At 31.7% G+C, this 72,089-nt stretch overlaps 1 protein-coding gene across 1 annotated transcript; it reads right to left on the reverse strand.

Moving 5' to 3' along the window:
• Positions 1-20,815: 20,815 nt before the first annotated feature.
• On the reverse strand, positions 20,816-47,494 carry LOC134715110 (fibroblast growth factor receptor-like 1). Its single transcript, XM_063577028.1, has 7 exons — positions 46,541-47,494; positions 32,209-32,357; positions 27,028-27,247; positions 25,780-25,803; positions 23,169-23,468; positions 22,555-22,587; positions 20,816-21,591 (listed from the first exon to the last, which is right to left on the reverse strand). Exons 1-7 carry the CDS (start codon positions 46,620-46,622, stop codon positions 21,497-21,499), a joined length of 903 nt encoding a protein of 300 aa, XP_063433098.1. The 5' UTR covers positions 46,623-47,494; the 3' UTR covers positions 20,816-21,496.
• Between the last annotated feature and the right edge of the window lie 24,595 nt (positions 47,495-72,089).

Below are 72,089 nucleotides of genomic sequence, written 5' to 3' on the forward strand. Positions count from 1 at the left end.
AATGCTTTGAGAATATCAAAAGAAAATATAGGGTAACCGTACGTTTTTTTCGTGCAAAAATACAAAATAGGAAAAACCTCCATGTAGATTCCTTTAGAAAATGCACGGTCTCAGAGTTATCAAACATTAAAAATCAACCAAAATGATCGACACTTGTAATGATATTAATATTTATGAATCTTATGAAATTTCACATTAGTTATCTGCATTCCTGCATCAAATGTGTCTAACTTAATGACAATCTGGACAATTTAAGATGGCGAAAGACATCCAGACCACCTTAAACGGTTTATCACATAATGATTACTTGTCAAGGTATTGTGCCAATCAGTAAAGAACCTGCAAACACTCCACGTTTTAGTTGGGGGCGTTGTTGCTTATTCCGTAGTTGTCTGTGTAGTGTTGATATAATTGTTTTTTTTTTCTCTCTTTTCTCTTTATTTTTTGTATTTATCAATGTTATTGTCGTCTTTTTTTTCGGCTTGTGAATTAGCATTTCTCGTTAGCATCTTCCATCTAATTTTGATTTATATGTGCACTTTTATTTTGTTTATTTCCCTCATTGTATTTACTTTTTCTATCAAATCATATAATAATAATAACCAACAATAACCAATAAATGATATGCACAAGACTTGTGTTAATTTGTCGTAAACCCAATCATACCCTACATTCGCCGCTAGATTGGGAATTTACCGAAAAAGACGATTCATCGAATTAGTCATTGCAAAAAATAACACAAAAGGGACCACACTTCATCAAATAATGGTTTGCGTTGTTTGATCTTTGTAGCAGTGATTTATGACTTGATGGTTGCTTATCAATGTTTTACTTTTGTTGATTTTTTTCAACAATCTCTACTGTTACACCATTGCTATCTTGATTCTGTGTTTGTCATTGGGAAGATTTCAGCAAGGTGTTCACGACCTTCAAATGTTTCATGTATCATAAAAATACCGCTTAATAGTTTAAATATTATCAAAAAATGTAAAAGCTGGAATTACATAATACAAATCAAGAAATGTTGGTGATTTTGAATCGTAACAAAACGTAAAATAACAAAAATAATTAAAATTTTAAAACGGAACGTCCGTAATCAAATGACAAAATCATAGGCTTAAACACATCAAACGAATGTATAACAACTGTCATATTCCTGACTTGATATATAGAGGCTTTAATTGTTTTACTTTTTCGTGAATTGTTTTATTTTCTTGCCTTTATATACAAATGTACATTTCTAGCCATTTTTAACAAGGAAAGATCTAAACAGCAAATATTATTGTCTATAGAAAGAGGGAAGAAAGATACCAAAGGGACAGTCAAACTCATAAATTTAAAACAAACTGAAAACGCCATGGCTAAAAATGAAGAAGACAAACAATAAAACAATAGTACACATGACACAACAGAGAAAACTAAAGAATAAACAACACGAACTCCACCAAAAAATAGGGTTGATATCAGGTGCTTCGGAAGGGTAAGCAGATCCTGCTCCACATGTGGCACTGGTCGTGCTGCTTATTTGCATTTTTGGTTAAATTAGCGAAAAATGAAATAATAAATCTCTAGCGAAAATTCATCTTATCTTTGTTTAAAAATAAAAGACTGGCACTGTCTAATTTCCCAACCCTTTTTTATTTACAAATATTCTAATATATGCGTGATTGTTAAAAAAAGACATTTAATTAGTTATCAAAGGTACCAGGATTATAATTAAGTACGCCAGACGCGCGTTTTGTCTACATAAGACTCATCAGCGACGCTGTCAAAATATCTATAACGCCAAACCAGGACAAAGTAGAAGGGCATTGAGGATCCAAAATTCCAAAAGTTTGTGCTAAATACGGCTAAGGTAATCTATGCCTGGGATAAGATATTCCTTTTTTTCTGAAAATACCCGGTTGCAGTTTATTAAGATTTTAACAAAGCCAAGGAATTGGATAGAATTAGGTAGATGTACATCAAGCATTGATATTTTATTACAAAGTAAATCAGACATTTTTGTTTTAAATATATATATATGTTAGATATAGGCAATTCATACAAATAACTTATTTCATATTCTTAAGAAGTGAAAGGGCAAGTTTAAATAAATGTATTAACAATTATATGTCATTTCTTTATGAAGGTTTCATTTCTTTTAGAACGTTTCAGTCAATGAAATTATTAGTATTTAATGTCGTCAATATTAACCATATTATGTAGAGAAATTAAGGAATATTAATTGGTTTATCATTTGGTTAGAGAGTTTCTGTTAAGAATTTTTCTCTGAGCTCTTTTTTTTGCTAGTTTACATTATCCTTAAAACGAATTAATTGACAATAAAAAATAAAGTAATACATATTATGAAAGAATTTATGTTATGTCTATCTTGACAATATGACAGCCCAAAGATGTATGAATCACAATATTTGTCTTGCATCTGTTTGAGATATCCTTGAAGAATATGTTATTTAGATATTAGATCTGTATATCGTTTATATTTATTTTTGTTTTTTTAAGAATTTGGCGTTTTGGCAGATCTTTGATAGTGTTTTTTAAATTGATTATTCATTTTCCAGCAGGAACATTTAAGATACAATGTAATGGGTATATTATTAAGGATTATGTGTAATCCTTTATATGTGGCCGTGACTTTGATTATGTTCATTAGGTTTTTTTTATGCCTTTACCTTACTATATCATTTACGTTTATTAAACATCATCTTTTATCCATTTTCATATTACGTTTTAAAAGTTTTGAAATTTATCACTTTTATTTTGTCACAATATCAAATAAAGTGTTTTTCATCATGTACAATTGACGACAAATATATACAAGTCAACAAAAGAAACGATACACGACTTTTTTTCAAATTTCAAGATAAAGTTTTCCATTTAGAGGACCAATATTGAAGGTAGCAATACTTAATAACCATTGCAATACAAATCCGTGTAGAAAAAAATATTTTTTGCTTTCATGACTTCATTTGGCTTTACATAAAACGACAATTTTAAAAACAGAAGTTCTAACTAATGATGCCATTTAAGGATAAAGACAATGTTTGCCATCAATTCTTTTTAAAAAATCTCACAGCTTCTTTGTGTTTGTTTTAGTAAAGCAAAGTCCGGCCCCACAAGAATTTATTAAAATGTATACATTATCCAATGACTTACCAGATACAGTATGTTTAAAGTGAAATGGAAAAATCGGTCGTAACAATCTTAAAACTTATCCGAAAGGTTCCAAATTAACGGTGTATTGTTTTTATATCTAAATAAAGCACTGATTTGAGATGAAAAGTATTTCTATTTTTTGCATTTTTTGAGATTTCATAAAAACACTTTTTATTTAACAAAAATTGAAAAAGACAATATTTCAACCCATGAGTTGCAATATGAATATAACTTGATTAGCAAATTGAATATTTTAAAACAAATTTGAAAATTCATTTAGTACTTAGATAGTTGTGTGTCGATTTTTTATCCAACAATCCGCAAAAATAATTTGTACCCTATGATCGTTTACACTGTATTTGATACTTTCCAATATGTTTTGGTTTACACTATCATATGTGCATACATTGCAAATGAACGCTCTTTAAAAAAGTGTATCTCATTTCATTTTATATCAGTTCAGTTCAGTTTCTTGTATATTCCTCCATTAAATGTGGAGCACTACCCAAAGGGTATAGTTTGAGCAACTATTTACACCTTAAAACATAGGGAAACAATAAATTAAATTAAATTATATACAGATGACTGAATTAGGTTATAATGATCACTAAATAATAGATATCATAATTAATTCATAGGATTGTCATCATAAAGTTTTTAAAAAAATATATAATAATTTATATGTGCTAGGGTGTAGGAAAGTGTTAAAAGAAACAACAACTGCATATACATGTATTTACAAGAATTAAAATGGTCAAAAGTTTAAAATTACTTATAATCATAGCTGAGAGTGCTATACATATATCAGTAATAGTAATGAAAATTTCCTGTAAGACTTATGTAAAGTGGTTGGGGTTTGGACAAAAATTAAGGTATAATATATACAAAAATTTTCTTTACAGTTTAATTTCTATATGGAGATCTTGTCATTACTCTTTTTAAATTATAACTGATATCTTACAATTTTAAAGTGAGGATTTATTTTTAAAAACTAATAAGCCGTAAAATAGTTAGGATGGTATACTATTTGTAAGTAACAATTTTAAGAAGTTTACTTATACTGTACTTGTGATCAGGTTTTTTATCCTTTTTGTGCGCAGCAAGTGCATCTCATAACACATATTTCTAGCCAGAGTTTCAATGTTTTCATACACAGTTGGGTAACAGTTTATGTCCTTGCTAGTACAGTCTATTATGAGCTGCAGTAAATTCCCTTGTTGTTTGATCTTCTTGTATGTTGACGTATCAATTTCATCCATTGTCTGTTCGATTTTTGAGCAGTATTTAGATCTTATTTGCTCTAGTTCTTTGCAGTGTAGAATAAAATGTTCTAGATCTTCATTTTCCTGTTCGCAAATTGTACACATAGGGTTAACTTTTGGATCGAACTTAGCTCTTTTGGCTTGGAATATGTACGTTTGAGTACTTATTCTTGCTTTTATTTCTCCTGCCTTTACATCTTTACTATTGTTTTTTACACTTTTCCATATATTGTGAGCTTCATTTAATGGATTGTTCTGTATCTCTATGTATTTAAGTGATGTTTTTTCCATTTTTTCATTATGACATTCATTTTTCCAGTATTCCTTGATCTTTATTCCTACTAGCCTTTTCCATTCCATTTTATTCAGTGGATTTTCTATGTAGTAGCTACTGGATTTCAAATTGTATTTTGAAAGAGTTTTTTCTACTCTGTTGATAAAGTCTTTTCCTCTTTGGTCTGAGAATACTATTTGTCGGCGCAGAATTTCACATTCTATGGTTCCTGGATTTCGAACAATATTCATGAAGAAGGTAAGTACATTTTTGTCTAATGTGATGGCAATAGGTTCTGCTCCTACCAGGGTATATACAGCCATATTTGCTGTATTATTTGGAAGTCCTTGAATTTGTCGGAGGATTTTTCTCTCTGCCAGTTCTAGCATATCCTTTTCTTTTGCAAGTAAGTTCATCACCTCAAGTCCGTATATGCTTCTTGGTACTGCATATGTTCTCCATAGCTTGTATGCAACCATGGGTGAGAATCCCCTTCTGACATGTAACCCAGCTCCAAGAAGGCTGTATATTGTTGCCCTTCCGGTTCTTATTCTTTCTGAGATATTTGCACGGTTTTGCTCGTTTCTTTTGATACCTAGATGTTTGGTTTCATTGGTTATATTGATGTCATTGTCTTCAAATTTCAACGTTGATATGTTTGAGCCTTTTGCATTGTATAGAACCGCTTCAGATTTAGTTGGATTGATTTTGACTAGATCTCTGCTCGTATGGTGTTGTACGATGTCTAATATTCCTTGTGCATCTGCAGTACTATTTGCCAGGACAGCAATGTCATCGGCACATGTTGGTGCAGGGACTTGTATATCACCAATACATGCTCCAAGTCCACTTTTTAATATGCTATCAAGTATGACGTTGTTGTAGCATTTATATAGCGTTGTAGATAGTTTTGCACCTTGTTGAATTCCTTGTAGAACCATGACATCTTCTGTACATTGCCCTTCCCATTTAACCTTGATGCTCATTCCTTTATACAAGTTTCTCAGTAATATCCAGAGTTTTCCTTTTATTCCATAATGGTACAGTTTGTTGAATAGTATTTCATGGTTTAGCTTGTCAAATGCCTTTTCTGCGTCAAGAGTTACTAAGATCAGCAGTATCTTTAATTTCTGACTTTCTTCGATTGCTTCTGATGTGAGGAATGCTGCACATAGTGATGATACTCCTTCTGTAAAGCCTCTTTGCAGGGAGTTTTGTATGTTGTTAAATACAGAGTCAACTCTATCCTTCAATATACTTTGTAATATTTTTGCAAAGGTTTTAGTTACAGTTATTCCTCTATAGCTAGATGGTAATGTTTTGTCTTTTTCTTTCTTTAAGATTGGTGTTAGAATCCCTGTCTTTAGGAAGATTGGTACATCCAAATAGGTTAAGATTAAATTTAGCAGATGTACTATAAGCATGCCAGTAATAGCTAAACAAAGTCATGCAGAAGAACTTGAAAGACAAAAACAATTGCAACAACTAACAAATCAGGATGATAATACTAACCAAATAGACAAAGAACCAACAAAAGAAGCTAGAATGACCATCAATCTGACAAATTCAGCTGCCGCCAAAAATAATGAAGCCAAAGCACATACAGAAGTAAGCCATCAAGTAGATGTCATGCCCAGAACTGGTCTTATAACAACGGCTTCTAGTGGGGACGCCCCGCTGGAAGCGGACTGCCATCAGAAGTTCCCCTCTCAAAGGGGGGCCAATGTTGGTGGTCCTAAGCATCTAAAGGGACTAGTTCAGGCTGACAATCTAGAAGCAAAAGAAGATGGGAATAGAAAGAAACCAAACCATTTTTTAGGCAGTGGCCGATCAAACAAGATAAAAGGGAGGATATCATTATAGGTACACTCAATGTACAAAATGTGAAATCAAATGCCCTCTATATCAAAAACTTGTTAAGGGATGTACATGTGCTATGCATTCAAGAACACTGGCTTTTCAATGCGGAAAAGAAAATCATAGCTGAAATTACTGAAAATAGCGGATACATAGCTAAAAGTGTTAATGATAATGATGATCCTGATTTCAACATATCAATGAAAAGGGGATATGGTGGAGTAGCCATAATCTGGAAAAAAGAAATTAATGAAAATATAAAGGAACTGATAGACGGTGGAAATAGAATACAAGCCATACATATTCAACAAGGAGACAAACCAATATGTCTTATAAATGTATATATGCCATCAGATAGCAAAAATGCAGACATCGAATACAAAGACACATTGGCTCAAATTGATGAAATGATAGAGAAATATAAAGACACACACGAAATTATAGTATGTGGAGACATGAACGGGTCCCTGGATAGAAGCTCGACACCTCATGATAAAATCCTTAAGACTTTCTGCAAGGAAAAATGTATAGGAAATACTGAGAAATGCCCAGTAAAAGAGACATTTTATCACCAGAATGGTATGTCGAAAGGACAAATTGATTACTTCCTCTTCAAAAGTAACTCTGAAATCATCAACAAAATCAGACAAATTGATGTCCTTGATACTGACCCAGAGAATACCTCGGACCATGTACCTGTTATCTTGACACTGAACAGCCAACTGAAAAAAGTCAGGGAAAAAGCAACAACTATCATAGCAAAACCTAAATGGACTGACTGCGACCATCAAATTTATAAGGAAGTCATCAATAAAGAACTTCCAAAACTCATGCAAAAATCAAAAGGAATTATTGAGAAAGATATAAAAAATCTAGAAAAACTGCTACATAAAGCCGGAGAAGCAGCAATCCCAAAGTATAGAAGAAAAATCAAAATCAAATCAAAGGGAAAGGCGATATGGAATGAACAAATAGATAAGGCATCAAAGCAATCAAAAAATGCATTTAAAGTTTGGAGGCAACATGGAGCACCTCAAGAAAGAAGTAATGAGCTCAAAATCAAAATGACAGCTGCAAAGAGAATACTTCGAAAAGCACAAAGACAAGCTTATGCCTCGCAGAGAGAATCAACAGCGGGAAAAATTATGAAAGCTTCAAACTCAGATACAAAACTTTTTTACAAGCTTATCAACATGCAAAGAAAAACACCACTTATTAATACCAAGATACTGAAACTAAACGAAAAGACTGCAGAAGATGGACCAAGCATAATGAACATTTGGCAGGAACATTTCCAACAACTAGCTACTCCAACAATAGAGGAAAATTTTGACACTGAAAAACTAGAGCTAGTAGAGATACAAAACAATATAATAGAATCCATAGAAAGGGAAAAAGGTCAAGGCATAGATCTTGTTAATGTAAAGGAAGTAAATAAAGCTATAGAAAAACTTAAAGCAGGAAAAGCACCCGATGAAGATGGAATTTCGGCAGAACACTACAAACATGGGATGGAAGAGTTAACTCCCTTTATAGTACATCTGCTAAATTTAATCTTAACCTATTTGGATGTACCAATCTTCCTAAAGACAGGGATTCTAACACCAATCTTAAAGAAAGAAAAAGACAAAACATTACCATCTAGCTATAGAGGAATAACTGTAACTAAAACCTTTGCAAAAATATTACAAAGTATATTGAAGGATAGAGTTGACTCTGTATTTAACAACATACAAAACTCCCTGCAAAGAGGCTTTACAGAAGGAGTATCATCACTATGTGCAGCATTCCTCACATCAGAAGCAATCGAAGAAAGTCAGAAATTAAAGATACTGCTGATCTTAGTAACTCTTGACGCAGAAAAGGCATTTGACAAGCTAAACCATGAAATACTATTCAACAAACTGTACCATTATGGAATAAAAGGAAAACTCTGGATATTACTGAGAAACTTGTATAAAGGAATGAGCATCAAGGTTAAATGGGAAGGGCAATGTACAGAAGATGTCATGGTTCTACAAGGAATTCAACAAGGTGCAAAACTATCTACAACGCTATATAAATGCTACAACAACGTCATACTTGATAGCATATTAAAAAGTGGACTTGGAGCATGTATTGGTGATATACAAGTCCCTGCACCAACATGTGCCGATGACATTGCTGTCCTGGCAAATAGTACTGCAGATGCACAAGGAATATTAGACATCGTACAACACCATACGAGCAGAGATCTAGTCAAAATCAATCCAACTAAATCTGAAGCGGTTCTATACAATGCAAAAGGCTCAAACATATCAACGTTGAAATTTGAAGACAATGACATCAATATAACCAATGAAACCAAACATCTAGGTATCAAAAGAAACGAAAATCATGATCAAAAGTAGCATATGCAATATCATGTATTGGAAACAAAATTAACGCATAATAGATCAAATAACATATTTCTTTGCACAAGACAAAGAAACATGACATCTGGAATAAGACAATAAGCCAGCTCAATCTTTTGCAATTTTATTTGCCTGTCTTACAGCCACCTTGACAACTTCAGTAAACATGATCTTGGTCACAACTTAAAGAAAGCAAGTGCGTTGCTTTTATGACATTAACCTCAGTGTTCTATGTTATGTTTAACATTATCTCTGAATCTTTTCGATTTGATTTCGACTCATTAAACCAATCATAATTACATTTTCCCCCCTTATTTTGTATCCATTTTCGACATTATTCAGCACAAATCCTTTGATATTTCTACAGTCCATTGGACTTCGGTCTACTCTTTGCACTGGTATTGTTACATTGTCTCTAATTTCTAAATCATGTTGTAGAATTTGCTGTTTTAATCACAGGGTAAGTACATTGTATATATAATTTTAAAATTGTGTATTTCATGTTGCTGAGCATTTCACCAAAAAGTAAAAAGTTTGCTCTATTCACTATATTTTCCGAACAAAAGTGCAAATTACAGAAAACAAAAACATCATCGAAGGCAAAACATTCTATTTACAGGCAATCAATTACAATGTAGTTTCTTAAGTTGACGTATTTGTCTGAACCTCACACTTGTATAATGACATAGAGCATATGGCAATGATACCGCAACCAAATACAATTAAAAACCAAGAGATACAGATATAGCAAGATGTGGTATGATTGCCAATGAGAAAACTCTCCATCCAATTACCTGTTCACGAAAAACCAACAATATCTAAATGAATAAAATTGTTATAACAAACAAAAATTGACTTGTCTTGTTTATCTTTACAAATGTATCTTAAAATCTAATAATTTAGATGAATGGCTTTTTTTCTCATCAACCACAAATTACATAGATAGAACGAACATATACAGATGTAAATATGTACAATTACAATAATGATTATGCTTAGCGCTGTGCCTTTATCAAATTAATTTGTAATTTACATGCAAAAATCAGATTTTCAATCATGTTTACCAGTATATTTTTCTAACAGCTGCGGCTGGTTATCCAGTGCTTGTACCATGTATGCATAAAACATGAAATCTCACAACTGACAACATAATTCTAAGAGTAATTTTACACTTGCTTTAGCAGACTATATGTTTTACAGATGGGACACGTAGAAGCAGCGTTCAATATTCATTGACGTCTTCATGAATATCTCACTATCTATATCACTATCTGTCTAATTGTACATCATTAGGACCAACATATAACACGCGAAACGAGAATAAAGATAGCTGCGAAGTATCAATTACTTACTCCTATCATAGCAATCCAATATAAGCTAAAGGTAATGTAAAACATTCAACGGTGCATTTCAAGATATATTTTTTTTTCAATCTATGAGTTTGTCTGTCCCTTAGGTATCTTTCGTCCCTCTTTTGTTCCGATGAATATATGATTTTTTATAGAACTAAAACTTAAATAGGTCGTTTGAAAAGCACTACATCGATTTTGAAATTGAAACTGTCTGAATTCTTTCTTGAAATACTTTGTAAAATAAACATTAAATGGAATAACACTTTACAAATTTTGTGCGTCCGAAGCACTTTTTCTGAATTTACATTAAATTGCATATATCAAGTATCGGGTTTAGCTTTCAATGCAAACGTTAAGTTTTATTTGGTCATGTTCCTTATATTTTGAATTTTGATATTTGGATGCTAACTCACATGTATCTAATTGGTTTATACTGTTGATGTTTCTGTATTTGGCATCGGGCAAGTCTGGCGTAAGACATGCGCACTCGTTCATCAAATAATAATGGGTGCCAACAAATGAATCAAGTTATGGAACCTTTTTCCAATTTTACACCGATTATCCTCATGCACCAAAACAGCATTAGATATCCATTCTGAATTTTAATTTTGAAAAAAATGCTAGAAAGATACTATAATAAGTACCATATAAGTTGCACAACACCATGTACTTTTAGAAATAATGTGAAAAACAATCAGTTTGCTTGTGTACTTATTAACAGGAGAGAAATTACCAAAATAAATTAATAAATGCATAGTTGCTCATTGAATCTGTGTGGGTTTTAAAATTGATTGACAAGTTTGGTGCTCCTGTTGGAAGAAGTTAGAAGATGGTTCTGCATAGATAAAAATGTTCCGCACCAGTAATTGTTATTGAATAAAAAGTATTAGTACAGGATAATGTATGTTAATTCATAAATCAGGCTAATGTATTATAATACAGTGATTAAATGTTGCCTTGTGGTATTAATATTAAAAAAGATTTATTTTTGTTCCCTTAATGTCCTGTGGACAACATTTCATGCATGATCTGAAGAGATTAAATTCACAATATATGCAATAAGAAGGTAAAACAATAGTTAGTCGGCGGAAATGAAGGAACGAAATTTGAACTGGCTTTGGTAAATGACGGTTTATAAATAAAGGCAACAGTAGTATACCGCTGTTCAAAACTCATAAATCCATGGACAAAAAACAAAATCGGGGTAACAAACTAAAACCGAGGGAAACGCATTAAATATAAGAGGAGAACAACGACACAACACCGAAACGCAACACACACAGAAACGGACCAAGCAACAGACAAAACACCACGAGAATAACAAATATAACATCAAAATCAAATACATGAATTTGGGATAGACAAGTACCGTGCCACGTCTTATCTCAATATCTCAAAAATAAGAGAAAACACAAACGACTCAACGTTAAAATGCAACACACACAGAAACGAACAATATTATAACAATGGCCATCTTCCTGACTTGGTACAGGACACTTTTAAAGGGGAATAAAAGTGGTGGGTTGAACCTGGTTTTATGGCATGCCAAACCTCGCACTTAAATGACAAAGTTAAATATAACATTGCAATGACAACATCATATTACAGGACTACAATACAAATAAAAAGGAGAACATAATAGACAAAGAAAAGCATGATTAATAGATAACAAAAAGCATCAGGTTTAAAATTCAATACGCCAAAAACGCGTCTTGTCCACACAAGACTCACCAGTGACGCCCAGATATAAAAGATCGAAAGTGAAAAAAGTACAAAGTTGTACAGCACTGAAGATCAAAAGTTGAAAAGGTTTTGCCAAATACGGCATTGTTTGTATGCCCGGGATAAGAACATTTTTATTATATAGAACAATTCATGCTATTGCAAACAGTAAATTTTATCAAATGAATATGAAAGAGATATACATAATGAAACTGAAGTATTAACTAATTACAGAAAGCTAAACCCGAATACATAACGCCCAGATATAAAAGATCGAAAGTGAAAAAAGTACAAAGTTGTACAGCACTGAAGATCAAAAGTTGAAAAGGTTTAGCCAAATACGGCATTGTTTGTATGCCCGGGATAAGAACATTTTTATTATATAGAACAATTCATGCTATTGCAAACAGTAAATTTTATCAAATGAATATGAAAGAGATATACATAATGAAACTGAAGTATTAACTAATTACAGAAAGCTAAACCCGAATACATAACGCCCAGATATAAAAGATCGAAAGTGAAAAAAGTACAAAGTTGTACAGCACTGAAGATCAAAAGTTGAAAAGGTTTAGCCAAATACGGCATTGTTTGTATGCCCGGGATAAGAACATTTTTATTATATAGAACAATTCATGCTATTGCAAACAGTAAATTTTATCAAATGAATATGAAAGAGATATACATAATGAAACTGAAGTATTAACTTATTACAGAAAACTAAACCCGAATACATGATGCCAAGTTTAATACAGCATAGACACACCCGAATCAGTCCAGGCGTCAACGCATTTAAAAAATTACGTCACATACGATGGCGAAAAGGCGAACGTTATTCCACATTTGAATTTATGAAATTTAGAAACAGCATGACGTCACACATGAAAAACTATAATTCAAAAGTGAGATAGAATTAGGATTGCTTTAAGATTATATTAGAACTAAATACTGATAATTCATTAAAACAAAATGCATATTGCAATACTTATTAATAGCAATTAACTGTAATATATATATATGTCCAGTTTGTTATGAATCCAACTTCAAACGTAATTAATCGTACAAAATTAAATATGATTAATAAAGGCGGTGATTAATTTTTCTATCCGTAAAACCTAAATATAATAAAAAGACGTCAATACATTTGACAAAATGAGAAGATGAGAATTACAAATATAACATTAAACATGTAAACTAAATACATGAATTTGGGATAAACAAGTACAGAAACACGTCTTATAGTAATACGAATTAACATTCAGCAAAACAGTCACAATCCGGAATGAGTCACGTTTGGTAATTAAAAGATTAGACGACATAATGACAAACCACAATCTACCATGTGGTAAAAATGTCCTTAGCTAGTTTGGTTAAAGAGACATCATATGGATCCACCAATTCGTGATGGTGTCCATAAAATTTACGGAGTGTCAATTTTAATCTGTCCTCCTCATAACTTTGTTGGAGCAGTTTCTGCATAAGGAGCACACTCCTGTAAATGAAGTCCGTATAGTGTGAACAAAAACGTGAATAACGTATCAATTGTGATATGTAAACACCATACGAAGGGGCAGAGGGTATGTTACTGCTAAGAAATGAGAAATTGATAATTGGGAAGTTGAAATCGTCCCGTTTATCATAGATTTTCGTGTGAAGTCGTCCATCTACGTCAATATTTTGGAAAAGATCAAGGTATGAAGCAGTCCTTCTAGTATCAGTAGTATCCTTAATTTCAAGTTCACTAGGATATACTAGATGTAAGTATTGGCTGAAGTATGGGTTGTTCAATGATAAAACATCATCAATATATCGGAAAGTAAAATTAAAGAATTTCGCAAGGTGCTTTTATTAGATTCGGACAGAAAATTGGTTCGATCATGCAACAGCTGTCCACCTACAAACGCCACGATGCATTGTTGCCCGGTTTTTAACGTGCAGAAAGCGTGGCACTTTTTTCAGAGTGAATGTTCTAATTCTAACCAGACGCGGATTCGTATTTAAACATTTTGCACATCCATACGGATTCCCCTCTTGGCAAGGGGTTCCTTTTCGGTCGGGAAACCATACATGACCATATGTCTATACTGGAGACACCATTGGAGTGTGTTATATTAAGACATCCACGACATCTGGTCTCACATTTAAAATAGACATAAAACAATAATGACAAATTTGTAAAATTGTTTACTAAACTGATATGCGAACATCATGTCAAATATGCCCAGTCGATAATTCCATAGCCTAAAATCAAATTGAATTATCTCTAGTTACATGTATTAACAGGACAAAAACACCTGCCGTGAAGACTAAAATATAATTGAATATTGAATACTACATACTAGTATAAGCGTAATAGCTATTAGTTATGTATATAAAGATTAATACAACCCAGACTGATATGAAAAAGGCAATGTATTACTCGCTTTATCATACACTTTCGATAATAGTTTTATATAAGGCAAATAAACAATTGCAATAACTAAAACAGTCAAAAACTTTATAAAGAACTTTAATTATGAATCAAATATACTATAATTGTCTAACAACAGCATCACTACCTTCATATATATTTATGGTAACGTTTCATATAGAGGCATTTTAAAACATTGAAAATTTGGAAGAGTGTTATGATCATTATTACTAAAATTGAGAATGGAAATGGGAATGTATCAAAGAGACAACAAACCGACCATAGAAAAAACAATACCAGAAGGTCACCAACAGGTCTTCAATGTAACGAGAAATACTCCATGTTTGATGTACTTTAAACTGATTCATAATTGTCAATGGCATTTGTTAGCAAGTACTAAACTATCCCCACAAAAGGTCCCGTAATTTTTGACGTCGTCATTAAAAGGATCCGACGTCACAATGGAAAAGTAAACAACCAATACCGGAAACACCGGAAGTCACTTGCACGAGAGGCACTATTATGGGTTTTGTGTACGAGATGCACCTGATATGGGTTATCAGCCCGGGTGGGAAATTATGGCTTGTGTATCTCCGCTCATTACAAATATGCAAAAGCTAACATATCAATGCTAAAGGTATGATAAATAATCATTATGTTCAAAAGTCGGTTGACCAATCATTCTGTTTGCGTTAATATGAAGCATTTAATTGTATTTATGCGAAGCGTTCGGTTTTGAGAGTATTTGATGCGATTGAATTATTTCTGAGATGAAATTCTGAAATCAAAAGGCTATATAGTTTAAGTGCAGTTTCTAGTTTTAAGAGGGAAATTATGTAATTTTCAATGTATCTTCATAAACTGGTCAGTTTGTATAAACATTCAAGAGGAAACTGCTCAAGGACGACTCTTAATTTGGTATATTTATTTTGGCGGAATAAATATTCTAATCATTTCGTTTGAGAGAAGCCAAATCAAACGATAGTTTTTTTGCCCTTGAGGAAGTCATTCAACAATACTGAATTGAATTCGTCTGTTCATCAGCTGTTAACGTGTCTATTATTTTATCTATTTGCAATCATATTCTATATATCTTTGCTACATGAAATGGTAAATATATATATATATATATGTTTTGTTTAATTTGCATGTTGTTGTTAGTTTCATTATTAAAAGATGAACATCTTTTCAATTATGCATAGAGACATAAACATTTAAGGAAATCAATGTACATGTACAATGTATATACTGATGAACAAAGCATACAACTTTCCTTCCGACCATGTTATGAAACATCAAAGAGAGTTTATTAAAGTAAGAATTTAAGTTATGATGAAAGATTTGAATCAATGGAACACATTCCAGGAGCCAACAACATCACCCTTGTTTGAAAAATAAACTTTAACAAAAGGTTAATTAAATGCACTTTTTGTGAGCCGTAAACAGTTTCTTTTCACTTTTTTTTTCAAAATTAAAATCCACATCCTGACGTAAAGGGAATAAAAACTGCCTGGTGTAAATAAAAAAACCAACTTTTCTTGAAAATTAAATAATGTTTATTACTAGGGGATGTGAATTTCTCAAGACTTGTTCTGGCAAAATACTGTCTATTGTAAATTTTATGGCTTTTCTAGAAAATAAACTTTAAAACCACGGGGTATGGAGTACCACAGACCTTTTCTTTCATGTATTATTCTAGGGTGAGGCTGAATTCACCGAGATTTTCAAATATATAAATTTGGGCCAATTAGGTTCAGCAGAATAAATCCTGCTAGAAAAAAAGAAAGTTTGAAATCTCAAATAAACAGGGGAAGAGGGAGGTTAATGGAAAAAAAACCATATTGTTGGCGCCTGAAATTGAAAAAAAAAAATCTCCATTTTAAAAAAAATATATATGACATAAATCGGCTATTTGAAAAAAAATCCGACAGGTACTAAATAGCAATAAAAAATGAGTTTATCTTTCACAAAAAGATATCTTAATATATAAACATCTTTGAAAACAAAACACGTATAGCAATATATGAAGTGATATACATTGTTTGGTACATGAATAGCATTGGCCTTAATCTATATAATAATGACAAGATTTCAAGATGATCATACTGTTCAATTTATAAAAAAAAAAACACTTATAATACGATAGCTGTAAAATCAAATCGATACTTTTTTTTATTTATTTTGTTTATACCACACCTCACATGGAGTTAAAATTTATTACTCCTCATACTTTCTGAATAAAAATGATATTATATTTTTATAAGTCAAATGAGACTAGTTCATCCATCTTGTGATTCAATTATTATGCTGAAATTAAATCCAGTAACCTTGACTTTTCAACCGTAAACATTGATGAATTGAATATTTCTTGCTGTTTATCAAGACCGAGCTAACCTTTCTCTTGTTCAGGATTACTACAGAAAAGCAATAATTCTCACTTTACTTCAGGTTACTGCTGTTTCTGATAAATGAAATATTATGGTATGATATGATTCTCATCCACGCCGCTATTCGAAATGCCAAAAACAAAAACCAAACGTAAAGTCTTATACATTTTGAGGATTAAAAAGAAATTGTTATTCGTTAAGAGTTTCACATAGGAACATAGGTTAAATAAGTGTTCCCATGTACACTTTAAAGAATGGAGTAATATTCTCAAATGCTCTTCCCTCGACAAACATAAAACACACTCAGGTACATGTAATTGGGAGTGGCTAAACTTGAACTTTGATATCAATGCCGAAAGGCAGAAGAATTCCTGACAGCAAGCGAGTTGTTCCTTGGACAATATCTATGCATACTCCAATAACAGTGTTCGTAATCTCAATTTGAAAAAAAAATAATGTCCATGTAAGTTGCATTGAACATCATAATTTTTTACTCAACCAGTAATATCTAACCCTCTTTACAATGTAATATATCAGGACACGTACTACTAGACTAAGTATATCAAGATTATCTGAAAATTTGTCATTAATACGTCAAATAACATTTTATACACTGAGATGTTGTTAAGTAATTCAAAAACACAATTTTTTAGACCTTGTTGTTTCGCGACAAAAAATTACTCACTTGGGAGTGAAATGAAATTGTATCTTCCCTACGAAGACCAGTTAAGATCATATTTACAAAAAAACCGTCATTAGTCAATCAATGAAATAAGTTATGTTTGTCTAGTCTATCAATTTAAAGCGGGAGGTTAGGAATGCCACAAAACCAGGTTCAACCCAGCATTTTTATCTTAAAGTTCCCTGTACCAAGTCAGGGAAATTGCCACTGTTAAAAGTTCGTTTTTGTGTGTGTTACATTTTAATGTTGTGTTTCTGTTGTGTCGTAGTTCTTTTATAATTGATGCGTTTCATTCAGTTTAAGTTTGTAACTCGGATTTGTTTTTTCTTTATAGATTTATGAATTTCGAACAGCGGTATACTACTGTTGCCTTTGTCTATTAATATTATTGATCTGTATCACAAAGAGTTGAAAACGTTAAATATTCTATGTTGCCAATTTAATTCAGCCCCTCCCCTTCCCTGACGCCGGTACACCGAGATTAAGAAATATTGTATTTTTTTTCTGCATCTGATGAGTGCAGCGCCCAATCCTAGAAGCAGTAACGGTCTGGCTATTCAAAATTCGGAGTCACATAGGAATAGGTTTACTTTTATAAAATAAACGTCTCCTGTAGGGACATTTGAATGTTCTCGTAATGTTAACTCAGTCTTTGGATTTTATGTATATTTTTGTCTTGTAGAATGTTGTTTGTCTTTTTGTCGTTTTTCCCTCACTGTTTTGCACTACATTTTATCTTACTCTCTTGCATAATGATATGTGACTCTCTCTATTTGTCATTTGTCCCCTTTTTATGAGGTCTTATATCTTTGCGACACATACATTGTATTTGAGGGCTCCACAATGTCCTTTTTTTCTAATTCTAACACAGTTATCGGTCTCGGGCTTTTTTTTTTAAATCAGTTTAACTGTGCGTATTGCTGTGTTTTTTTTTTTATTGTTCATTTTCTAGAGGTATGGACATTCTAAAGGGAGGATTGAAATCTCACAACACATGTTTAACCCCGTCGCATAGGTCAAGAGCCGTTTGCCTTTGTTAGTCTTGTATGGTTTTTTTTGTTAAAATTTTGGTTCTGACTTAGCTAAGAATCGGTAGATACAAAAGTGAAGGGACCAACGTAGTCATTTCTGACCTCATTCCTCTACCTTTTTTTGTTATACAAAAACAAAAACATAAAAGAACACATTCAAGATAAAAAAAAAAACAAAAAAAACAGAAACCAATATACAGTGGAAACAATTATATGCAGTCGTTTTTATTCGTGTATTATTTACTAAAGGCTCCCACTTGGGAAATATTTCATTTTTAAATTGAGCTGAACAAACTTCTGTGTAAGTTACCAGCATGTAATATTGATAGACATATATTAGATTATTCTCACCTTAATGTTTGTTTTATGAGACTTTCTTTTTTTCTGACAGATCAATGCAAACAATTCAAAAAATTGATCTGTTTAGTTAAACCGTAAAACTGATATATTTGTAAGTTTTGAATTTGTTAAAGCGGTGGTCTTTCATGTGTAATAAGAATTTTGATGAATATGACAAGACTGATATATTACTGTTTATATAAAAACGCAAAAATCATAGCCGTTTTAGCTGTTAATTTGGATTAAATATGTATATGAATTATGCATGGTTTGTTAATGTCGATAATCATTGCACACGTGCATTTGAAGTGACGACCAATTCCGACCTGACTTGGCTGATTTCTACATCTCGCCTGACAAATGGTTGTTGTTCATTTGATATTGTCTTGCAGTAAATGAAAAGAAGTTTTCGTGCAAAAAAAGTTCTAATTTCTCTTTCTCGGGATATCAAATGTTCGCCTTCTTATAAAAACGTCTGTACAACTTAATTGACTATCCAATATAATTGTTGTTGGATCCGACATCGGTTATTTTGGAAACACGTTTCATATGCTATTGTTCAACACTGATGTTTGATTGATAGATTAGTGTTTGCTTTACCTCTAGTTGTGCACTGAAATTGGCAACATACGTCTACATAGTATGATAAACAATGCATATAGCTACAATAAAATACTAGGAAAATGCATACAAAGTTTATCTATGATAAGAGTGTATAATCAAAAGAATCTGAAAATAATTAGAAAAGTTTAAAACAACATCATTGATTAAGTGCAGTATCTAATGTTTATTTACTGTGTTTGTTTTCTCTTTGTTTCTGTTTGTATATCATTTTATTTTGAGAAAAAATAAACTCTTAAAAACTAAATAAAACTTGCATATACTTTCATGACTCTTGTCAATTATTCATTATGCAAGAGACATAAATACAACGCATTGAATACATTTATATCATGATACATAATTGCAAGTACTGGGTTCTTTCCAAAGTTCACTTCATTCAACACCATTGTATTTCATTTATTTTACACCGTTATATAATTAATTGAATAAAACTAATCCCTCTATAAATATTCTTTTAACTGTAGTAGAAAACGGTCAATTTTTATATCAAGAATTAAAAAGCCTTGCGATAGTTTTGTTTAGTTTTGATAATTACGGACTGATTCTACATAATTTAAATCCATGTAAATCATTGGCATACGTACATGAACAGAGATTATTAGTTGGTGTTTTTTTTCAATTGCAACATTGGTAAAGAAGGATACAAAATTCTTTAATTTGTATCAAGTGCATTGCAAACTTTGCATTTTAAGCATGAAGTCTTTCCATGCCTATTTTTTACTTTTGTGTTGTATTTTAAATACGATAGTTATCAAAGGTACCAGGATTATAATTTAGTACGCCAGACGCGCGTTTCGTCTACATCAGTCACGCTCATATAAAAATATTTATAAAGCCAAACAAGTACAAAGTTGAAGAGCATTGAGGATCCAATATTCCAAAAAGTTGTGCCAAATATGACTAAGGTAATATATGCCTGGGATAAGAAAATCCTTAGATTTTCGAAAAATGGAAAGTTTTGTAAACAGGAAATTTATAAAAATTACCACATTTTTGATATTCCTGTCAACACCAAAGTGTCGACTTTTGAGCTGGTGATACCCCCGGGGACGCAGCGTTCACAGGCAGTGGTATCGATCAAGTGGTGTAAATAGTTATCAAAGATACCAGGATTATAATTTAGTACGCCAGATGCACGTTCCGTCTACATAAGACTCAATTGTGACGCTCATATAAAAATATTCATAAAGCCTCCAAAATTCAAAATACGACTAAGGTAATATATGCATTGGATAAGAAATGTCACTGAATATAAACGAGATAAACACTTTATGTGAAGTCATAACTTTGTTATACAACGTAAACATGTATAACACAACAGTAAACAATAAACAGTTTTTATTCGGGAATTTGAAACAATAATAAATATCTGTAAAACAATAAATGAAGAATAAATAGTATGATTTATTCTACAATAAAAATACAAGTTGATAAAATGAGCAGGACGAAGCTAGTATGGTCAAATATGAATTATATTTGAAGAAATAATGAAAGCAGCAAAACGTCATGAAATTTGATGATAAACATGCAATGTATCCATAATATGAAATATTTAGAATAACTATAACAATAAAACGTGAGGTGATCCATACATCCTAAATTTTAAAACATTACTTGTTCTTAATCAATATTAAACCAATGCTTCTTTAGGTTCACAAGCACAAGTTTTCCCGTGTCCCATGAACCTTACGAATGGATAATGTCAGTACTGATTACACAATAGTATGCAGAGCAAAGTCTTTGAAGAGCACAAACATGTCCACTGTTTTTCCTAATCTTGCGAGAACACGCATCTTAGTATATTTCTGTTTTTTTTCCTTTCTAGAAACTGATATAATCAAATTCTTTATTTAGTTCCTGTTTCCTTCTCAACTGCAGTGATCATATGTCGCTTGAGGGAAGATTTGTTGGATGTTGTTTGTTTTACGTTCACCATCGATCTTGAAAGAAGAGAATGTCCACATCAGTATATGCAAGGCACTTTAATGTCTTGACAATACGTCATCACGTTGCCGATACTGAAACTGCCATTATAAAAATGATAAAACTAAGTGTTGACAATGCTGCTTTGTTGGGCTTGGCGGGTTCATCAGATAATTCTGAAACGATGATGTTAATATCAAATCAAAACATTTATTGTAACAGCTCGGTGTGAACAATTAAACCATGATAATATTATACACTACTTTCTACATGTTACTGTACAATAAGGTCATATTAAATATTAGTATGCAAAATAGGACACGAACGAGTCTGATAAAAGGACATCTGACCACATTGGACTTTATTATTAAGCTGAATTCCGTTCATCTATAACAAACTGCCAGTATAGGCTCAACTGTTTTATATGTGCCATTTATATATCATGTATAGTAAAACCTTCGTACAAAACCTGAATGGGGGTTAACATGAACATTCATTCCTGGAACACTTGTACATGTGATTAATTTAATATTCTTCAATGGTTGAGGAAAGTGGATCTGTTCAATTACAGGCACCCAAACTTTTAACCAGAGAACCTATAGGCTTCTATACAGACAGGAAACGTACGTTCAGCTCTGAAGGATGAATATACAGTTTATAAACAACCATATCCAACTGATGTTGAAGTTGATCGTATATCCAATTGATTAAGGTAAACAAACAACATGGGAAAGAACACACATGCTTGTAATCGACCTTTGAGTGTTGTATGTGACCCATTATTTCTAGGGAAATGGCTACTGTACCTTCAGTCCTTATTCTCCCACCTTATGTCGGTCAATAAACTCTATAAATCCTTCTGAATTTATATACATGTGCAGCTTAATGTGATCTGCTATAATAATATATGAAATATAAGCAAACACTGAACGTCTGGCTAATCCATTAGCAATTTGACGTGTATCAATATATATTTTAAATACTTCAATGTGCAGTTGTATTCTTTTTTTTTTTTTTTTTTATCATAATTAAAGTTGCACCAGTGCCAGCTAGAATAAGATAAGCTCTGTTTATAGATTTTGAAAGAAAACACAATATGAATGCAGAGGTTTATCATAAAGATAGAGGTTAGTACTCACTATTTCTAACCGCCCGGCTAGGTGGGTTGTTATCTGAAATAGTAAATAAATGATAGATACTTAACGTACAGGTAAGAATGTTACAAAAGAGAATAGTCAAATTAAAAACAAAATTAGAAAGCTTCTGACTGAGTATATTGTTTACGATATTCTAAAGTCAGTTACAGAGAAATAGCTGATTGAGTAGCAGGATCGACATCCGTTTGTCATGTCTTCATGTTTACTGGGATAGATCAGCAAACTTATTCAGAATAGTACGCCAACTATTTAGTTGAATATGAGACTAAAACATTCTTATTTTCTTCATAAGCCCTCTTTAAAGGGGTTTGTATAATTAAAAAAAGGAAAGTTCAATTAGATTGCTATTCACTTGGTTCACATAATTATATATATATACTTATTATGATAGCTGACTTTCTTTTTAACAAACGCGTCCATCAACTTTATCGAAAACTTTGATTTTTAAAATTAGTCATTATACTGTGCAAATGAAGTAATGGACAACTACATGTAACGCATCAGAACAGTAACATCAGGACACAGCGTATTTATACACGAAGGATTGACACATGCACATGCAGTCTATTTGTGAATGAAATATAACATCAACTTACCTTCTAAAATATGAACTTCTATACTTTTCATGATCTTGTCAGGACTTCTACATATATATGCTCCCCGATCTTTTAATGTACTTCTTTCTATTATTAGCTGACTTATTAAAGAACGTCTAAGAACATCTGCTTTCATTGAAATCTTTACTCTCCCTGACCACTTGGAACTTTGCTGTCTTATAATACTGCCTTCGTGAAACCAATCTACACTCTCTGGCGCTCGCTCGGCCCCGGTTGCATTACATGTAATTATAATTGTCCCTCGGCTGTCTAGGAGTGTAGTTCCTTTTAATGAAACACCTAAAATGGAAGGCATACCATGATATGATCTTTCAAAAGTGACTACAATGTAATATGCTCATCTATAGCAGCATATACATACAATATAGACAGTTATCCATAGTAATGTAACATATTAAGTTTTACTGAAGTTTTCATACTCACAATAAGTGACTACATGTACGTCTCACGTTAGTGCATTATCACTGCTAATTATATATCAACATGCAAGTCATTGACTCTTTGTAAAGATGTACTAAACAGATTCCCCTAAACCAAATATGTAGGTATAAATCAGTATCAATAATCTACGCTGCCGTCCTATAAATGCCTATGAAGATTTTAAGCTTTGACTTTGGTTACAGTACATTATTCTAAAAGTCGTATCAATAAAGATACTGGGTTTTGTATCTTGTCACATTTTGTTTATCAAACTTTATTAAGTTAATGTTCAAAATGACACATGAATCACGGAAATTATTGAAACATATTGCAACATTTTGCCGATGAATTCACTCGGCAATTTGTATAAGAGTGGGGTTGTTTATTTCATTTTACATGATATGTGGTATATTTTATTTTTGTATGTTGGTTTAAAACTATAAAGTTTACTTATATTTCGAGAACTTGCGTTTAAAATATCACGTTAACCAATGGTCGTTGTTATAAATTATCATTTCAAGATTAACTAAGTTAAAAAAAAAAAAGCAATATCTATTGAATGTAAATCAAGCCAAAGACACAGAAAACTATTTGCTTGTCTAAGGAATGATTAATGACTTATAATGTCTGTTTTAATTCCAATTACACAATATTGGATGGCGTATTTGTTCGGTTAAACTTGCAGAAAAATAGTTTAATCGCTAGCTTATACCAGAGATATATCATCATGGTACAATATGTATTTTATGTCTCTGTTTTACCGAATAAGTGAGATTTCTTTTAATAAAGTCGCAAACAAATTACGTTACTAGTGTAATTTTAAAAAAGTTCGCTGAACAAATATTTAGATTTTTAAAAGTTTCTTTAAATTAACCTCATGTTGATGGTCCCACCATTGATCAAGTGGACAGGTTTGCTAAAGTATTATTAACACTCATTGTGACCTTTATTGTCTGACTTGAAACGTAAGTATCAAACGTATGGTTATTTGTGTTGGGTAGCTGTCTCATTCACTTATACTCAATATAATCTTATATTCATGATATTATTATGAAATAAAACGTAAACTCTAAAACTGTTTGGTAAGCATGTACGTATAAACTACACTACGATGAAGCAATATATGAGTTCTCATCTGTCATACTATATCCAATACAACATTTTGTAATATACTTTTTTCATGTCTGAAGTTTCAAATTGAAAAGGTATATCATTGATAAAATAGAGCATATAATTGATAACTTGGTGTTAAATTAACTCTCATCGTCTCAAACAAGTTGTAAGAAAAAGAGGAAAATAAATTCTACAACAGTCCAATGTACTGGAAAATCTACTTAACTCTGTAAAATTATAGACACTTCAGCATCAATCAAATGGTTGGAGAGCAATGCGTTAACATTGGTCATAATTGTCGAACTCTTACTGAATCGTTGATTGAGATGGTAGGGGATTTGGGTAAATAATGTTTGCACAAGGTCATGTAACATACTCATTAAACAACCTGTCACTTGCATTTGATGCTTGTATGTAATAAGTGAAATGCAAGGATAAAAAATACCTGCAGATATAAGTGAATCAAAATAATGGTTTAGTTACTAATGACTGGCAAACCTAGTTAATACGAAAGATGTTTGAAAATTAACCAATGATGACATTACGCTATAACAGATCCAAAAGTCGATTCAAAATAATATTGTCAACTGCAAATAATGATACACTATATGAGATTAAAATATTTGGGACCTATATGTACGGTTTAAAACAAGAGTGCCGTTCGCAGTAATGTCAAAATAAGCAGAAATTAAAAAAAAAATAGAATTTTGTTGAATCTTTTTTAAAACTATTAGGACTGGCAAAAAATATTTCAGCGTATAAAAGTAGATAAACAGTCATAAAAATTTACAACTGATTTGTAAAAAGACTTGATTAAAAAGTGTTTTAGTTCGACGTATGACATTGATACCGGATTTAGTAATGGTTCACAACTCTTTCAGTCTGCCGTGGGAAAGATTTAAAGCTTGACTATAATTGTTGAAATCCGTGCATGTGAACCCTTGATTTCTTAGGTTATTTTTATATGTCGTTGGGTTGCTTTATTAATGGAGAAGCCCCATATCTCCTTTTATTAATCTGTAAGACTTGTCTGAAAGTTTTAATGAACAATACATACCAGGGGATATCTTTCTCTGTGTAGCTAAAAAGAAATACGAGAAATGAAAGTTAATGAAATCAAATTCACATTTAAAGTTAAAAATTCTCAAAAAAAATTAAGGAAACCAAAAGGTTATAGAAATGCATTAGTTAGCATAAATAACCGATTTCCAGACTTTGGCACACTATTCTGAATTCTGTTACGATTAAGACCTAATGTTTTGTTTAACCTTTAAGTTTATTAATAAATCATAAACACAACTAGTAGACTTGTACCAAGACAATATTCTGATTAATGCAGACCAAAAGTACCCTTAATCGATGTCTCTGGTTATAAGAATTAAATTGTACGTTGTCACACGATTACACATACAACGGTTGATATAACTGCGATCTTTGATGTTAAATATTGATGAAGTTCAAGATAAATGTATTGCATACTTTAGTCTACAAATGTTTGTGAATGAGCACGGTAAACTAGTTACAACTTCTGGTATATTGTAATGGATCTTTCACTGTCTTTTACACTTTGATATTTATTTTGAATTAAAATCTACTTTAATAGTATGTATGTATGATTCTACATTTCTAAACTTTTGCTAAGAGATGATGACTATGTTTATGTTTCTATTACTATTCCGAATGTTGTGGTATTTTACTTTGGCATATTCCTAAGTACCTTGTAACTTCAAATTTGTATGGAAGTATTTCGGTTTATTTACATTGTACATACTTCACTCAACACTTGAAATTCAGCATCAAAATAATAGTTGAAACTGTTAAGAGTTTCCGTAACATAGCTTAATAGTAACATTTAGTTTAAACTTATTTATTTATAGTGGATTGTTAAACACGTTTTTGAACTTATAGTAATCCCTTTCCACTTTGCAGGTGCGAGTGCTGCCTTGTAGCGGCATTAGCCTGCTCTTTTCGAAATCTACAAGGGTGTCTTTTACGTGATAGTTATAATGGCTCTCTCTTAACACAGGTCATCGATGTATCGTCCACTTCCGACGGACTATCATCGTTTCTTTAAGACCATACTCGCAAATGGTGTCAAGGAAGAGACGAAAATTCAGTCCCTAAAACTTTCATCCCAGAACGGGGATCCAAACAGGAATCTTCGTGTTAGTAGTCCGAAGCACCGTAGATGTAATACCCATCTATGGATGCACTACACCACGGCTCTCTCATTTTAAAAGCAATGTGTTATTCATTCAATTGATTTGATTTTTTTTCTTTGTCCATCATTATACTTTCAACTTACGTAGTACTGTTAGATGGACCAAACGAAGTCGAGTCACAATTGAGGATATTTGACATTCGTAGGTATTTGTATCTTTCGGTTGCACATTGTCTATTACAAGGTTCCATCTTTCTACTGTTTTATTATAGTTTGATGACGATACACTGAAACGTTTATCTGAGGTCCAGGTTAGATCACCGATTGTCAATGGATGACTAGAATTCAATATACCCCACTGAACCTGAATTAAAAAAATGTATAAATATTAATCAACTCTTCCCATATACAGTACTATAATAAAGTAAAAAGAAGAATACAAGAACAGGGAAAATCGGATATCATTAGTCGCAATAAGACAGTCACCAACACACCCAGGCAACAAGATTAAAGAACAAGTAAAATCACTATTAGGCAAATACCATACAGACAGCTCATTATTAAAAACATAGATCGAAAAAAGTGCTGTGAGAGAGTTAGCAGTTTCAACCACATAATATAGTATGAGATAACAAAATCAATAAATTAGCGATAAAAGCATAAAAGCATATAAACCATTTTCAGAAGATGATATCAGATAAAAAAAAAATGACAGGTACTACATGTATATAAAGAAACACACCATATATGGTCAACTTTGCTATTTCTTCTATATGGCATCAAACATGAATGAATGATAAAAAGGGTCGTCTTTCTGGCTGTTTGGGAAACACTAATTATATTTAATGGGTCCATAGTTTTGCCTTTTCGAGACAACATTTCTATCCCTAAGCTATATGTTCTTGAGACAGTCACCATTTCCTGATCATCATATCGGTCAAGTCGCTTTGTCGAGTTTACCTATTCAATTTAAGTGTTAACATCATAGCTACTTTTGAAAATGTCTCTTGACTGAAAGTGTACCACCAGACGTTAGCTAACAATAATCTAGCTATAATTATTTCAGATATATCGGATAAAGCTTTATTCATACTGAAAGTACTTTCAACTTTTCTGCTGACAAAGCAATGGTTTATCATTATATATATAATTATATATATCTTGTATGTGACTGTTGTTAATCCAATTAAATTGTGTTCTGACAGCCAGAGATCTTGAAAAAAATTTATCACAAATAACATGCCCCTCAGGAGTTAAAGTGTGCACATTCCTCTAATTTATCTAATGGAAAATTTTCATTAAAAACATCAAACAAGCAGTTTGTTAAAGCTTAATTTACTAGATCACATTTGCATACATTTATTTTTCATTGGCCTTGAATTTACATAATGTATTTCCTCTCCTATAATAATTGACACTCCCCGTAAGACAGTCATAAACTATATATCGACTGAAAAGTTGGAATTTCATATTTGATCTCATATCTCAAGGGATTGTATATGAAGCCTTAACTATTGATCTTCTGCTGTGACCTCATTTATATTTTACTCTCGATGTCCATCAAATAATTGAGAACAGAATTTTAACAGTAATGGATGCTACTTGTGAATGACAAGTGTATTTTATTGCTTTTTCCAATATTTAAAGCAACTTAGTATATAACAGTTTAACGGTGCATGATATCAAAACATTTTGTTTTTACATACATTGTTAACTGTTTTAATATTAATTTACGTTTCAGGGCCTTGGTGGTCTAGTTGTTTTAAAATTAGTTCAACTTCTGAATTACCCGCTTATTAGTACTGAGGTTGTGAATTCATTTTGATACAAACTTGGAAGTCCGTCCTTTCGTGTATGAAATAAAGTTAGAATTTTACTTTTCAAATTTTCGGGTTGGGTATATCGTAAGAACATGTATTTTTACTACTTAAGAAATATTCAGACAAATCACTAGAAGAAGAATTAAATTAATTCTAGGCCGAGCATCTATAGAGTGATGAAACTGTTAAAGCAGGAAGTTTTGAATATTGCTGGAATTAGAATATATTAACAAGATCTGTATAGCAAAACACTATATAAATCTCAGATGAAGGGGTCACTTGAATTCTTTTATGGTAGAACATACCGATCCTTAAGTATACTTTGAATATCAAAATGAACATCATTGTTTTGCAACGATTCGCAATATAGCGGAAAATTACTGTCTAGTTTTGCTACGTATTAGTACGTGTAGACCCACGTTTCCAACATGCATTGATACGTTTCAAACTCGGGTCTGAATGGGGTCGTCACTTCAAATGCACGTGTTGGAAGAGCACCATGCACAACGAAAATCAATTGATATCAACAAACCATTCATGTATATATTTTCAAACTAAATTAGCAGCTAAATCGTCTATACAATATTTGCCAGTTGTGATAGATAGCTGTCACGTTTCAACTGAGAGCTACGTTTTACAACGCTTTGAAAGCGTAGCGAAACGTGAATACACGTAACGAAGCGTATCGATACGTTGTGGTAGTGATCCTTTGTTCAAAACGGGACCTTTGTTTAAAACGGGACCTGTCTCTTATTTCCTGGAAATTCAACGACAAACGTAGCGAAAATTGAAACGAAGAAGAAACCTAGTAAATACGTATCAAAACGTGCTTTATACTATGTATCGAAACGTATCAATGTGTGGTGAAAACGTGGGACAACACGTTATTATACGTAGCAAAACGTGATAAGAACGTAGCACAAACCTAGTAAAACCTAGTCTTCAAAATAACGGCACATTTTTGTTCAAAACGTATAAAAACCTGACAGTGTGACTGGGGCTATATATTAACGTTTTCAATCACATTTTTTTATAGGCCAATGCTTATGTCGAATATTCATCATATAGTATCAATGTTTTATTCAAATATTTTTTTAGAAAGTATATATTTACATGTATTTACAATTATTTTTGCTGATACATTTAGTATATGTTATTGTTGAACCAAATTGTGTATAATTTACTTTGGATAAATGCTTCATTGGGATATTCAATGTAAGTATATTTATTTTTATGAATTTACTGCATTGTTTGTATCGAGATCACATACAATTTGATTAAATGCTGGCTCCAGTCTGTCTGCACGGCAAAATGCATATTGGAGTCGAGTCTTATTTAGTTTTTGAAAATAATAGTGTAGTTGAGACATAGAGCCCCATCATACATAGTATGTTATTTTACTGAAAAAAGACTAAAGTTATATTACGCTATTTCATGGTGAGTAAATATAGATTTGACAAATAGTTGATAAATTTACAACTGTGCTTGTAATCGCATTTATTAAAAAAAAATACTAACATCTGACGCTGTTGTTTCAGAGAACTAATGATGGAATCCGCAACTTTATCATACATGTAATCTAAATTTCTCACCCTAATCATATACCCTGACGCGTTTTAAAAATAGTGACATATCCTACACACGACGTTACGAACAATAACTCCACAATGATAAGCAACTATGTTAAAAAGTCAAAACGCGAAATGGCCACAGCCGGTCACGACCCATAACAGATAAGATGTATAGTTTGTGTTATATCTGTAGACTCAGTATGTACATACGGTAATGACCGTTTCTAAAAAATCTTTAAAACTTATCTCATTATTTATTAATGAGTACCAATACCAACAGAACGTGTATAAAACGCTGCTGGCCTGCGTGTAAAACCACATTCTTTATGTGCCTGTTCCAAGTCAAGAGCCTGTAGTTCACTGGTTGTCGATGGTTCATTTTGTGTTTCATATTTGTATTTCGTATATAATATTGTTTTGTTATAGATAAAGCCGTTACTTTTCTCATTTGAATTGTTTCATAGTTTTCATGTCGGGGCCTTTTATAGACGACTATACGGTGTGAGCTTTTCTCATTATTGAAGGCCGTACGTTTGCCACGAGTAAAATTTCCTACATGCGTGTTTTCGCTCTTAGGAGGAATATAAAATTCGCGAAAAATATCCACGAATGCTCTGTGGCATATCCCTTGTATCGTTAGGTTTGATTTCGAATTTACTATACTTCGTAGACAAAAGATGAAAAAGGACCTAGATTTCGATGCAAAGCGCTGTCGTTATACCGATTCAGGTGCAATTTTATGTGCATAGCGTACATGTAACTGTAGTAAACCGCCTCTACACCAGGTCTTAAAATAAAAAAAAAATAAAAACTCGGGTAGTTTCGCTATTGCACAACAAATGAGATGTGTGCATTGTAATATTAAAAAAATTAACGGTTTATGACATCCGATATCTTTAATCATTATTACACTTCAAATAATTTATTACTTTTAACTTGCTCGCCTGTTTACAAATAAAAGACCACTTTAGAAATACGAGGAGATAGAAAATGTAAATGAGAAATCATTAAATATGGATCTGATCATTTATATTATTTGTTTATCGTGTCCCAATCAGTCGGGAACTATTTAGATATAATTCAGTCGGCTGCATCATTATAAAACCTTAAATGCATACTATTTCACGGGGTAATTCTCTCTTTACAATTTCGAGCAATTAAACAATATTTCAACGTCTGTTGTTTGATTACAAGGTACATGTATTGATTATCAGAGTGCTTAAAATAAATAAAATATAAACATTGAATTTTGAATTATCTGCGACTATAGATATATAATTTCAGTACCGAGTTAAAAAAATGATATTTTTTGCACAGTGTCAAAAATAATGTCTGAAATGCATAATTACTGTACAGCTTGTGTGGATTCTGTCATTCCCATTCGTTCATGGTTGAAATGTGAATGAAACATGTACAGTACATGTACTCTGTGCCCACCCCTATGAATAAAATTGCCATTGCAACCCGTCCATGCCGTTGGAGTGGGTAGAACATGTAAAATTTGTAATGTTCAATTTGACCATCCCTTAAAAATAACCCTTTGAGTAAAACTTCAATTCCTTTATTGTAATCATAATCAATGATTACACAATACCTTTAAGAAATAAGAAAAGCTATTGTGTTCAATATTTTAACGAACATTAAAATCAAATTTGAGAGGGATTGTTACGGTAGGTTGGCGATCAAAAATGTATACATGAGTCAATAATCCAAATGAACGATTTGGCGATCTTCACTATGCCAGTCAGTCGTACTGATAGTAAAATCTTGTGATAACACATGACACATCATAAAATATGACTCATAATGGTGAAAACAAGATTTTATGCACGGTTGACAAACGATGTTTTCTGTGACAATACAATTAATTATAGTTGCCTGAATAATTTTGAATCAAAATTAATTCAGCAAATTAAATATTGAAACATACTTACATTTTTCGTTCCTCTGTGTCTTATTGTACAGTTTAAAATCGCCCTGTCATTCCGATGGACGGTTATGTTTTGAGCATCAGCGAGAATTTCTGGGGGAAATCCAACTCGTAACTGCCTTCGATCTAAAATTCTTTTATAAGAAAATCCACCTTAAACGATAAAAACACACTTTTACTGTAAAATTAAACAAAATTTAGAAAACAATTGCCACGACCACTCTATGTTTTTGTTAAGTGCATATCTGTTTTGTATCCACCTGATGATTTAAGCCCCTTTTCAACTCTATATTCGTTCTTATGTTGTACTGCTACACTACTGTCCCATGTTAGGGGGAGGTTGGCGCATTCAAACTAGATTTAACCCACCACATGCTATATGTGCCTGTGCCAAATCAGGATCGAGTGATTTGGTGGTTTTCGTTTATTGGTGTTTCTCGTATTTGTTTTTCGTTTAAGCTGGGTCACACATTCACGATTTTTACTACCGTCCTCGACAGGACCATTCCCGATTAAAATTTATCAAAAGTCTGATCAAGATCCTGTGAATCGTGGATTGAAATTCAAACTTAAATCAAAATCCCGACTCTACCGAACGTAATCCGTCAGAGATCAGACAGTGACCAGAGAGTGAACCGACGCTGACAGAAGATATCCGTTAGAAAACTGTCGGCATATTCGGAATGATCAGGTACTGTCGGAACGTAATCCTATCACGGTCCGCTCTATCGCATTGCAAACGGCTTTGTCTGGTCTCAGTCGTATTGTATTCTGTAATTGTCGGGACTCTGACGTGGGTATCATTGATTAATTTCGTATTAATAACGGGACTGTTTCTGAACGGTTTCGGCAAAATACGGTTCGCAATCGACAAGATCTGGATGCAATCTGGACTCAATCGGCAGAAAAACAACTATGAAAAATTACTCCAGACCATTCCCGTTCCACAAGACACCGTCCAGAATACACAAGACAATGTTCAGAATTCGATCCGATACAGCAGAATCTGTCACGACATAGCCACGATTGTAATCCGACGAGACAAAATCGGCTGAGTTGTCCCGAATGTTACGGGACGCACCTAACAGTCGGGGTGCTTTGCCGAACTATTCGGACCCTTCCCGACCCGTAAGAATCTGTTAAGAACTAAAACGACTGCGTTCAGACAATGATAGGACATTCCAGATAATTGAGGATACTAATCCGACTTTTTCACTTTTCGTGTCGTATTGCTGCCGGATCTCAAACGGGAGCAATAATCGGCAATGTGTGAACCCCGCATTATTGCTGTTATCTTTGTTTTTCGTTTTTCGTTTATTGTTAATTGTTTTGTGTAGTTAGATTGTGTGTTGTGCCATTGAACCATTGTCCCAGGAATAGGGTGAGGTGGATGAACAAGCAAGCTAGTTTAATTCCGCTGAATTGTGGTGTGCCTGTTCCGGGAAAGAGGAGTGTATAGATAATGCAAAGAAAGACTACACCAAACATAAACGCATTCATTTTGTACTTCCAATCTTTGAACCTGTTACCCTGTTGAATCCCAACATAAGCTAGTGGACACATTTCGTATTGTAAGTAATATACAAGGTTAAATCTATTGCATTCCAGCTGTTATCAAATCAAACGCCGCCACACAACTTCCCAAGTCAACGATGCAAAATGACAACTGTGTAGGTATAAATGCGTTAAAAGCACAGAACTGATTTAGAAATTAACAACTCGTTAGGTCACCGTACGGCCTTCTACAAAAAAGCCCATACCGCATAATTAGCTATAAAAGCCCCGGACTGACAATTGAAACGAGAAAACTAACGCTTCTGTATCAAATAGTAACATGATTGAAGCTTTATATTACACGGACTATATTGATCTATTATTAAACAGCAATTTCAATTTCTGAATCGATGCAAGTTTTATTATATCCGCAGTTTTGTTTTTATCGTATTCATTCCGTAGGGGAGAAAAGTGGAATAACATAGTAATACTATGATCGTGTATTAAACAAAATATAATGGTTTTATTAACGATAACAAACTACATATATGTATAATTTCTGACAATTCATCACGATATTCCATTTATAACACCTGTTTCAGACTATTTAAAGCATACTCGCCTGATGATGTAAGACCATAGCTCAGACAAGTAATAAATTTTACAACAAACATGGGAATATAACAAATTCACTGATTGCATTACGGGATCAAATTATCTTTAAAAAATAAGTTCTACTTTCCTACTTTCATAAGATCACTCACACACGTAATATGATTAACGACAGGAAAATGCCGTCTCCATCTGATATTGGGACACTTTGTCAATAACAATTATGGCGTTTTAACTTCCCCTGCTGTTGCATTATCTCAAGGAAGTACTACGCAACAAATGAATGGCATTTAAACAAAAGAACCGATTTTATCTCATGGTTCATGTGTATTATTTTCAGCAATAACATGATTTTAAAAAATAAAACGTTTTTCTCGCTGCCAATTTAGATCTAGAAAGCGTGTTATCTATATAAGCCATTACTTCGATAAGGCTGATTTTAAGTTCATAAGGTAAAATGGGTCGATATGATCTTTTATAGTCAAGCTACTTCTTTTATTTCAGAATGTTTTATCAGGAAGACTATGTTGCTGCAAATTTTTAAATGATTTGTTCTGTGTGCGGCCATTCTTCACGAATTGACACATTTATATAGCTGACTATGTGGTATGGAATAAGCTTTGCACATTTTTGAAGGCCCTATGGTGATCTTTTGTGGTGTATTTCTGTGTCAGTTGGTCTTAAGTGGAGATTTGTTTCATTAGCAATCATACCACACATCTTCTTATATTTAAACGCTTATTTTTTTTGCCACTTGTTTAAATATACAGCATTCACCGAACTGTTCAAGCATTTTCCATTCAGATTATAAATGTACCGTAAACGTGAAATTGAATTAAGAGTTTTTTTTTCATTTCGTGCATTAAGCTTCAGTTTGATATGAAGCACACACTCAGACAAATCCGTCTTGCTCCAAATAAACGTATTTACATAGATTGTCTTTATATCTCGTTCGTCTTCGTTTGAAGATGTGATTCAAGTAACACCGTCTCAACAACTGTAATTTCGATAAATGTTATTTTGGAAGAAAGCTACATCACAATAACGGATAACCAATTAATTGTAATGTATATTTAATGACGCTGGTGGAATTCAAAGTAGAGATTAATCCAGCAATGTCTTTCAACGTATTACTTTCTTGAAGTGTAAGATTTCTCAAATAGAGAATTAAGCACTTATTATCAGAATGCGATAAAAAGTGAATCCTTTAGAATAAGGCAATCTATGGAATCTTACAATGGGTTTTAATATATTCAAATAAAGTAAAAATATTCATTTAAAGCAGACGACGAATGGCACTGTGGTACTACCCGTCATTAGTCATTAAGACAACAGTGAAAGTTCATGAAAATTTACAGTAACAGTCAATGTTTTTGTTGATTTTAGCGATGTTTAATTTCATTTTTGTCCAAATTTGAATATCAGGGTGATCATGTACCTGTATTCTAAGTAACATAACTGTCCAAGCTTCAGTTTGGAATTTTCCAAATACAATGAATATTTTATGAAAATATTGAAAGCTAGTATGAGTTTCCAAATTCACGTGTGTATACAAAAGAAAGAGAGAAATAAAGAAATAAAGAGAGGTCTCATTGCAAATAGATTTAGTGTATTGTCTAAACACAAAAGGGTTATACGTTGAGAGGAATATGTCCATGCCAATCACAAACATCCTCAGAATCAAAACCAATTTAACCACAACATCATGACAAATTATATGAAAAGTGGGATAGATAATCGAAACACAGAGGACAATAAAATATTGAAACAGATAAAATAAAACAAAAAGATATATACTGACCGACTAACACAGACCTTTACGAACAATGAAAACACACATGCACGTTCATGCAAGCTTTGTCCATTGGAATTCCAATCAAAACCAGGTTTGGAATGATATGACGTATTTCAGCTATGAAAGTTAATACTAATGATTAGTCAGTTTTGTAAAATGACAAAATCTGTGCTAAACTTTATGACATATACCTATATTATTGAACAATTGGTTATGAGAATATTTTGTTTTGCACCGATGATATATCAAATGGTTTGTGCTGAGAGCACCAATGACTACACTGTTTTAAGTGAAAGTAGGCTAACTGTCTTTAAAAAGAACATGTAACGAATTATGTTAAGGAGTTTCGGCTCAATGAAATAGTGGTATAGATACATTGTTAACAGTATGTGTAATTACAAGATCAATACATTTAAAGCATATGATTATCAAAAGCTTGTTATGAAATTTGATTATAAAAAAAATAGCGTACCGTCAGCATACGCGGATATCTTTTTTAACGTACAAAAAAAAAAGGAAGATAAAGTGAATGTGCATAAGGCAATATCCAAAGGCGTTGTATTATATGACCTAGACGGTATCAAATTCTGGTTTTTAATTGGCTCTGCAATTTGCGCAAATATCATGTTTTATATATTGAAATGCTTGCCCTCAAGAAGCAGACATTATATTTATTGATCTTGTGTTTCTTTAATAATCCGTTTAACCCTCCTTATTAGATTTTTAAAGAGATAGGGCTAATTCCCCAAGCATTTATTTCACACAAGGGCAATTATTTCTACAATTCATATCATCATATATTCAGGATGCGTACTTATGATGTAAACAAAATTTTTAAAATGTTTTCACGAAAATGTGACCAAATAAGAAGTGTCAGTGCTTAAAAATTTTGTTTTGACAGATTTAAAGTATTTATCTCAACTTGAAAAATATATAGGTAGGACATCCTTTATTGTGGGTAGTATTGCTTTACTGGTTTTCGAACATAAGTTATTTCGTATTCTTCGAATCAAAATTTAACAAAACCTTATAAGTCTTGCATTATTGTCTTCAATAGCAATCTGCAGTGTTGAAAAAAAGTTTGTTATTTAATTGAAATACGACAAGTGCATGTAATTTTTTTGAGTAAAAGAAAAAAAAAATATATTTTTGGTAGACTCTTTTATATTTGAAGACCCAAAAAAGTTTTAATAACTTTCAAATTTTGACTTGGTAAGAAAAACAAAATGTATCTAGGGAAAAAAGATTTACTTCTTTATAGTAGTCATCTTTAAAGATTTAAAGTATCCGACCCATAACAAAGACTTTCGGAAAATTTCCCGGAGTTTACCGTGGTCTCAATTTTCTCAACACCTCTATATTTTACGCCTAGTAAGCGAAAGTATAAATAATATTTTTAAAATGATTCCAGAAATATAAGAAACGCTCATTATTTCTAAAAAATGTCGAAATTGTGTCAATCCAGAAATAGAAATTAAGGTAAACAATTATGGACGACTCGATCGGCTGCTGAGACAGACGAGGCCGTTTTATCAAACAAGTACGCTGACAAACGTCTCTTCGTCTTTTCGCTATGTGAAAATTGTGTGTGCAGTTTGGATGCAACTGGTTGTGAAATAAATTGCCCAGAATAGGAAGTTTTGTTGCTAGTAGGAAAGTCAACAAATCACGCACTTGCTTTGGTCCTATGAGAGACGGTTGGTTGAATGGACCAATTAGACAATTCAAAGTTAAATTCTGTATCTATATGTTTAGCGTATGTCTTGTTTTATTTCCTTTCTGTGCATACATGTACCGGAGTGTTTTATAGAGAAACTTTTACACAGACTGTAAGTCATTGAATGTATATAAAGCAAAATCATTTAATTTATATATCTATAGGTCAGATGGATATATATGGGCGTCAAAAGGCAAATAGATACATTTAAAAATAAACATAGACTCTTACAAAAAAAAGACAATTTCTGGTCTTGTTTACTTCATGTAAACATGCGTTAGCGTGTTGTAAATGTTAGAAAGTAAAAACACATTTAAGGGAGTGTTGAAAAAATGTATCCTAAATTTGTTTACTACCTAAAACATCGAGCTTTTTAACAACTGAAATTTATCCTTCCAGATTAATCTGATTTCCGTATTTTATAAGGTCGCAAAACATTGCACTATCCTGTGATCAGATAAAAATGGTTCCCTGCAAGTGATACGCACTACTTTTCAAGGTCATTCATTAAAAAACAATTTTAGAAATTTAAAACCAAATAAAGCATAATTATAGCGGTTATCGAGGGTTGTAAAAACTCTAACGTTTACGTAACATATATTGTGCATTGACAGGTCTGCGATAGTATCTGTATACTCAAGTGGGTCATACGTATAAATTATTCATATCAATTTTCTCCACGACATTACTTGGTTATAAAGTCGTACTTTTATGTTTCCCAGTCCCAATATGAATCAATGAGCTTTATTACGATTTCCTCCTTTAACCCTAATTGTTCAAATATGCCTTCTGTGATGCTTTGCTGAAAAGTTCATGCTGTTTATATCGGTAAATCACATTCTGAATGTGGGTAGTGATTTGGTGTCAAATGTATGTAATACTATTATACTGAAGATAAGTCAAACATTTATCTGAAATGATCCCTGATCGAGATATGTATACTCAACTCATATACTGTGTATATAGTGATGACTACTTACATGTAGCATAACTAGTACTGATTGTAGAACAACTGAAAAGGTAACGCCGAGAGAACGTGCAAAGATGAACATGTACTTCTTACTTCATATAGTAACCAATTGATAAACTCAAAAAGAGATAAGATACAATAGTAAGATTGACAACAAAACCTGTAGATTTGTACAAGTTAATGTGCCGTTATGCTACATGTATACTAGCTGCTATCCTCCTTTTTATTGAAGAAAAGCCATGTACGCATTGTCTGATAAGGAGTTGGTTTGACCATATCAATTATCCATCCACACTTTGTTTCTACATCTCCGACTAAACCAAAGGCCATTACTTGTCGATAATCTATGAGCCTAAAGGAACCTAGACCCGGAAGTGCATTGAGATGTGAAAATAAGCCATACATTTGAGATACTACGTCCATCTCTGACAATACATCACGTCATTTAATATAGAAATTATTGACATACAGTAATGATGATCAATTTTAGATAACACTTCTTTCAACTGAAGACTCTTTCAGATGATGACAAAAAGTTAATTTAGGTGGTAAGTTTTAGATTGAACGAGTTACAAAGGTGTTAAAAATATCCCAGATGACCTCAACTAAATCCAATTTATTAACCTTCAGTGTGTGAACGATACGATTTCAGTTGAAATCTAAATAATTCGATTTCCTCTTTAAGCATTATTGATTTAAAATAGTAATAGACTGTAAATGTGAACGAAACCATGCTCTCTCGAGTGATATTAAGATCTACATATAAAACATAGTATCGACATGGATTGTTTACCAAACGTTAAAACGATAATGGACACGCTAACCACGAGGACGGTGACGAAATATTTATTCTACATCATCACAGACAATGTCGTATATGCTTCCTTAAATTTCAATGAAGTGTTCGAAATTGAAAACTAAACGAAAGTATCAAACCAGCCACTTAAATGGTGATAGACAAAACGCAAATAAATTAATGTCTTTTGTTGTGCATAATTTCTCCATGATAAGACATATAAATATGGATGCCAAACGAATATTCAACGCTGTATGTTGTCATACCGGTACTGGTACCTCCTTCAACAATGAATGAAACCTATTCCGCATAGTTGACTATATCAATCCCAGAAATACCAAATGTAAAACAATTTACTAACGGCTTGATTTTTGTACAATATATTGAACGAATTCCAAAATCAAATATGTGATGCAACAGACGACAACCACTGAATTACAGGTGCATGACTTGTGACAGGCACATACAAAATGCGGCGGGCTAAACTACTCACCCCTTACCCGGGACAGAGGTGTAACAGTGCAACATGAGAACAAACTATAAACATTTGTTGAAAAGGGCTTAACTTATCAGTTGAATGCAAAGCAGAAATACATCTAACGAAGACAGATAGTGTTTGTTTGTACGTACATATATGACATGCAAATATCATTTACCATACCGAATATATAATTTTCCTAAGTGGAATTTAATTTTAAAGTATATCTTTCAATTACAAATATAGATTATATGTCATATGTCGACAGTTTAATAGACCTAATGCAAATAGAAACCAAACATTTGGAACATACCCATGTTCATCTATGACAAATATATTCTATAATGGTTAAACAGATCATGTTGACATCCGTAAAACTCTCCAAGAGACTACTTCTGCGTTACTACTAGAAGCAAATGATTAGTATGTTCTTTGTAAGCTCAAAATCGTTACAAAAAGTTAAATAAAAAATCAACATTGAGATATATTTTGTAACTATTATAGACCGACTTTAAATTAAAATTGTTTATTGTTTAAATTCAATCTTAAAATATTCTGTAAGTTCCAAGATCAGCAATTATTTAAATCAGATCACACTTATTTAAATTTCGTGCGTCCGAATCGCTTTTCTGGATTTATATGAATGTCTAATGGTTACTGTTTAAATAGTTTTAAATTTTTTTTTTAAACAAAATTGTGTTTTGGTGATGGTGACATGTTTGTACATAATCTGCTGCATCATATTGCTCAGCATATATTTTAAATTACCGTTTTATAATTACAATTTATCCTATTACTTTATTCTGATAATATTTTATGGTTCATATTTGCCATGCAATGGAAGAATTGCATACGAATGCATTTATCAAATATATAGTGTAAAGAAAAACACGAACAAAGGAATTTTGATTATTTACGCAAGGTGTGCAGAGTTTCACACACAGTATAATATATAATTATTATTTATATTGTCATTAACAAATATATGCAAGCTGTGCCGTTACACATGCATCAAATACATATTTTGTTTTACATGTACCTCTACATTTATAGATTTAATTGGAATTTTGACTACATTAAAAAATAAGAGAATTACAATTTATGTAATCGACTGTTTTAAAACTAACTATCAAGATGAACAGTAAATTTGCTAATCGTTTTTTATCTTGTATTTTTTTTTATAAACCAATACATCATTTGCATCACTGGGATACGTTGAGTTGAGGTAATGAATGTCGAAACGGGTATCCAACCTATTTTTTTTTCTAATTAAGGTTATTTGAAATGTTTACCTTCTGTCACTGTATGCTATTGTTATGAAAGAAATTAATAAAATATATATATTTTATAAAAATAAAAATTCTGTTATTTCTATGTTAATGTCCCGATTGGAACACACTCTTTATTTATAATAATTGACAATCGGACAGTTCCTTTGCCATTTATGCATCTTGTGGCATATACAAATATATGTTACTTACAATGTTAGAAGGGTCGACATTTATTTTCAACAATCATCGCCCAAACTAACTACGTGGTAAGAAAAATTCACAACAATCTAGCTGCAAAACTACAAATCAATAAATATGGAACTTGAAATAGGATTTTGTATAAAGTACTAAGTCTTTTGTTTCAAGGTGCCACCTTCACATGTGTCAATCCGTCCTGATATAAAAAAAAAAAGGAGTGTAGTCTATATTTTTCTCTTTAAAGGCACCGATGATAAATTTCTTTACAACTCGATATCACTAAATAAAACGATAACATTTGCAGAGGATATTCCGGATTACCAAACCAATCGGAGACGAGTTCTATAGCGCAACATGTCTGTGGAACAACGTTTCAATTGCAAGTGTATGAAAGGTGCCATGTAATCTGTATGCGATATGAATTCTACCCTTTCCAACTAGTCTTTGAGGAGTTCGTGGTTTACCCGCTGCAAGATCATATTTCTGTCTGTATCCTACATGCATTAGGAACGAATTCTGGATTTTTGAAAGGGCATAATTTCATTACAACGATTTTATAAACTTTTGGATGATCTATTGGTAAAGAATCAAACAAATTTTACACTTTAAAAGAAAAGATAATGTTTTTGGCGATCGACTAGGGGCTATGTCCACTACCCATGGATTCGCCACTGCCTTTTCAATTTTGTCTTCATCTCCTACCAATCATTTAGGTCGATCTACTTTACATATCATATCAATTGAAATAAAAATTATCCTGTTCTCCTTCTGAATAAACAGTGAAACATTTGTCACGGGACCTTCAGTAAACATCAATCAATCGAATGCATGTACAATGGTTTCGATTTTCGTTTGAATCAGATTTCAACTTTAAACCCGTTTGTAGCCGGTGTAGAGGTAGGTCATCTAGTCTGTTTGGTTTTGAATTTAGTAAAAATTTCAATTCAACGAGGTAAGAGGTCTTTTGATGTTTAAGGGTATTTGAAAAAAAAGGGGAAGGATTGATTTTTTTTCTTTTTTTCTTTCTATTTTTTTTTCGTTTCTTAGTTGTGTATGTTTCGTTAAGATCATGTAATTTTAGGAGATAGGTAACATTTTAGAACACATATTATAGTCGTATTAAAAATGTCTATCCTATATATAGTTACCATTTTAGTGGAAATCTTGTAATGGTTAAAATATAAATGCCTTGAGAACTTATTCATTATCAATGAGTTCGTGGTTATTATAATCTCAAGCTTATTCCAGTAGCATCGTTGAATGCAGATACCGTAGTTTTTCCCCACTACTACGGAAAACACTTTTAAAAGTGGTAAAATAAAAATCGGATTTGCGATATTTCAAACGCCTATTACGGAACCAATAGAATCTAAGTTTAGGTTAATAAACGTTATTTTATGGAATCTTTATGTAGATAGTAATGAGAGTAGAAAGAAAGTTTTGAACGATATTATTGGGGTATCGTGCTACTTAGACGTATACTGATGAAATCAGTGAAATACAATATCACCAACAAATGTATAAATCAGACAAAGGACAATCATTGCCGGCCCACAAAAAAGTCGATCACTAAATCAAACGGAAGGCGATACGGCGGATTCTTTTTAAAAGTCAAGATCTTTAAGTGTATTTTAGTGATATTGCTCAACTATTAATGATTTCTTGCACACAATAATTTATTATTATTATATCATGTATTTTTTAGTGTGAAACACACGGGATGTCATGCTAGATTCCATTAAAAATTAAACATAATCTTTAAACGGTAGTGCCCAGGAACATAAAGGGCTTTATGTTTTCTTTTATAGATACAACCAATACAAAATTTATATTTCCTATACAAGATTTGAGTTTTCTTTAAAGAAATCAATGCAGATCTGTAAACTGTTCTTGATACTTTATGTTTTGTAGTTTCATGTATCATCATAATAATTTTGGTTGCATCAAAAATCATATCCACAAAGAAAAAGAATATATAGAAGTATACAAAAAAACCTGATAGATTGTATTAAAATCCAAATTAATCTAGCTTAAGGTATCTTCCATCATTTCAGAAAAATAGTATTTTTGTTTACGAAATATTTTATTATAAAAAAAAAATATAATATTTGTCCATATAACTATAAAGGTTGAGTGGGGTATATAAATACAGTCTTCCCTCAACTTATCTCTTCCTGTCGTAAAGTTGCTTTTTTTTAGTTGGGCGTCCGTTTGGGTTTTACGGTGTTTTACTGCGCGGCCAAGACCGACCACAATGAGAGCGGGTGTGTTATAGGCCAAACATGCATACCCTTGTCTATTATAGCCCCCTTTTCCAGTCGTAGTTCATTTCCCGCCTTTTTGCAGTTTGGCCTATCTAGCAGAACCTATATCAATTGTAATAATTAACATGAAATATTTTCCATTGGACGATAAGCGAGCAACACAAAATTAATTAAGTTATCAATATATCCATATATTTCTTGTCCGTGGTTGTCTTGTATTTGACACGATACTTGCTTTTAAATTATTTGGTAATAAGATGTTGTCTTCGTCTTCAATTGATTGGTACTATGATAAACAACCCCTCCCCCCAAAAAAAATAAAAATAATAAAGAACAACGCATGGGCAGACGAAGTTGCTACAGTTGGCGGTTACGTAACTGTAAGGGAAGTAAATATTTTTATAACTATAGATAACATGCATATGCCAAGGTTACAATAGTCTACTACTGATTTATTTAATAACGTCAATTGTCAGTAATATAAATTTTATACAAAGACATGACCATATACTTGTCTGTAATAGTTTGTAAGATGGAACCATGATTAGTTTCCTTCCCTTATATTTATTCCGATTTGTATCTTAAAGGGTTCTGATTTATGGCGAGACAGGAGCTATTTTTTTGTTATGTAATGTACCATTAAGTATTGATTATTGTGCCAATTTTCCTTGCAATTATGTGTTTAGACCAAAATCCTTGGAACAGTAAACGGATTTCACCTTTAACTAAACACGCCAAGTATGATGATTTAAAGAACAATCATTATGAACAGTCATGGATTGATTGCCGGCTGTTTGAATAACGTTCAGTGACAAACACTACATACATATTCAGGACGAGAAAACATTAACAACCAATGCAATAGGGTGTCGACCTAGATGATAGGACAGAAATTTGAAGTGCCACTGAAAAATGAGGTAAATTCTCAAATTCTTAGAGTGCCGAGTCATCGTATTTAACTTCCATATTTAGGTTGATTGATTGATTGTTGGTTGCTTGAAGTCCAGTGGAAAATATTTCATATATATTCAGGATGAGAACAAATTAACAATAAATACAATAGTTAGGTTGATATAGTAGAGGCCATCTGGGATGATGGTCGGGAAATTTGAACTGCCACTGGAAAATGAGGGTATATTGGATAGGGACAGAAATTTTGCCTTGCAACAGGCCACCTACGGACCTCTCAAAGAGTTGTTACAAGGGTTCTTAACGTGCAAAGAGCGTGGCACTCTCTTTACACGAGGCATCGGATTCCATATTTAGACTGGACGCGACTACGAATGTATAAAGTCAAATGAACCCCACAACCAACTTTGGTTTCACTACTAGCTGTAATTAGAAGACCAATAGTAAAAAAAATTTATACCCTGGCAACCATGTTGAGACTCAATTAAGAATGTTTAAAATTCTACATTCCCTAAAAAAATCAGAGTTATATACATTAACAAGTTTGTACATGTATTCGTATATATATTCAATCTACATTTATCAGTAATTAATAACTGAAACAGATAATCTCATTATATCTTATAGAATGATTAATGGCTGGTAAAAAAAATCAAGCACTAAATATTACATGATTCCTTATAACAAGTACTTGTAAAAATATATCGATACTTTGTTCTAAACACACGCATTGCTACATTATGTAGCTATTATTTTAGTAGCAACATCAAAGGTAACAGTTCATATAAAGGCTCCAAGTCGACCTTTCCTTGTTCTGTTCCTGAAATGATGTGTTTTATGCGACTGTCATACACGGGAGAGGTATAAATAGCTATAAAACCATGTTTGAATCACAATTTTCTACTTAAGAAACACGATGCTTGTACTAAGTCAGGAATATGACAGTTTTTCTCCATTCGTTTGATGTGTTTGATCTTTTGATTTTTGTCATTTGAGCAGAGACTCTCCGTTTTGACTTTTACTTGGAGTTAAGTATTTTTGTGATTTACCGTCTAAGGAAAGTATTAAATATTAATTTTGGTTTAATCCATCCTTGAATCTAATCTATGACGACCGCCCTCTTGTAATCGAGTTTTGCAATGCAACCATGAGACCACCTTAGCGGTTAATGAAATTTAAAAGATGGTACTACATCTGAAGCGTAGTTGTAGCAATTACATTATATCGTTTAAAGTATAAACTTGAGATAAATAATTTAACCATTCTGTTATATAACTGAATAATAAAAAAAACCTTGTGGAATAAACATTGACTATAATAGAATTTAATTCTAAACGAAGCTAATGGTAAACATTGATAGTTTATTTCCTCTGAATATTTTAAACTAATTCTTGTTCTATGAAAATATCAGCAGTTCATCAAAATTAATGGTAATTTTTTATTTTCTTAAATTTATGCCATCATATTTCAAATCCAAAACATATTCATTGTATTATATTTGCATTAAAGTATTAATAGGTTTGGTGAATGAAAGGTGTGCACATACAAGAAATTTAAAATACTTGTCGAAGATCAAAGTTTAAATCTTATAATTTTAGATTAAATTTTGTTGTAGACGGTATCAAGTTTTACAATTATACAACGTTTAATTAAAACATGATGTACACCTATGCCGTTCAATTGCAATAACAAATATTAAAGATAACTATTCGTTATATCTGATTATTGGAGTTCTTTCATTATAATTGTTTCAGTTTACGAATGTTAAAAACATCAGTTAATTCCTGAATAAGCTGTATCGATAACACAAAGTAGTTTCTTGAAATACATACCTTCAGTTGAAATCAGGAAAGTTATCAGAAGTTGAACTGTCCATAAAAAAGATCTCTGAACTAACAAATAATATAAATCCATAGTTTCAATATTGAAAATTTAAGAAAGCTGTTTTCTTTTTAAATGAAGGTCCATCGTCAAAACTTCACATGAAAAGTAAACAATATACTCAACTTGTTTAAAAAGTAATGTTTTCTAAACGTACCAGTTCTCTATAGTATTGGTAAGATTGATAACTGTCCACTTAGTTCGATAAATCAAGTATAATTGAACCAGACATTTATTCTACCGGGTATTTTAACGAATACTTATTGTTTTAAAAGTTCCAAGTCAAGTTGATCCAGACAACATGATAGTCGTAAACGCATAAATATTTTTTACCATATAAAATTTCAAACATTGACTTTTACAAGTAACTTGTGTTGTGAACGATGGCTTTGGACATTGCTTCTGTCAGCTAACGGTACTTCGTTAATCGATACTCATTTTTCACAGATACAAGAAAATTCCTCCGAGGCTGGTTTTGTTAACACATCTCTTATACTGATTTCCCATTAATCCCCATACTATACTCAATTGTTCTTCTAATCACCAACTTGTAAAAAAATCAATTAATTTGTATCAACATTAATAATGCTTCCAATTACTAACCATCCTTATAAAGTTCACATATCTGTTTGGTTTAGACTTTCAACTTTTGTTGTATTTTAATTTGTTGTAACTTACACTATGTTGATGCTAATCGTCGCTCTATCTAATCCACATTGAACAGTTGGTCTGTATTTCAAGTAGCTGCGCTTCGATATTAATGAAAAACTATTAATTGATTTTGTTTTCAAAAAGCAATTTACCAATCATGTATTCCGTGTGAAAAAAAACCCGACTTGTATTTGTCGATTTAATTAGTGTGACTGAACACCGTAAGTGTTTTATTTGAACAACGTTTAAATCATTAAAATGCTTAAATCATGTAAATACAACACAGTACTACAGGTAGAATTTAATTAGAATCTTAATCGACAGGAAAACCAGTTTCATTTACCTTCAATAGGCACGTTTATAGATAATCCATCTATATACAACTACGGGTTGTATTCAGATTGCGATGAAATTTAATATGAACCATAATTAGACAGCTTGATTTTTTAAAAGTATTTTATTACATTGTCAACACATACAGAAATAAACGAACTTTGGGGAACTTTTACTGTTGACTTTTGTTTATGTCATGACTTCGAGTTCTCAAATGGCAGACAATTGATTTATTCATTTCATTTTCTTCATATTATATTTTTTTCACAAACGAAACACCCCAATAATTTTGTCATCAATCAAATAATACAAAGTATGTATATAACAGGTGACTTTTCAATATACAAACATCGTATATTGTACATTCAAATACAATATGATTGAAGTTAATCTGTAGGATATTATATATAAGTTACACAACATCACGTTGACGGTGATTGATGAGAGATGTAGACATATGATGTCACGTGCAAGATGATACCACCAAATAAACTCAACACGGAGGTCTCTTATCCAGATATTTATAAAACCCATCAACCTTTTCTAAATACTGGATGCAATATCAGTTTTGTTATTAAGTTATTTATAACTCATATCCAGAAAAAAAATTGTAAACTTAGATCCGTCCTATGTTCATCTGTTTTGGAACCTCGCCAAGTAGTACATAAACCGACAACGCCATGAATTTAAAAAAAATAAAAAAATAAGAGAGACCAGTAGTCAAACAAAATGGAAAACAAGACTGAATAACATGAGTTTCTAAAAAAAAAATGAGTGTAATCGCTGACAACCAAATATCGTGTGTTCAATAACCCGAGTGTGTGAACAAGAACAATATTCACTAGGGTGAAGCTTATTGTTATATAACTTGAAATCGTAAATATGTTCGATTTGGAAAACTATAAGCTTTCAACAGAAGTAAATAGCTATAGAGCTAGACTGGACATTAATGTATACTGCATTGTCAACTGAACGCCCTTCTGCATGGCTTTAACTGTTACCAAAGAGAAGTCCAGGTGATCATAACTGTATAACCAGTTTTGGTCGAGATTCATGAAATCAACGATTGTATACCTTATTTTATAACAAAACTTATCTTGTCAAGACCTTCGAAAGGTCAGAATCATATTTGATCTTCCTTGGTATAGTAATGTGCACGAAATAACATGTCAAATGTAGTATCAAAAGAGGCATTTTGAAAATAAAGAAAAACAACATCAATATTGGAAAGAGGTGTATCTTTTATTCCAAAATGGTCGTAAACAATACTTGTTCATAGATTGCTGCACCAAAAGCACATTCTAACTTATAATGTTGGTTGCATTGGTGTTACCAACAAGAAAATTTACTGGAGCAAATTGAGGCTCAAACGTTAAACAATTAGAAAGAAGAAGGACCAACAATGAGACCTGCCCATTAAGTCTAGGAATGCAAAATATGTCTTGGGTTCGTCAACAAACTAATGAGTGTTTCGGTTTTTATTAAAACAAATACGTTTTACGTACAATTACAATATAAACTCATCATAGATACCAGGACTTAATTTAGTATATACGTCTACAAAAGACTCATCAGTGACGCTCGAATCCAAAAAAGTTAAAAAGGCCAATTAAAGTACGAAGTTGAAGAGTATTGAGAACCAAAACTCGCAAAAGTTTTGCCAAATACAGCTAAGGTAATGCCTGATGTAGAAAAGCCTAAGTATTTCAAAAATTCAAAAACTTGTAAACAGTAAATTTATAAATATAACCATATCAATGACATTTCATGTGAGCACAAAAAGTGCTGACTACTGGGCATGTGATACCCTAGGGGAAACAAATCTCCACCAGCTGTTGCATCGAACCAGTGGGTGTAAATAAACTCATGATAGATACCAGGACTAAATTAGGTATATCTAATGTAGTTCAGGAAATGTGACATTAATCTTCAATGTATGCATCAGGATTCCATATTGAATTTCACATATTACACATGATACAATACTATGAAAATAAGTATTATGTGTTGTATCATATGGTTATAATTTATATAAATGTCTAGTTGATGCAAGATAATAAAAACAAAAAGTCGGATGGCAAGTTATAAGTGTTATTAAATCAACGAGTTGTTATTTTTGAAACGATTCTAGAGATCGGATTGAAGTCAAAAATGTCAATCTAATAGAAGCAAATGCTTCCGTGACCTATCAGAAGTGTTATATACAACGCGAAATGAAGAACAAAGAAACCATTGATGCTTTTATAGTTTGTATTTTTATGTAATGGTATGAATGTGACACACACTAAACTTTCAACTGAATAACATGTAAGAAATAAATAACGAAACAAATATCTGTATACAAATAATGTTTACCAATTTCTTTTAAAATGTGCGAAATCAATCATGGTTGCAAACGTGTCGTGAAGATAGTATTTTATATTTTCAAAAATATCCTTTCTGTAAAAACACAAATCCGATAGAAAATGTGAACGGTTTGGATTAAATACACAATCTTAAATTGCTCGTCGAGGTGGTGCCTATTTAGTTTATTTTAAGTAAATCTCATAATACCATTGATCAGGTATATATTATTTAGTAGTATAGGTGTCATATACAAATTTAAATAAGTAATTACCTTATCAGAGGTAAATATAATACCGTCAACAATAGACTAGTGTCTATTTCAACGTAATTCAACCATATTAAGAACAGATGTTTTTATTAATACGAACAAAATACACGCGTCAAACATACTGTTGCAGCTCACAAAAAATTTACACAATAAAAAATCTCAATATAAATCTGTACTAATAATTATACTTTATAATTGTTTTATTTTTTTAAAATAAATTCTTTAATTTTGATCTCTAGCATCACCAGTGAGACATTAATTGTCATTGTGCGCATCTGGTGCAGTAACATTAGTGACGTTAATGTTTAATATATTACAGACTAGAATGCAGCTTTTGATTTGACACTCACTATTAGGGACTAGCTAGGATTGACATATCCTGCACATTGATAGCAATACGCCAAAAAAAAAAGAAAAAAAAAATAACTGAAAAACATTGAGTATGTTGAACGTTTGAACGTTAGAATTGTCGTTATTCACCTACTGCATGTTCAAAATACAGAAGTACAATTTTTATAAACTTGCAGTGCATTATATATTTCATATTTATTTCTAAATTATAAAACCAAGACGTTTTAAACAGCTTAACATTATTGTTATCTCTCTCGAAGTAAAATTAGTCGTAATATAATCCTCTCAAGAGATTTCTGTAATTCTATTTTCCAACCAGAAAATCCGCTTACTAAGTAATATTTGATTGGATTAGGTGTAATGAATACATATTAAATTTGTTGGGTTCGATCTTAAAACTTTGCAATAAACCACAGTAGTTAACAATGCACTTTTATTAAGAACCAGGATATCATCAATGCAGTTGAAACCGGTAGGAGGTTGATCGAATATATATATTCATCTTTTTTCAATTTTGCAAATATCGAACGAAGCATAGACTCCATAGATAACTACTTTAAATACTTCGTCATCTCGCGTAGAAAATTGTATCCTTAGTAATTTAAACTAACTATATTTGATACAAATAACAATGCAATATTAGTATGTTTTTTTGTTTGTTAAATGGCTACACATATCTTGTTTTATGAAAGGACACCACAACAATTATTAAACAAACAGTTTAATTTTAAAAATGGTATCTTAACCCTGTAAAATTAAGAATCTAGACGGATATTTTTAGAATAATGTTCCCTGAATTTACTCATGAATTTATTTCGAATAATTCGGCAATACTATAATGACTTTATGTGTTAGTGTTAATTTCTAGAGTTATTTAGGGTCATACATTTGTAGTGTTCTTTATTGAATGATCTAAACTATTGGTCAATGAAGAGTCAATAAAATTTTAGTCAAAATATATTTCGTTTATAGGATAGGCTGATCTTTAAATTGTTAAAAACATTAACGATAAGGTAAAGACCAGTAGCAATTCATATACCTTTTCCTCCAAAATAAATGAAGGCTCAAATACATTTAAAATATAATAAACAAACTTTTAAGTTTTGAAAAAGAGATTGCAAACATTTTCAACAAACCTTAGTTATGTTTTGAAAATTTTAATATACTTGAATTGATAAAAACAAACTAATTGTCTAATGAATGTATCTGCTTGTGTAAAGTCATGATGGATTTAAAGTTAAAGGGATCAAAAGAGTGACCTTATCATACATTTCCCATTCAAAGTTGTGTTAAACTTGAACCACTTGTAAAACAGACAATGTTTTTTCTGCAGTAGATTTTCACAAGTCAAGTTAACAATATTCCAGCAGCACCTTCATACGGGTTATATATCTCCCTATTGATACGATATTCTCGTGCTTGTATTTCTTATCATGATTGTCTTGATAGAGGGTTGCTCCTCGCAAGGAAACTATTGAACTAAGAGTTCCAAATGGTGAAGTTGAAATCACCCCTTCGTAAATTTTATGGACATCACGAGTTGGTTGACCTTTATGGAATAACCGTTTGACAGATGAAATAGGATATGTCCCTTACGTCGTAACTGCAATCCCCTTCCCTTTCATGAATGTGACCTACAAATTAGACTATTTATCGGATTTGTCATAATATGAACAACACGACGGTTATCACATATGGAGCAGGATCTGATTATTATTTCGAAGCACCTCAGATCACACCTAGTTCTTAGGGTTCGTGTTGCTTATTCTTTAGCTTTCTATGTTGTGTCATGTGTACTATTGTTTGTCTGTTTGTCTTTTTCGTTAAGTGTTAGGATTTGAACATAAATTGGGATAATGCTCAGAATAATAAAACGAATGTTTCAATAGATATAGGGAAATGTGTGTGTGGTATGAGTGCCAATGAGATAACTCTTCATCCAAACCATATTATAATAGGAAACCATTATAGATCAAAGTACCGTCTCCAACACTGAGACTTGGCTCACACTGTACAGCAAGCCATGAATACCCCCCCCCCCCCCCCCAAATACAAGCTAATTAAAGGTTTAAGAAACATTCATTCTCTGCAAACAATCGTAATCGATGAAGATTCGAGTGACGCTGCAAAATATGTTTGTGAATAGGAAGAGGTACGACCTGTGGTTATACCAATCCTAATATTTACACTCAAGGTGAATGTTCCTCGTTCAAAATTGAATGATACAGTAAATATAATACCAAAAATAAACACTCTTCATAAACTATAATCAAATAATCATTGTAAATAACACTATTAATAAGAATAAGATGTTTGAACCGACATTGCTCTTCAAATCGTGTTAAACCTTTTCAACAATGCTTATTTCTAAAAAGCTGGAAGATTCAAAACAGGTAATTACTTTAAGTAAAGTCTTACTAAGAATTATATATATTGATTTGGGAATTTTACAATTATCTTGAGTCAGTCAAAAATTCGGCACACAATGGTTTTTAAAACTTATTTATCTACCACATATAAAGATACTTCCCAGAACAAAACAAATATTAAAAATGTGAAAATACTAAATGAGTCAAATAAAGGTTAACATTACACTCTCCTCTGAATTCTTTGGACGAATTCTATTAATCAATGTGAGTGCTTTAGATGGTCTTTCAGTTTGGTTGACAGAAATGATTGTTCGAATAAACTTCAACACAGTTTACCATCTTGATAGCTGTGTCCGTGTCTACAGCGTTGTAAAGGTTTTAATGAATGTGTTCTATGAACAACTGGTAAACATAAGGTACGGATTTCTTTAACGCATATTACTTAAAACTTTAATCATATTATTTCAATGATATACATTTTTTGTTAGAAAGAAAAGCTGTACCTTTAAAACATTTTTACAAATTGTTTATCTCAGCTTATGATTTTATAGAGCCTGTAAATTTAGATACGGTGCATGATAAGGTAATTAATATGCTTCGAATAAACTGATTTTAAGGGTATCAATTTAACAATTTAATAACCTTATTCGAATATTGTCTGTATACGTATTAACATTGGGTTCGTTTTTCTAAACTGTATATGATATGTTCATTCCTTATGGGAAAAATGGGGAAATAACCACAAATACTGAACTCGAGGAAAATTAAAAATGAAAATTCCATATTCAAATAGCACAATCAAAAATTCGAACAAATTTATATTGACTATCATATTCATGACTTTGTACAGGGAAGATATGAAATTAACTCATCCAATATATATATATATATATCACATATAGGTTACAACCATAATGTCTAGTATCCAGTTACGAACACGTATGATTGTACAGTAAGTCATTGATCAAATTGGTTGTACAGTAAGTCGTTGATCAGATTGGTTGTACAGTAAGTCGTTGATCCGATTAGTTGTACTTTTATGGTCATTGATTTCTCCCGTTTTGAATGCTGTTGTTCTTTTCACAAAAAATCTACGATATGTTTTACCATTAAAACCAAAAAAAAAAAAAATTAGAATCGTAAGCGTATCACGTATCTCTATAGAAATAAAATGGCTGGAATGATTCTGTTTAAATTTATCAACAGTACAGCTATTCGTAGAGAACGCGTTTTCGCAATAGATCTGAGTGTCTTGATTTATTGAATGATGATCAACTAATAGCACTTTGTCGTTTTCCAAGACACTGCATAATAGAATTGACGGACACCGTCAGATACGTGATTGAAAGGCCTACTGCTAGATCACATGCAAATTATCCCATATTCAGGTGAGAAACTAACAGAAACATACCATTCCCCTACTAGATCCTAATTTTTGTCTCATCAACATATTATATAGATTTAAGAAGTAGTTATCATAGGTACCAGGATTATAATTAGGACACGCGTTTCGTCTACATAACCCCCATCAGTGACGCTCATATCAAAATATGTATAAAGCCAAACAAGTGCAAAGTGGAAGAGCATTGAGGATTAAAAATCTAGATTTAAAGATTCAAAATTCAAAATTAAGAAGATGTGGTATGAATACCAATTAGACAACTCTCTATTCAAGTCACAAGGAAAACATGAACCATTAAAGACCAAAGCACATCCTTCAACACGGCTCAAGTTATAAAGGTCCAACCAATGAAAAGTGTTAAAACCATACAAATAGAAAAACCGTTGGTCTAATCTATATAAAAAAACTCACATCATCCACATCAACAAACGTCAACCAATTAATACAAGATCTCGATCCAAGACAGTCGCAAACAAATGCAACTCCCACCTTAACCCGAAGTAGTGGTGTGTTACAACAACACAAAAAAACACACTATAAAACATCAATTAAAATGGCTCAACTCAATAAAATGAACATACAAACAATAAATACAAGTACACACACTATAACAAAATGTCTTTTTGGTTTGCTCACTCAATGTTCAGTGTGTTAATATAACGAAACTAATGTATTCAATGTCAGATCAGCCTGAATTCAAATATACAACATCTCTTATCTCATCTTGCTTATATTTTGCTTTAAATAGTCATGCATATTTCTCTTATACACTATGCCAGTAAAACAAGGGATCTTACCATATTTAAACGTCAATAATTGTCTGATTCTATATTCCAATTTTTTACAAGGCAAAAAATTACGATAGATGAGAGAAATTTTCGTTCGCTGGTTAAAATTGGGGTTTTTTTTGGGAGGAAGGGAACGGCGATATTGCATTTGTCTCTTCTGGCGTTGTATAGTGTCCAACCTGTAATTAGTGATTGGCATCTGCTAATTTGATTTTCATAAAAAAAACCGGAGCCTTCAAATTTTCATGCATTCGTAATCTAATAAAGTCATATGATACTTCAAATTTAAAAAGAATAAATATATTATATGTTTTATATACTTCAATGAATAAGTTTGACTATAACACATGTGTACATGAATTTTCCATTTATAGTAGACCCATTGTCTTATCAAAATCAAAGAAAACAAACGAGTAATTTCGACAGTGTTTATTGATTGCGAAAGAGCAATCATTTAACAACTGTATTGACAAATGTGAATAGCATTGAAAATATAAAACAAAACATCCTCATTTCACTAATTTTTCACGTACTCCACAATTCGATGTTTGTAGTTTATCTTGTTCGCACTCGTTAAACTCCTGAAATATAACAGGAGATTAAAATAGAAAAGGACCTTTTCATTGAATGATTTTTTTTGTTGTTGATTATATATTACAGATTTGAAACAAATATTGTGCATAGAGGACTTAGCATATATACATTGTACATGAAAAGATTATTTAATGTCAGTAACAGTATGATTTTAAGAAATTCGTTACATGTGACTTTAATATGTCTGAGAGGTTTCCTGTAATGAAATTCAATGTATTCACATCATGATTATCATGATAAATTTGATGAACACTGCAAGCATTGGTTTATTAGCACTTTTCACCTAATAATGATTTGCTATAAGAAGCCAGCTTGGTTCAATTTTGTCAAAGTAAGCAAAGAAACATATATGATGAATTATTCACTTGCAGTTGAATAAAGCGACCTCATTGAATTGTATTCATGTGAACATCAATTTAACCCCTTCAATAGAGATTGAGGATGCATCAATGACGCGTGTTAGGGCATTAAAAGAAATGAATGTCAACATTGGAAGTGAAACAAAGGAAAATCATTTGATTGACTGATTCGATCTCCAAAACAATAATTCTTATACAGGTAAAACCGAAAGTTAATCTATTCTTTTTAACCTTAAAATTGAAATAAAACAGACATAGTAACATCCATATGCACGTGGTCAATATATCTATTTATATTTATAGCTATGTTCATGTTTTTATCGGGCTATGCGACCGTCGTTTGTTTTATGGTTCATCTCGATCGTTAATTAGATGGCATCTAGACTCTGTAAATTGTTTATTTTAGACTTTAAATAATGTTGACATGACTATCAATTATATGGTAATTTTTTTAATTTCCTGTTTATAAAACTTTAAATTTATTTGAAAAATGTTCTACACTGAGAATTTGAGTCAAATAGGTGATCATGAATTTAGAATGCAGATAAACCTAGTATTCAATTTGCCCGATACTTTACACGGTATAATGGTATAATTATTTGTACTTCAACAACTACTCCTAGACTACATTTGTCATAGGAAATTATGAAATTGATATAAATTGGTAGGTCGGTCTGTACTTATAATTGATGATTCTATATCCAATATCAACCGACCTATTTGTAAGAGCAATTTGTCCTGGACTAAGTACTCCTCGATCAACTTTATTGGCATATGGTTTGTTGTTTATAAATATGTCTCAGTCGAAAAGGACACGAATGAATTCAAATAACGCAGTTTCTCATATGAAATATAGAAACAAAGATTTTACTCGCTGTTCTGGGACTTTATTTTACACCGCAATGTTAGCTTTAAATTCTTATCTACATTATTATATGATCCTTTTTATACAAATACAATCGATTTTTTCATTAATTTGACTATCACTTTAATCACATTATCTTTATCAACCCGAGATATATGTTGCTTCATAGTTTTACAGTTTCTCTTGAGATGTATTTAAGTTGAGAAACATCCTACCTACTTGTTTGGTTCTTTAACTATTTTGATCTGATCGTCACTGATGAGTCTTTTGTAGACGTCTGATGTATTAAATTATAATCCTAGTACCTTTGATTACGACTTACTATACAGCCATACGTGTTCGTAGCTGGATACGTATCGATTATCAGGTTATCTGCATGTTGATATCCTAAAATATCAGCTGCGAGACATAATATGAAGCTTTTTGTCGAGTGAGCGTAGCGAACGAGATCAAAAATGCCTACATATAATGTCAAGCAGCTGATATTTTACAATATCAATATGCAGATAATCTGATAATCGATTTATCGGGCTATATTTGCGTGTTTCCGAAGTGTTTTCTTTGTTTCACAAGCACACCATAGATGATTTGAGAAGTTCGGGTCAAAGTTATTAACGTCGGTTCAAACATTATGACGTCACTGATATGTCCGGGTCAAAGTTATTAAGGCCGGGTAAACGTATTTGATGTCACAAAGACATGATACGTAATAATATCAAGAGCTGAACTGAGTGATATAGACAGTGGGACGACCGATAATATACAGTATAATTGTGACCTATATGTGATATATATTTGATGAGTTAATTTCGATTGTGCCATTTGAATACGGAATTTTCATTTTGAATTTTCCTCGAGTTCAGTATTTGTTGTTAGTTTTTTTCCCTATTTACACTAGTTTTTGGTGGGGTTCGTGTTTTTTTTTTTTAGTTTTGTATGTTGTGTCATGTGTACTATTTTTTTGTCTGCTTGTCCATTTTTAGCCTTGGCGTTTTCAGTTTATTTTCAAGTTATGAGTTTGACTATCCCTCTGGTATCTTTCGTCCCTCTTTTATATTTATAAATTCTATATAATACAAAAATAAGTTTTAACATGTAAAATAAATTCATCTGATGCAGTCCACTCAGATAACCAATGTCCTACCAACTACGGAACATCGGTCATTGAACAACATCAATGATTCAGATAACTTGCTGTTTAAGAACAAAAGATTACTGCATGGATGAGACTGACGTAAAGGAAATGGGGAATGTGTCAAAATAAATGATTAGAATACAACGAAGAGTTCGCCCTTTACCCCACAATGCTGCTTGAAGGCTATAGAATTTGATTCATTTGCAACAAAAAACTGTATGTAGAATTTTTATGTCAATACGTTTTATGTTAATGAATAATAAACTCCAAACTACACTTACACCATTTTTGTAACTAAAAAAAATGTATAATTGGCAATGTTGTAAAAAAACACCATTGCAATGAGATGGCGATTCCCTTCAAGTTTGTAATGAGCTAAACAGAGAGGCGAAAGCACATTCAATGCATTTGCATTTTTGGTTCCCGTGTCTGATTGGGTAATGCCATATACAATGTAAATGACTTTTCGAAGGTTAACACATCTTCGTTTCTCTTAAACCAATGAAAACGAATATTCTATTCCAATGCTGATAATTATTTTAATTCCTGAACATAAGATACAAATTTACATAATATTGTTAGGGGAAATTTTCTTTGTTCCATTTCTATATGATTGATTGGTTGCTACTTGATAAATGTTCAGAATGATGATATTTTGGGTGATAATGAGGACACAATCTGTGTATCGCTATTTATAAGCAACTGTGCATGGATTATATATACTTTGAATATTTCTTTTAAATTATAACAGGCTGTGTAAAGCAATGTTTTGGATGTTGATTATATGTTAAAGGGACACAAGTCAAATTCATGTTCTCCGATTTGATTGAAATTGTCATGTTTAATCTATAATTCACTTTTACGTATATCTAAATTACATAAGTCTGGAATAAACAGCTCACAAAGTATGAACTCGATTATCTGTGTTTTGTCATTTGATTTTGCCATGTAATTATGGACTTTCAGATTGGATTTTCTCTGAGTTCGATATTTTTGTGATTTTACTTGTTATATATATATCAGAATTTTGTTTGTATGTTAATACAAACGCCATCTAGTTATCTATCCAGATGTTCTCCGAATACTACCGCCAGTCACATAAGCCGATGTGAACATCAACATAAATATAGATAGATTACGCGTAATTGGATATTATGGGTCTGTTTGATTTCATGTCATAGGTTTCAAAAATAAGTTAATTAACTCTTTTACCTATATAAAAATCATTTTGTGAGGATCGAATTAGTCAACGAGGTAGTTCCCCTTTGTTTCCCTTTCGAAGTTTGCCTTTTTCCTTATAATGCCTGAACACGACTTATGAATGAGTAACCAATTTCGCTTAATGGGTTAAATAAAAGGTCACATGAAAACGTTTTTTAGAGGTGAAATTAAATTTGCAAGTAAAAAAATTATTAGCTTTATTTGATTGCTTTTTTTGACCAAATTAAACACAATTGGCTGCTAAAAACGAAATATTATTTCATGTTTTCACTTTTATAAACGACTGAACCAAACAAAATCATATTATAATTTTGTTCATGTCTCGTAGCATGTGCCCCTTTAAGGAGGTGGTTTACCTATGGCCTAGTTAAAAGGTTTAATTTTGACGAAAGTGTCACGTTATCATATTGAAATTCATATCAATGATTTTTTACAGAAAATATTACATTTGAAACAGTTACAGAAAAGAGTTGCCGTTTAAACGTTGAAAACGAAGTTTATAAAAATCTGTTCCTGACCGTATGAGTATTTGGACCGTACGCGTACGGTCTGGATCGTATGCGTACTTTTTTCAAAATACTCATACGGTCGGACCGTACGCGTACGGTCTGACTAATATTTAAAAGTTGGTCAAGTTTATTAGATACAAATGCATATAGTAGATCAACATAACTTAACTATCAAATTAATATAAAAAAGTTCAATTGTAATTGAAACAAAAACTTTATATTTTAACTTTTTTTAAAACGTCACGCGCATTAAATCTGTTAATCTCTTGAATTAGGCATGTGGATCAGTAGTACATTAATTGAACTATTATCAATGAAATTGAAGATATCGGAACTAAACATAATGTGGGAGAACATTTGTTTTAGAATATTTATCAACTTTACTAAAACATGTAAATGCAAAGGAACATGCATAACTGCATACATGAAAATGTGAAAAATATTACGTTACTTGAATTGTGTCACCTTCGGCGAGAGTACCAAAATAGGATTCAGATATACAATTAAACAAATACTTAAATTCAATTGTTCGTTTGTTCATTTTATCTATCTAATTGTTGTAAATTATTAATAACAATTTGTTAAACTAAAAAAAATAAAATTGTGATAAACGCTTGTTTTAAATTAACCAATATGATCAAATAACATGTATGGTCAGTTCGTACTGGACCGTACGCGTATACTCATACGGTCCAACCGTACGCGTATGGTCGGACCGTACGAGTATACGTATACGGTCCGGACCGTACGCGTACGGTCCAAATACTCATATGGTCTGGAACATAACCATACATTGTCAAAAACACTTATTTTATTTTTACTCTGCTAGAAATATGGCAAAAGTATTCCACAAACCTCACATTTTTTTGTTTTTTTTTTGGCTCTGTACAAATACAATTTAGATTTTTAAATAACTTATAAGGTCTTTCTACTTTTCTATGGAAAGACCTATTGTATTTGTCCTGATAATTATTATTTTTTTTCCGCCAAGTTTTAAAATTTTTGTTTCGCAATATGTCGCTAAGACGAACCATTTTCTTTCTAAGAGTTATCTCCCTATTCACTGTTTATCAAATGTGTGCATCTCCCTTGTAACAAAATAAGATATTGACAAATTTCATTTTGTTACTTGTTGGTTACATCCCCAGAAAATTTTGGCCAATTTGAATTGAAGGGATTCGATGTAATTTTAAAGGAGTTATCTACCTTTCTGAAATTAATTTGCCGATATGTGTTATTAACTAAAAAACCGTTAACCGGATAACCCTGGAATGTGGTTTTTTAGGCGTCATGGTCTTAAACATTAAAATGTGGTCAATGTAAAATGTCAAGGTCAAGTTCTCAATTGTAACTTTTACCTTTTTTGCATTTTTTCCGACACTACGAAAGATACATATAGAAGAACAAGTGCAAAACGTTTGCTTTATTGTTATGAAGATATGTTACATATGGTTTGATTCAATTAAAGGGTATCTTATAGTAGTTAGTGCCCTTGATATGTGTAATTATCAGGTTTACTGATTATTACTTCAACTTGGTGCATTATATAGCCATATGACCTGTACCAAAATGTTGGGTGACATATGATCTTGAAAAATGCCAAGCGGATGTGACTTTGAGAAAACCAGAAGTAGCCATCTTTGCACATTTTTCATGAAAAAGTATTCGGATAATGATAGTACTTAACAATTGTATGTGCATATATAGAGAATCATTATCAACAGGATTTTTGTATTCTCTGAGATATTTGTTTGTATGTCTGATATCAAAGCTGTAGCTATAGTTGTATGTTAAAAATTTATCTGAATGATGGACAAATATTTTTTTCGAAATGAATGCGAAATTCCTGTTTTTGAGACAGAATAATAGCCATATAACACATTTTATTAGATAGACAGTAACCATATCCCTTAGAGACACTTTAAGTATCAATTCTGGTAAAAACTGTTCTGATAATCACATCGCGTTTAAGTACTTTACTCCGTAGAATTGAAGATAACTTTAATGTTTCTATATGATATGGACTGAAGAAACTAAGAAGCGGTTTATAACATGTGTAAATCACTATTGTGACAATTACAACATCGTTATTTTAAGATCGAAATAAAAAAACCAATACAGGAACACACATGCTAACAAAAGAGGAAATATGAAGTCGTTCCGCAGTAGTACTGGAGTTCTTTGAAGATTTTATTTAAATAAAATATGTAACACAATATCATTTTAAGTCTGAGGAAAACCTTGTACAAAAATTTAACAGCGTGTATTAAACCTGTTTATTCCATTGAGAATTATCTCTTACAGTATCAAATGTAAGCGTAATATACTTTAAGTATAATGCTACAAGTGTACTTTGGATTTTCATCGTGGCAACACATTGATTAACAGAAATATTACAGTCACAATTAAATGCAGTACATGCCAAAAATAAAGCTAAATGAAACCCTTGTGGATAATACTCTGTTCAATACACTTGATGAACTTACGTTATAATACATTGAATACGTATATTGGCAATAACGTTTTTTTTTTAATTATAACTTATACTAGCAATAAAGTAACGTTTTCGTATTTTTACTCCCCACTTTAAGTTCAAACGTACAAACAATTTGTAATCACCACTTTCACGACTATTCCAGGAGAATATTTAATATCAAACATGTTAACGTCTGAATTCAACTTGAGCCTTGTTTACAACCTCCAATGAATACTTATAATTTATTTATTTCTTTTAGCTGAATATTGAATTTTTGCACATTACCTAAAAACCATCATATTGGTAAAGCAATCGGTGTTTTTTGTTACAATGTTTTCTTTTCTTTGGAAATCAAGGAAAGCGCTTCGGACGTCCGAAATTTATAACCTTTCGTTTCCCATTTACTGAGAGTATGTCGACACTACTCTTGATAAACTGTTAGTCCCGAATGTGTCATCAGCTCGGTGTCTTTTTGTCGGTAGGGACATGATTTACAACAAATGTCACGTTAAACAGATATAGACCATACGTTTTTTGATTGAGTTATTTCTGCCAATTGATATTTTATCGTATGTTTTTCTATGTTGGGATGTTATGCTATTGCTTCAGAAAAAGGGAGAAGGTTTGGATCCATTAAAACGTTTAAGGTAGCAATACACAGTTAGGAGTTTAGTTTCGCATTATGGCCCCTGTGGATTTTTCAAATAGGAAAGTCATTGTGTAATAAAATTAATTTTTAGACAGCTGAGTACTATTTTAGCCTTCAAAGGTGGTTTATAAGAGCATCAAGATTGTTTTTAACATGTTTTATGGGCTATTTTCTGTTTGACAATCCGTATTTTCATAGTTTAACCGGCCATCGGTCCAGAAATTAATGTAATGTTTACAAACACTTTTTTCTACACGAATATTTTGACGCAATTTTACAAAAAAATGAGATGAAAGACATACGATTTTCATTGGAACTACTGAATGATATATGTACACAGTTTCAGAAAAGGTATTACTTCAAGCGATTGAAATTCTACTTTTAGCCAAATTTGGGGGGAATATGTGACATCTTTTCCCCCCTTTTTGCAATATTTTATAGAAAATAAGTGCAGATTGTTGCCATGGATACACCCAAAAGAAATTATATTTTGCCATTTTATATACTGGAAATAAAATCTATGGAAGATTCTGATTACATACATATGCACATATATGACACAAACAGTAAGCTTAGTATTGCAAGAAAGCAATGAAAAGGGGATGGTAAAATTTATGAGAGCAAATTTTGATATTTTTTCCTAACTGTTTATTGCTACCTTATGGCATACTTACCAAGCTCAGAATTGCATAATTTAAGACTTTTCATACCACAAATCTATTGATATTAAGATTCTTAATCAAATTCTGAGGGAATTGAGTCATTAAGAATGACAATACTTGTCAATTTGATTGTTTACAGTCCTTAGCAACCAAAATTAGACATTTTGACACAAGGCTTATATTTGTACTCTATCGGCTTAACCGTTGCTTCTGAAGGATTGGGGTGCATGTAGTAGCCTAAGAATTGAACGCGTTTGTTTTTTTCTTGCGAATATATCAAACTATTATTTTTATCAAGATTTCATGTTACATTTTGGCATATATTAAATATTTAGTTGAATCAGATGTAGGAAATTAATTCCCTACTACCAAGTTTTTTAATCAAGTCTTTGGTATGCAATAAACATAAAAATTAACATTTTCATGCTTGAAATTGCTAAATTTTGTACAATTTTGCATCATCAGATATCTTATTAAGATTTTCAACTAGAAAAACTGACAAAAAAGGTATAGTTTTAAAGATTTGGCCAAAAATTTAGGTAGAAACAAGATTTTACCCTTTGACTTGTCATTTTTCTTTAAATGAATTTTTGTGGCGTTTCAGGGTCAACTGCTAACCTTCATAAAATATTCATTACTCAACCAATTTACAAAAATAAAAGGCCGTTTTACTCGTTTAAGCTAGCAGAACACAGAAAATTAGCAAAAAGGGAGAATTCGAAAAAAATATTTACTATTAAGGTAGCAATACACAGTTAGGAGTTTAGTTTCGCATTATGGCCCCTGTGGATTTTTCAAATAGGAAAGTCATTGTGTAATAAAATTAATTTTTAGACAGCTGAGTACTATTTTAGCCTTCAAAGGTGGTTTATAAGAGCATCAAGATTGTTTTTAACATGTTTTATGGGCTATTTTCTGTTTGACAATCCGTATTTTCATAGTTTAACCGGCCATCGGTCCAGAAATTAATGTAATGTTTACAAACACTTTTTTCTACACGAATATTTTGACGCAATTTTACAAAAAAATGAGATGAAAGACATACGATTTTCATTGGAACTACTGAATGATATATGTACACAGTTTCAGAAAAGGTATTACTTCAAGCGATTGAAATTCTACTTTTAGCCAAATTTGGGGGGAATATGTGACATCTTTTCCCCCCTTTTTGCAATATTTTATAGAAAATAAGTGCAGATTGTTGCCATGGATACACCCAAAAGAAATTATATTTTGCCATTTTATATACTGGAAATAAAATCTATGGAAGATTCTGATTACATACATATGCACATATATGACACAAACAGTAAGCTTAGTATTGCAAGAAAGCAATGAAAAGGGGATGGTAAAATTTATGAGAGCAAATTTTGATATTTTTTCCTAACTGTTTATTGCTACCTTATGGCATACTTACCAAGCTCAGAATTGCATAATTTAAGACTTTTCATACCACAAATCTATTGATATTAAGATTCTTAATCAAATTCTGAGGGAATTGAGTCATTAAGAATGACAATACTTGTCAATTTGATTGTTTACAGTCCTTAGCAACCAAAATTAGACATTTTGACACAAGGCTTATATTTGTACTCTATCGGCTTAACCGTTGCTTCTGAAGGATTGGGGTGCATGTAGTAGCCTAAGAATTGAACGCGTTTGTTTTTTTCTTGCGAATATATCAAACTATTATTTTTATCAAGATTTCATGTTACATTTTGGCATATATTAAATATTTAGTTGAATCAGATGTAGGAAATTAATTCCCTACTACCAAGTTTTTTAATCAAGTCTTTGGTATGCAATAAACATAAAAATTAACATTTTCATGCTTGAAATTGCTAAATTTTGTACAATTTTGCATCATCAGATATCTTATTAAGATTTTCAACTAGAAAAACTGACAAAAAAGGTAAAGTTTTAAAGATTTGGCCAAAAATTTAGGTAGAAACAAGATTTTACCCTTTGACTTGGCATTTTTCTTTAAATGAATTTTTGTGGCGTTTCAGGGTCAACTGCTAACCTTCATAAAATATTCATTACTCAACCAATTTACAAAAATAAAAGGCCGTTTTACTCGTTTAAGCTAGCAGAACACAGAAAATTAGCAAAAAGGGAGAATTCGAAAAAAATATTTACTATTAAGGTAGCAATACACAGTTAGGAGTTTAGTTTCGCATTATGGCCCCTGTGGATTTTTCAAATAGGAAAGTCATTGTGTAATAAAATTAATTTTTAGACAGCTGAGTACTATTTTAGCCTTCAAAGGTGGTTTATAAGAGCATCAAGATTGTTTTTAACATGTTTTATGGGCTATTTTCTGTTTGACAATCCGTATTTTCATAGTTTAACCGGCCATCGGTCCAGAAATTAATGTAATGTTTACAAACACTTTTTTCTACACGAATATTTTGACGCAATTTTACAAAAAAATGAGATGAAAGACATACGATTTTCATTGGAACTACTGAATGATATATGTACACAGTTTCAGAAAAGGTATTACTTCAAGCGATTGAAATTCTACTTTTAGCCAAATTTGGGGGGAATATGTGACATCTTTTCCCCCCTTTTTGCAATATTTTATAGAAAATAAGTGCAGATTGTTGCCATGGATACACCCAAAAGAAATTATATTTTGCCATTTTATATACTGGAAATAAAATCTATGGAAGATTCTGATTACATACATATGCACATATATGACACAAACAGTAAGCTTAGTATTGCAAGAAAGCAATGAAAAGGGGATGGTAAAATTTATGAGAGCAAATTTTGATATTTTTTCCTAACTGTTTATTGCTACCTTATGGCATACTTACCAAGCTCAGAATTGCATAATTTAAGACTTTTCATACCACAAATCTATTGATATTAAGATTCTTAATCAAATTCTGAGGGAATTGAGTCATTAAGAATGACAATACTTGTCAATTTGATTGTTTACAGTCCTTAGCAACCAAAATTAGACATTTTGACACAAGGCTTATATTTGTACTCTATCGGCTTAACCGTTGCTTCTGAAGGATTGGGGTGCATGTAGTAGCCTAAGAATTGAACGCGTTTGTTTTTTTCTTGCGAATATATCAAACTATTATTTTTATCAAGATTTCATGTTACATTTTGGCATATATTAAATATTTAGTTGAATCAGATGTAGGAAATTAATTCCCTACTACCAAGTTTTTTAATCAAGTCTTTGGTATGCAATAAACATAAAAATTAACATTTTCATGCTTGAAATTGCTAAATTTTGTACAATTTTGCATCATCAGATATCTTATTAAGATTTTCAACTAGAAAAACTGACAAAAAAGGTATAGTTTTAAAGATTTGGCCAAAAATTTAGGTAGAAACAAGATTTTACCCTTTGACTTGGCATTTTTCTTTAAATGAATTTTTGTGGCGTTTCAGGGTCAACTGCTAACCTTCATAAAATATTCATTACTCAACCAATTTACAAAAATAAAAGGCCGTTTTACTCGTTTAAGCTAGCAGAACACAGAAAATTAGCAAAAAGGGAGAATTCGAAAAAAATATTTACTATTAAGGTAGCAATACACAGTTAGGAGTTTAGTTTCGCATTATGGCCCCTGTGGATTTTTCAAATAGGAAAGTCATTGTGTAATAAAATTAATTTTTAGACAGCTGAGTACTATTTTAGCCTTCAAAGGTGGTTTATAAGAGCATCAAGATTGTTTTTAACATGTTTTATGGGCTATTTTCTGTTTGACAATCCGTATTTTCATAGCTTAACCGGCCATCGGTCCAGAAATTAATGTAATGTTTACAAACACTTTTTTCTACACGAATATTTTGACGCAATTTTACAAAAAAATGAGATGAAAGACATACGATTTTCATTGGATCTACTGAATGATATATGTACACAGTTTCAGAAAAGGTATTACTTCAAGCGATTGAAATTCTACTTTTAGCCAAATTTGGGGGGAATATGTGACATCTTTTCCCCCCTTTTTGCAATATTTTATAGAAAATAAGTGCAGATTGTTGCCATGGATACACCCAAAAGAAATTATATTTTGCCATTTTATATACTGGAAATAAAATCTATGGAAGATTCTGATTACATACATATGCACATGTATGACACAAACAGTAAGCTTAGTATTGCAAGAAAGCAATGAAAAGGGGATGGTAAAATTTATGAGAGCAAATTTTGATATTTTTTCCTAACTGTTTATTGCTACCTTAATCCCGCTGCAAATGTTTGCACCTGTCCTAAGTCAGGAATCTGATGTACAGTAGATGTCGTTTGTTTATGTAATATATACGTGTTTCTCGTTTCTCGTTTTGTTTTTATAGATTAGACCGTTGGTTTTCCCGTTTGAATGGTTTTACACTAGTAACTTTGGGGCCCTTTATAGCTTGTTGTTCGGTGTGAGCCAAGGCTCCGTGTTGAAGGCCGTACTTTAATCTATAATGGTTTACTTTTTAAATTGTTATTTGGATGGAGAGTTGTCTAATTGGCACTCACACCACATCTTCCTATATTTTATAGAAAACATAACATAACAATGTTTTCAACGCCTTTTTACAAGGTTGACATACGATGAATTCTTATTCTCATTAGTATCTTTTGTCAAATATATACCATTGTTTTCGTCGTGTTTAATACATCCATGCACTCGATAAGGAGCGTGACAGGATTCGTTAACAGAGCGGTGTTCTGCTGATAGACATGCATTACTGACTCTTACAAATGAATCAGCTTGTACCCAAATATAATCGCGTATATTATCCTTTCTGACTAGATTAGTGCATATATCTCATATTGAATAAAAATCATTTTAAACATCATTGTTCAATTCAAATGATGTCTTTGCATTCTTATAAATATAGTAACATCCGAAAATTTGAAACTTTCGCATTGATAATTGTTGAATATTTTATCTAATCTTAATTTTTTTTAAATAAAACAATAAATTTTAAAAATTCATTACTTACTACATGGACTCTTACCCTGCTACAACAATACTTTCTACATGTAGTGTTCATGTTTTTTGGTCTGTTTTTTACAAAAAATAGGTGATAAAATTGTTAATTTATCTTATCACCAATCAACTGGGTTAAGGGATATTTCAATAAATTTGTTTATATGACCTTATCTATTTATTATACATATTGAGATAAGGAAACTCTTTAGATTTTTTTGTGTTTTAATTTTAGGTTAAAATGATGCTCTTAAAATGTGTTTTTTTAAGTTATTATTATGAAGTTTATTCACCAACAACGTAGCATGACCATTTCCGTCCTTATGAGTGTTTGTTTTATTTCAAGAATACGTGTGCTTCTTTGTTACATATTTGTATGTTTTGTTGAGTGATTTAGATTATAACAAAATGTTGACTGCTGTTTTTTTTATATTTTTACCAGTTATGTTTCTTCGTTTTGTTCACGCATCGTCGTCAATAAAATTGAACTTGCTGCGACTGTGATATAAGTGAGAGGTTACGCTAGCTATAAAAACAGTTTCAATCCACCATTTTTTACATAAGAAAATTACTGTATGAAGTCAGGAATTTTTATGATTTTTTACTTTTTTCATATATAATTTTGTATGCAAAATGTAAAAAAATAAATAAAAATAAAAATGCCTAAATACAATGAGGCAGTTTAAAATTAAGCCCCAAATGAATAGGAAAACAATCTTGATAAACTGGAAGTTCAACCAACAATGTATTTCCTATAAGTTGTGTTTAGGTTTCATCATTCGAACCATCCTCATCATATTTATATCAATTTTTGATCTACATATAATACATCTCTTACCATCCAAATTAATCTATTGAGAGTATTGAGTTAGTTTGACTGTACAGCTGGCAACACGTTGACACTACTGATTTCAATTTCGAAGTAATGTCATCTGACTCTGTCAAACACACCTCCTTTCTCCATGGATTGACAGTCAAGGTTTCAAAACTAGCCTTTGGATTTAAATAATTTTGAGAGTTTTGTAAATTGATTCATCGTACAGCTAATGTCTTCCATATATTTTCAAGAAACCTTCACAACTTAATGCTAAGCAAACACTAAAAAAACCATTATCAATTAAGTATTCCTAGTAAATACATCATTATACAATTAACCTTTTATATGTGTTTAGTTTATGAAAGAATATGTGGTTTAAAGAGACTGCGTTAACGAGGAACTTATTTTTACGATCTGGTTTGGTTTTATAAAGGAGAGCATGTTCTAAGCAATATAAAAAGCTGTCATAATGTAACCAAAGCAACTGCTTCATATTTCTTTTTAACTGTTTTAAAATTTAAAAACAAAACAACAAGAAAAGAATACCCAGACAATTCATTTTTACCAGTACAAAATGTCAACTTAGAAACTTATACCTAAATGTCTGATAATAGTATCCAAATCATTGAGAAAATCGGTTTTATTGGCCTGTTAATTTCGAAGTAAACACTTCATGCCAAAAATCATTTATACGTAACAAAGTCTATTAATTCGGGATTCCTTGGTAAAAAGATTGTGTTATGAATTAATGCATCTTTTTGTTATCTTATTAAGATGCAAAAGCGCCGACCGAAGTACATTTTATATGAAGTACAGCAGCACTTAATTCTAAAAATGTGCGTGGGTCAACTCTTTTACAACCCTTTTAAAATAACTAGGTGTTAGTTTTGATAACTTCATATTTTATAGTAAAGTAATGATTGATTGAAATATTTATTACCTTTTAGTCTCTTGTGGTGTTTAAAAAAAAACGTTTTTTTTAAGATAGAAATCAGAATTTATGTTTCAGTTTAAGACTTTTTATTATTTAAGACACAATGGTGAACATATTTTACCATGAAAATAAATTAATGTGAATATTTTTCCTAAAGCAAACAATACGTTTCATATACTTGTATAGCAATTGTGGTTGCAATTATCTACGAAAATAAAATAAAAAAAATAACCAATGACTTTCTTTCAACAGTCCCAATAAACGTCGCTATGAGATAAAACATAGAGATCATATCTGGGAACCAGTATACCAACAAATCAAGATATCATAAATCCCCCAATTAAAGGCGTGGTTTGAACAACACAGCTGATTTTACAAAGTGCAGTCTGTAGCTGGTTTTCTGGACTGAGTTTTACTGTACGTTGCATTGCTAAACCTATTGTCATTGAACTTAGTAAGATATTGGGATAGTTTTTAGTACTTGCTTATCTAGTACAATCATACAATCAATGTTTACTATAACACTGACTCGACCAGTTTTTGGTTTATTTCGGAGGGCTTTGTTTTTTATTTGTTATCTTTTATTCTTCTCTTAGCTTGATATTTGAATTATGCACTCGTTCTGAAATTTCTAACAATGAAGATTTATTCCTGCATTACATGTATTTTCAAATAATTTCTAAAAATTAAATAACACAATAAACGTTTTTTTTTATCATGTACTTCAAATATTTGCAGTATTTCCTTGTTCAAATATATGAATATGCTACACATTATGTTTTCCAGTAAAATAAAATAACAGTTTGTTGTCGCTTATAGAAAGTGATAAACCATTTGGCAGAGATTACTAACTTAAAGTTCTTTTGAACTGTTAGTCTAGTTCAATAGTTTTACTTGGAACTGCATATAAGTTTGCTTCACAAAGGAGTTTGAAATACTGAATTGACATTTAAAGGTCATTAGATTATGAAATTAAATTAAGTTATGTAACAGTCTTGAACTAACTTCATCATTTTAACATAAAAATTACCCAGGAGTAATAAAACATGACAAAGGTAGTCAACTAGAAAGAAATGGATAAGGCAGTGTATTAACCTTGAATTATGATCATTTCGCTGGTGAATTTCAACACAACAAGGTTACAATATAACTGTTACATATAACAAATCATTCGTTTTAAATTGTTCTCGGAGTTTGGTATTTTTGTTAAATTACTTTTGCTAAAAGAGGTAGAGGAAAAACATACTTGAAGTATCTTTTTGTTGTGTTTTGAAAGTTCAAAGACAGAATCACTAATTCATGACATAACAAGAATGGTAATATTTTTTTATAAGATCACATTATAGAAATTGACAATTGGTATGCATACATATAACACTGCATAACATCTTCATTTGAATGACTACAACCGCCTTCAATAAAATAGGATAATGTCGCAATGGTGAAGAATACAACAGAAGCCTTCCATTATATACTTGCAGCTGTACTTATTTAGCAATTACATATATTATTCCAAAAGGTAGTTGATGTTTAACATGATAATTCATTTAAATTGAGTTAAATAAGAACCTAAATTCTAAATCCTAAAATTGAAATAAAATAAGCAAATATTGCTCGTTTAGAATTCTGATCTGTATATTCTTATTACCCCATTATTTCATTTTCTACATTATAATGAGATTTATAGATTGTCATTTTACGATATCAACTGATCAAACTTCGATTAAATCCCCTATGTAAAGTTGACATGTGCAGGGCTTAATATGATTTTAAAGCTCTTAAACCTTCTCCGTATTTGAACAAGCCGACCGTGCAA

Source organism: Mytilus trossulus, chromosome 4 (genome assembly GCF_036588685.1).
Source record: "Mytilus trossulus isolate FHL-02 chromosome 4, PNRI_Mtr1.1.1.hap1, whole genome shotgun sequence".
NCBI classification, from domain to species: Eukaryota; Metazoa; Mollusca; class Bivalvia; order Mytilida; family Mytilidae; genus Mytilus; species Mytilus trossulus.

What these genes read in the sequence shown, in the direction of transcription:
- LOC134715110 (XM_063577028.1), bottom strand. Translation starts at nt 46,622, where the DNA reads ATGGATTTATATTATTTGTTAGTTCAGAGATCTTTTTTATGGACAGTT. An exon ending in GGTCCATCTAACAGTACTAC is followed by an intron (nt 25,804 to 27,027) that starts GTAAGTTGAAAG and finishes ATTTCTTTTTAG; the next exon opens with CTACACAGAGAAAGATATCC. An exon ending in AGAAGTTCATATTTTAGAAG is followed by an intron (nt 22,588 to 23,168) that starts GTAAGTTGATGT and finishes TTACTATTTCAG; the next exon opens with ATAACAACCCACCTAGCCGG.